General features: G+C 40.4%; 1 long non-coding RNA gene across 1 annotated transcript; it reads right to left on the bottom strand.

Moving 5' to 3' along the window:
• Positions 1–18,439: 18,439 nt before the first annotated feature.
• Positions 18,440–65,081, bottom strand: LOC117033192 (uncharacterized). The gene is made up of 5 exons (XR_004424849.1): positions 64,939–65,081; positions 35,580–35,639; positions 32,230–32,332; positions 23,337–23,432; positions 18,440–18,663 (listed from the first exon to the last, which is right to left on the bottom strand). It is a non-coding gene; the product is annotated as an uncharacterized LOC117033192 (long non-coding RNA).
• Positions 65,082–72,089: the final 7,008 nt, after the last annotated feature.

Raw genomic sequence — 72,089 nt, 5'->3', positions numbered from 1 at the left:
TTGCTAAGAAATGAAGTAATGGGAAATTTTGTACATTATTTATGGGAATGTAAATTGGTACAACTTTTAAAACAATTTAGTAGAATCTTGCAAAGTTGAAGATATGCATACGTGAATGTATACCCTAGAGATATGTATCCACATATATATTAGGAAATGATAGGCATGGCCATACTGGCATCATTATTCACAATCAGTCCAAACTGGAATCAACATGTTTATACACTGAAATACTATACGGCAATGAAGACAAATGAACTACAGTCACACAAAACAGCATGGTTTTGATCATAAAATAATGTTGAAGGAAAGAAACAAGACACAAAATACTACACATGATACTTACATAAAGATCTAAACAGGCAAAATTAGCTATATTTTTTAGGTATGCTTATTTAGCAGAACTGTAAAGATAAGAAAATGATTACAATAATTTTCTTTGGGATGCCAGCGATGTTTCCTGGTTTCCTGTCTTGATCTGCATAGTGACTACATAGTTGTTCACTGTCTATTATTCACTATATTGCATCGATGTATTTTATGTGTTTTTCTGTATTTCATGATTTTAAAAGTTAATTGAAAAGTACATATGCACATAATTTAAAAAAATCAGGCAAATGTACATTGCAGGACCTGTCTAGATTGATTTGTTTTCAGGGCCAGACATGTGACCAAATCAGAGTCGATGAAATACAAGTGAGTCTTTTGCTGAGACTTCCAGGAAAGAGACTGTTGCCATTTTTAACTGCTCTTTCCCAGTACAGAATGATCTGGAGTTCCTATAGTCGCAATTCTTCCTCCACTGGCTGGTTTAGTTTGATCTAATCTAGTGTGGTCCAACCTAATAGATTTAATATAAAAATAAGCAGTTGAACATTCTTCTACCTTGTTCCCAACCTCTGGTCAGCTCTGCAGGAGATATAAGACAAGGGAAAGATATGATCCTTTTTGTTCAGTGATCTGACAACCTAATTTTGGAGGCAGGACTAAAACATGGAACGGGCTATGATGGCTGTGCAGGACTGAACGCAGCTATGCACCTGTCAAAGGAACACATTGAAGAGCTGGCAAAATTCTGCTGGCTCCAATCTTCTCAAACCCCTTCACAGCCAGCCTACCACGAAGGGGGTGTGCTTGTCACCAAAACACAGATGCTTCAACATGGGCAAATCCAAATTTACTTGAAAACAGCACAAAAAAGGAAATATTAGAAATAAGAGTTTTGTGTCTAACAGAAATGAGTATAAATGTTCACCAAAAGAAATATACTAGACCATTTCTATGAGGCACTTAGAATAATCAAAATCATAGAGACAGAGAAAAGAGTGGTGGTTGCCAGAGGCCGCGAGGAGGAAGGAAAGGGGAGTTAATGTTTAACGGGTATAGAGTTTCAGTTTTACAAGATGAAAAGAGCAAAGGAGATGGATGGTGGTGAGGGCTGCACAACATTATGAATGTATTTAATACCGAATTGTACACTTAAAAATAGTAAATAAGGTAAATTTTATGTTATATGCATTTTACCACAGTAAAAAATTGGGGGGAAAAAGAGATATATACTAGAATGTTCAGAGAAGCACTATTTATAATAGCCTCCCAACAGACAATTACTCAAATATTCATCACTGTATAGTGGATAGGCTGTTGTATATTCAAACAATGAAATCCTATACAGCAAGTAGAAAGAACAAACCATTGCTACATGTGAAAACATGATGTTTAGTGAAAGAAGCCAGAGACAAAAGAGTACATATTATATGATTCCACATATATGAAGTATAAAAATAGGCAAAGACTAATTTGTTCTGTTAGAAGTAAGGCTAGTGTGCATTCTGGTGGGAAGGAGGGAGGTTGATGACTGGAAGAGGGCATGGGGGACTCTGGGATACCGGCAGTGCTCTGTTCTTGGTCTGGGCGCTGGGATATTCAGCCTGAAAATTTAATGGACTATGTTCAATGGGCTGATGACATGTGCACTTTATAGTATGTAAATCATACCTCAATGAAAAGTTAAAACAAGAAATTTAAAAATAAAAAAATTGGTTTCTCTATAACTTCTACTTTATTTTACAGATGTGGAAATTGAGGCTGAGAAAGGTTAAATGACGTATGCATTGCCACTTGGTTGTCAAGAAACAGAACTGAAAATGACCAAGGTGTGGGGGCTGCAAGTTCTGTGTACTTTCACCTACACCTCAGGGTAATTGCTGGTTATTTCCCTAGGAGAGTTCACAAGGTTTTCTGTTTGTGTTCTTTTTCAGGAGTTGAGCATGAGTGGGTAGTGGGGACCAGTGCAAAGAATGTGGACTCATGAGCAACATATGTAAAGCACTTAGGCCAGAGTTTGGCACATAGGAAAGCTTTAATAAATGCTATGTTTCCCTTACCCATTCCCCTTTCCAGGGAAACGACATGGAGAGAGTGTTGAGGAGGGCTGGTGGCTCTGGAGTGCACACTGTTCCAAACTCCAGGACAGAGTGATCAGGATGGAGCCTCCTCAGGTGTGCTCAAGCCTCTTGTATCCACCACCGGGGTAAACTGTCCTGGGGGTGGGTATGTGCCGGGGAGGGCTTCTGAGTTAGGCTCAAATTCCTTGCTGACTATTTGTAGGGCAGCTGAGGAGCTGAGCTGGGGGGCCAGAATGTGGGATAGAGACTCAGTGTACGAAGCGTGGTCCTGACACCTCAATGAACAAAAAGTGCATGTGTGTGCACATGTGTGCGTGTGTCTGTGTGTGAGGAGGTGGGCTCCTTTACGCACTCTCTACTGACATTCTTGCTGGTCACTTCTTCCACGTCCTCTGAGCCAGCCTGGACAGGATGGACCGTATGCGCTAACTCCTACTTGGACACAAGATAATCCTGTGCTTGAGCTCCTCAGCACTCTTAGAAACTTGTGTTCCTAGATCTGGAACCCAGTGTTGTCACTTTACCCAGAGGGGCAGTTTTACCTGGGAGTGTCCCTGAAAGTCATGGATTTCACATCATGACAGCGACACCTAGTGGCCCTGTGTGAGAGTCCAGCCCTCCTCCCTTGGTATTGGCTCTGGGAGCCGGGAGGAATTTAGGAAGGAATTTAGGGAGGTTCCACACTGCCTTTTACACAGCTTCCAGGAGTCCTTGATCCCTATGCTGCCAGTTCCGCACAACTCAGCCCTTAATCACATCCTGTTCTGGGTTGCTCTGTTTCATGTTTAATCATTTTGTCTACTCAACTAGACTAAGGTTTTGAGGTTAGGACTATTAGAATCACATATCTCTCTAGAGTTGGATGGGAATTTAGGATCCTCTTAATCTGACCCACATGTTTTTTGAATGGGGAATGAAAATGCTGAAGGGTGAGAGGAAACACCCAGCTACTTAAAAGTGAGGTTTGGACCAGAGCCCAGAACTCCTGAACACTATCAGGCAAATGCTGTCTCTGGCACCATGCTTTTTCTTTATGTCACCCACAGTGCTTACACACAGTAGGTGCCTGGCACACAGTGGGTACTCCATATATATGGTCTGACTGATAGGTTATTGCCCTCACCACTCTCCTTGCCACCAAAGTGAATTTTCAATTGTCATCTGGGCCATTTCCTACTTCTGCACCTCTTGAGAGTTCTGATCAATTAAAGGGGCCACCCTTGCCATAGTAGGCCACTATCTTTTCCATTTATAAGGCACATAGTGTGGATTCAGGGAAGAGGAAGTGAAGAGGAGATGCACAATTTAAAGTAGAAGTCCCAATTCCAGCATCCCTTCAGACCAAGCAGCCACAGTAGGCTTCACAGGCTCTAGCTCAGAGCTTCTCAAACTTCAACGTGCATCTACATTTTCTAGGAATCTTGTTAAAACACATATTCTGATTCAGTAAGTTGGGTGGGACCTGAGATTCTACATTTCTAACAAGCTCTTAGATGCAGCCCATGCTGCCCTTTGAGGAGCAAGGATGCAGGTAACTACCCCTCCCCGAGCTCAGGGCTTCTGTGAGGGCCCGCAGTCCAACCAGAGCCTCCCCCTCCACCTCTGCCCTGCTGTGGCCCCTCTGACCTCAGCTTCAGGGGAAAAGGAAAGGAGCTGAAGCAACCCACAGACCCTCTACAAGTCATTCCAAGTCCCTTCACCCCATGCCCCACTCCTCCCCAAAGATCCTGCCCTCAGACAGTCTGAAGAGAAGGCAAGGTTGAACCTGACAAAAACACTGCATAGAAAAGGGGACACAGACTTGCTGTTGACATATCTTACAGTTTTCTGTAACAGCCTTGCTTGGCTGCCATTTTATGTCCGGGTGCAATCGCACCCTATAAGCCACAGGGTTCTCTTTTTAATTATAAAACATATTTTAATTTATATAGTTTAATTATAATATATATTTATAGATTATGCACATTTTAATTTCTCTTTCCTTACCACTAAACACACATATACCCACACAATTCATTAATGCTAAATTAAAGAAAGGAAGGAAATGGGAATTTATTGAGCCAGTACTATGTGATCAATATTATGATGGGTATTTTCATACATATTAACTCACTTAATCCTCATAATGCCCCTGAAATATGGTATTATTACCCTATTTTATAGATGAGGATAATGAGGGAGGTTGGGTAATATACCCAGGACTACCCAGCAGGCATAGGAACCCAGATAAGTTTGATTGAAAAGTTTGTTTCCACTATAATAATAACAAATATTAACTTTTGCATTGTGTTGACCATGAACCAGACACTTCTCTAAGCACATACGTTAACTCATAATCTTCACCTCAACCTTATGAGGCAGGTATTATCATCACTCCTGTTTTACAGATGAGGAAACTGAGGCACAAAAAAAGATAAATCACTGGCACAAGGTAACACCTCTAATAAGTGATGAAGCTGATATTTCAATCCAGGCAGTCTGGCTTCAGAGAAGTACTCTCAAACACCATTCATGTTGCGTATTAATTTCCTACCAATTTTTTAAGTCTCACAATTGACTAGAAATCACCTTTCCCATTGTTACGTCACTCTTTTCTTATTCAGTGTATACTGTGTCCCCTAGAAAATTCCCATTTAGCACACTAGTAAATGCCTACACATTTGCTTTCCAACTGTGACTGCCTAGGGCTTTGGACTCTCTTTATATCCTGTGAAGGCTGAGATCTCCTTGGAAAACCCCTTCTCCATTAATTGGAAGTTGAAGGAGTCTGAAAGAGTGTGGGGAGTCATGTTGTTCTCCACTGACTCGTCACCCTGTCTCACCTTGTCCAGCTGGCCTAAGAAAGCAAAAAGATGAGGCTGGTTGGCAAACTGAGTAGGGCTGGCCTTATCTGAGTCCGCTCTCTAGACACAATAAATGTTGGGTGTGTACCCAGGACCCTTTCTCTACTGACTGGGAATATTTTGTCACTCTATAGTATTTTTTAACTAATTTCCTATTTACCTATCATACTCCTGAGTTTTGTTTTCCTACCTGAAGGACTTCAGAGGGTGAAGGTGGCCTCATATTTCTGTGTTCACAGAAGCTACAGCATTATGTACCTATCCCAAATTTCCCCTACCTGTGTGAACAGACACAGCTTTTTTGAACTTTAATTTCCTCACTGGTAAAGTGGGGATAATGAGAATCTACTTCAAAGGATTGCTGCGTAGTAATGATGAATTTAAAGTGCCTTGCATAGGCCCATTAAAGAGCAGCTATTTATTAATATAATTTACAAATACATTCCTTCTGAGTGAACGAACGAGTTGAATGAATATAAGGGAAGGTCGAGATGGTTAACCTGATACCCCTCAAGCCAACAAACAACTCTCTTAACTTAAAAAAAGAAAAGTACATTCAGAAATTTATTATTTTGGGTGAGAACTGGGTAAAAAGAGACAAACAGTAAAGTTTGTATGGGAAGGCTCTGTTTTTTAATGGATTGTGTTTGACTTTTTCAACTTTATAGCTTTGCTGGGGCCTAGGCTAACTCAGCAACTGATGGTAGGATAAGCCTCTCAAGTCTTCCTTTGCCTTGACCCTGACCCAGCTAGGAATTCAAGCCCAAGCCTTTCCACTGGAGACTTCCAGAATGACAGGATGTTTTTCTTTTCTTTTATGGAGGGTGGGGGGAGGGTTTAGGGGAAAGTAAGGGTGCACATAATGTGACTGTGTTCTATGAGCAAAGCAACTTATTTTGATGTTACTTCTGGAGAGAAAACTACGTTATTGAAAGAACTTAAGGTATTGTGGTAATATGAGTACGCCTACTGATAAGACCGAAACTTTTTTGAAAGGAAGAAACAAAGTCTGAAAGCAGAAAATAGTTTTTCTTGTCTCTGAGAGGATAATAGGCATTAAAATATGATGGTTGTTTACTTAATTGGTCTTTTTTATGCTTGTTGTGTCTAATGAATAGGATATTTGTCTTGAAAACCAATTTATTCTCCAAATCCAGATACATCTGGTTTACTGATTGTAATATCGCTTTTTTTTTTAATGGACTGTGCTTGACTTGTAAAAATAAAATAAAATACAATTAACATCACATATGTGCTCAATACAAAGAGCACATGACTCGTAAGTTTTAAAACTCCTGGGACTGGGTTTCTAATGTGATTACAATGGGTTGTAAAAGTGCGTGAGAGAAACTAGTTTCCCAGGGTAGGGTGTCCATTTACCATCTATGGCACTTCGGAGTAAGACAGTAATCACCTAGGAAGAAATGACTATTGTTGACTCATCAATCCATGAACTTTGCAATAATTACAGTGCCTCAGTTTCCCTATTTGATAAAATGAAGTTGTCACCTGCCTGCCTCTCTGGAGTATTTGGAAAGCCCAGGGAGATAATAGTCTTTGAGTGCTTTGAAAACACAGAATACATTATAAATGCTAAATAATAATAATAATAATAATGTCTTTAATAATAGGGGTCCTTTAATAATACTCATCAAGTATAATAACTTTACTAACCAGTAGGAACAAGACAAAGTGCGTCTGTGTCTTCTTAATCATTAGTTTGTACCATGGGAAATTGGTGGGGGGTTGGCACCTTGTTCAGGTTGGTTATGGTGCCTCAGGAGGCAGAGCCCCTCAGTGAGGCACCTGGTCTCTCCTGGATTCTCCAGCTAACACTTGGTGGCCTTTAGGAAGACATGCACGTGCAATTGGGAGCGGAGGGGACAGAGGCATCACAGTTCAACTCCTATGCCCAGGGAACATGATTTTAAATTTTCCATTGCTAGCTGGTTGGACAAAGAAGGAAAGGTACTTTGGGACTCCAGAAAATTGTAGGCACGCTGTGGCCACTCAATCCTGCCACAAGATGGCGACAATCCAGCTGGAAACGCCTGCTTGGGTTAGTTAGCCCAGGTTTCTAGAAGGGGAAGAGCTTCCTCCCTCAGACACAAAGAAAGGATCTTTCGAGCCGGGGAGAGCACTTGAGTGCTCTCGGAGAGGGGATTGGGAGTCTTTGCTGCGACAAAGTCAGCCCGGAGAAGTAAGCAGGTTCCTTCTCACCTCCGTTGGCTTCAACTTTCAGGGCTGAAATGCTTGGGGGATTTTGTGCAAAAGCACCCGAGAAATACCAGGTTTGACTCCTCCTTCTGCCCAGAGGCGGTCCGGTTGCTTCCCGGACCAGCGACATTCCCAGGATTCCGGCAGGGGGAGCGGGTGCTTCCCGGGCGCTTTCTCTCCAGCCATGCGCCCGCCCTCCCCAGCCCTGCACCCGGTGGGCAAGCGGTTTGGATCAGGGCTGGATAGGGCGAACCCCTCCTGCCCAACTCCTGAGGCTCTGGTGCCTTTGTTCAGGACCCCAGACCTGCTCGAGCACGTCAGGCATCTGCGCGCTCCTGGGCTCTGAATCCCGTCGGCCGTCACAAAGTCGTCCTCTTCTCCCGCTGCACATTTTGCCTGGGAAAAGGTCCACCGGCCCTTCCTGGCTTGGGGGAGGGGGATCCCTTTGTTTTCTTTTGTTTCGTTTTGAAAGTAAGGAACCGCCACACCCGCGTTTCTCTCAGGCTAGAGTAAACTTGACTTTGAAACGGAGAGCTATTAGGAAACACAGATTCCCATCTCCACATGTCGCAGGGAATGAGATTCAGGTGCGGGGTGGGGGACCCTCCTGGGCTGCAGAGCCTGGGCCTGGCCAGCCTGGCCTCCATCTTACAACTCTTGGCCCGACTGTGGCAGCCCGGGGCAGACCCCTGTTCCTCCGGCCTGAGCCTTGGCCACCCCTGGGAGCATAGGAGGGAAGCCCAGAACAATGGGGCTCACTGGCCCCAGCCTGGCCTCAGTCTGCCACCTATCTGCCCAGCCTTCTGGGGTGCAAGGAGGGAGGGAGTAATAGTAACAGCGAGCATCGATTGAACATGTGCCACATACAATTATTTATTTAAGCCTCACACACTATTACCTACATTTTCCACCTGAGAAAACCAAGGATTAGAGATGTTGAGTAATTTACCCAACACCATGCAACTCAAATAGCAGGGCTGTGATTTGAATCCAGAGCTACATTTCTCCAAAGCACGAGGCTATAGTCCCTCCTTAGGTAGCCCCGCGGTGGCACTGGGAAACAATTGGGTCAAGTATAAAGACATACTTGGTGCTAAGATGGTGGTTACACACTGGGGCAGGCAATCACGGATATTTTGGACTCTTTGCCTTTAAACCTATGCTGTAGAACTGGGTTGCTCTAGCCCGCCTTCTTTCCTTCCACAAATGTTTACTGAGTGCATATTGTTATATACCAGTGTCTTTTCTAGACACTGAGACATCACAGGGAACAAGTCAAACCACACTTACTATGTGATCTTGGAAAAGTTGTTTAATGTGCTAGTTTAGCTATTCACTCTCACCCCAACCCACCTTCTGTATGTGGCTTTGAAATGCTGCAGCAGGGACAGTGCAAACCACATTTCTCCTTTGCGGCTGCTCCCTGTTGAGTTCTGCCAATAGGGGCTCTAGAGGGAGATGCAATGCAGGAGGAGGAAACATATGCTTTTCTGTTGGCTTGTGCTGCCTGTTAGCTTCATCCCAGCATCAGCAGTTAACCTGGCCTCCAGGTTCCTTCAGCGTTCCCGTGCATATCCTCATGCCCCTCAAAGGTATCAGCACGGGGGGGAAAGGGACAGCCACCCCTCCTCTATGGTGTGAGCCCCTCCTCTGAGCTCCTAGGTTTTCATAACCCAACCTCTTTCCTTTGTTTCCCAGTTCTGAGGTGATAGCTGCTTTCTCCAGTTACTTTCTCTGTATTACCTCAATGTTCCCCCTTTTTCCAGTCCTCTAATACCTATGAGTGGTGTGCTGGTAAATACTTAACAACCAGCTCTCCAGGAAAACGAAAACAAAAAGAAACCTGATTTGTAATGTATGTTCATTTTAATAATATAAATTATTCACTATGAGTAAATTTCGACTACCAACATGACATCACTGAACTTCACAAGCTAGTATGAGCAGCCAATACCCTATAATAAAGTTTCTCTGTTAAAGGACCTAGTTTGCTTTTTGTTTTCATGATGGGACCTTACTGAAAACACTTAAGCTTCTGAGCATCAACTTTTTTTTTTTTAACTATTAAATGGAACTACCACCATTTCTTCCATCTAACTCACAGAGTTGTTGGGATGATATGAAACAATACAAATAAAACACTCTGAAAACTACTTTTGAAAATTCCTGGACATTTCTGCTAGAAGGCTATAAAGCTGGGATGATGAAAGCTGACAAAATATGATATATGACAGCTCACGGAACTGTTCCAGGTGCTTTTAGAACACAGGATAGGGGTGGAGCCTGATGACTCGGAATTAGGGAAGTGGTCCTCTTATAACTGGGTTATGATGTCACAATGTATGTGTAGATACTTTGTATTTCAAAGATTCCAGGATTGAATGTTGTGCAAATCAAGAAAGCACACAAAACCAAGGGGCAAAAAATTGATATCCTCCAACTAACACCACATAGGTGGATTTACTCTGTTCTTCCTTTCTCAAGCTTCTACCTCTTAAGAGTGCACCATATGTTCACCATAGCCTCCTGCCCTTGGGGGCACCAAGTCTCGTGGTTAAATGGCTGAAGGAGCATCTTCTCTACACTACAGAAGAAACTGTGGTCGGGATTGATATGGGAGCCTAGCAAAACGAGAAACTATGGATTACAGAGGATGAAAATACACTGGTTTAGTACTCCTAAAAATATTGTCCCTATTAGATATGTATACTTTAATATATCAAACAACAAAAATAGAACACAGTAACAATTCTGACCAATGTATTACCAATAAAAAAATGCATTTTTATAGCTAAAATAATCATTGATTTCTCTGCTTTACTAAAGTCACTACTGTAAAACAAAGAAAGCAATCTAAAATATACTTCTAAATGTTCAATGAGGGGAGCAGACCTCCTCGGTTCTGTCTGGCCAAGGGCCACTGCTCATAGAACAATACAGCTTACAATGAGATTCTTCTCTTAGAAGGTGCCACGGTCAGTTTGGGGGCTAACTAGGCATTGTCCCTTCTAAGCCACCTGGAATCTTCTTGCTTTCTTTTGAGAGTCATAGCTCAGCAAGGATATTTTCCCTAGAGTTTGGGAACTATGAACTAGAGAAAAAGAATGTGGCCTGGGGACCAGGCTGGAAGGTGGTATGTGTGAGGAATAGAGGAATCATGGATGCAAAGTGCAGTACGAAATGTGTGTTCCTGGAGCCAACCTGGATTGGATTTCCAGTGGGGCTTCTGCCATACCTTCCTTTATGAGCACAAATGCACTCTGGTTTGGGTATATTCTACAATATTTGTAGACATTCACAGAATGGGGTAGGGGTACAAGAACTATGGTGTTTCTTTTCAGTTACAATATGCTGGAAGCAGGAGGGGCTGCTGGGCTCCAATAAACTACAAGTACTTTGATGAGTACCATGTGCTTTCTCTTCCATTCTCCTATGTGATTCTCCAAACAGCCCCATGTGGTGGGTAACTATTTAACACATGAGGGAACGAAGGCCCATACCCATTGAAATGACTGCCCCAGATATCACAGAAACTAAAAAGTAGAACTGGAACCACACTCAGGACTCCCAATTCACAGTGTAGGGCTCTTTCCTCTGTACCAAGTTGCCCCCATGAGGCAAGTGAGGAAGAGCCAGCTGCCTTCCTTCAATCCTTTCCCACGCTGATATTCCAGAGCAGAGCTGAGGTTGGCCAGCCTGTGTGCTGCTCCGCCCCAAAGCCAGGGAATTTGTGTAGAAATCATAAATATCCAAGTTAGTCTTTGTGAGTTGTCCCCCATTCTCCTCTCCCCACTTTACAGAAGACGAAGCTGAGACTCAGAGAGGCAAAGTGTTGACCATAGAGGAACCTGAACAGAACAAAAAAGGTTCAATACATGCTCAGTTTTGGGGGCGGGGGAGGTCGTGGGATGATGAGTGCAGGGGTGGGGCTGAGCAGAGATAACAGAAAAGCCAGTGACTGAAGACAGGGTTCATGGGCTGTCACTGGTCAGGGACAGTTTGCAAATCAAAACCCAGGCAGTTCTCTGAATATTAAATCGGTGACTTAGCAGTGCCCCTCATCCTGGTCTACATACCCTACCTTTTCCCCTTCACTGAGCTCAGAGGTCTATTTCCTCTGCGGAGGAAATTTACAATATTTGTGATATCTGTAACAAAGGCCTTGATAAGCTTTTAATAGCCAAAGGAGTGAATCAGCAAAAACCAGAGAATTTCTTCGATTTCCCTTCAAATCATATTACCTCCACAAATTGTTTTGAGGGAAGTAGGAGGGTATATAGTAAAATATTTTGAAAATCTAGTAGCACGCTTACTTATAAGTTCATCCCTGGGGCCAATTATGAAGTTAATAAAAGAAGGGAGAATGGGTTGTTCACAGATGAATGAGATTCCCTTTTCTATTCTGTTCTATTCTACCCTGGACCTGCAACATCAGCATCATCTGGGAGCTTGTTAATCATGTAAATTCCTGGCCCCCACCGCAAACCTACTCCAGAACATTTACATTAGAAATTCTGAGAGTGAGACCCAAGCGTCTGCATTTTTACCGTTCTGCTGGTGGTTCTAACACACAGCCAAGGTTGAGAATCACTGCTGCCGAGATCTCCCCAGAAAGTAGTAGTATCACTTGATGGTTGTTTTATTTATTGATTCCACAATTAGTGAGCACTACTCTGTGTCATACCCTGTACATCTCACTATGAAGATGAATAAGAAGTAGTCATTGTCCTCGAGAGAAACATCAAAACACATATTTTTGTAGAGCAGTGAGAACTCCAGAGGGTGTCTTGGGGGGAGGAATGGGAACAATCTCATTTATCTGTTCCCATTTCCATTTGGCAGAAATGTAAAATGATACAGCCATTGTGGAAGACAGTTTGGCAGTTTCTTACAAAACTAAACATATTTATACCATATATCCAGCAACTGGGGTCCTTGATATTTACCCAAATAAGATGAAAACTTATGTCCATGCAAAAACCTGCATACAATTGTTAAGGATGTATTACTAAAAATTGCCCAAACTTGGGAGCAACCAAAATGTCCTTCAATATGTGAATGAATAAACTGTAATATGTTGATACAATGGAATATATTATTCAGCGATAAAAAGAAATGAGCTATTGACATTTCTTCAAAGAAGATATACAAATGAACAACAAGCCCATGAAAAGATTTTTAACATCAGTAATTATCAAGAAAATGCAAATCAAAACCTAAACGAGATATCACCTCACACCCATTAGGATGGTTACTTTTAAAAACACATACACAAGTAGCCGGTTGGCTCAGTGGTTACAATGCAGTGCTCATAACACCAAGGTTCTGTGCCTTTCACAACTAGATTGAAAAAAACAACAACGACGTGACTTGGAGCTGATGGGTCCTGGAAAAACACACTGTTCCCCAATATCCCCCCTCAAACACACACACACACACACTCACACACACACACACACACACACACACAGGAAATCCAAGATGGTGGAGTAGATAAGCACTGTGCCTGCTGCCTTCCATAAACACATTAAAATTACGACTAAATTATAGAACAATTGACCTGGAGAGCCATCTGAAGTCTGTCTGAACAGAAGTTTTATAACTAAGAATATGAAGAAGAAGCCATATCGAGACTGGTAGGAGGGGTGGAGAAGCAGAACTGGCTAACGCCAAAATCCATGTGGTGGTTGAGAACCAGGAAGGGTATCTTGGCCATGGAGGTTCACCCCAGAGGAGCAAGGGACCCCAGGCCCACACTGGCTTCCCCAGCCCAGAGTACTGGCACCAGGAAGAGGAGCCCCGAAAACATCTGGCTGTGAAAAACAGTGGGGATTCCAACCACCTGGGTGGGATGGAAGGCGGCACAAAACCCAGACGCTCTCTTAAAGGGCCTATGGACAGACTCTCTCACTCTCAGGCACTCGCCTTGGGCTCTAACTTGGGAGTGTCGGAGACATACAGGGGGCAGATTGAGTTGTGTGGCTTTGGAACAAGGGCTGGAGGACAGTTGGCATTTTCTCAGTGAGGGGCCTTTCTCCCGTGCAGCCAGTAGGCTGGCGCTATCTTCCCTTTGTTGAGCCTGCCCCCTATGCTTACAGCCAAATCTGAATCTGATTGGTTTGGTGAACTCCACTGCTCCACCCTGCTGACTCACTGGGACTCTGCCCCAACCAACTCCCCAACACCGGAGGCACTTTCTCACAGAGCAGCCAGCTCCACCCACATTGCACTCTTTCTTGGAAAACTATCAGAGTCTGACAGACCCCAGGAGGGCAGCGACTGGCCTCAGTGTGCTCTGAGACTTTTGCTGAGTAGCTCCAGGCTCAGCACTGGCACCAAGCCAGAATTTACACTAGCCTGGTGACCACAACTCTTCCCACTCTAGTGACTCCCTGAGACCCTGCCTCACCTAACTTGCATACCGCATGAGGCTTTATCAGTGGCTGAACCTTAAGGGAACAGGCAGGTAACAGCAGCTCTCTGTTATGTCCTGTTGGGGTGTCCAGGCATTTTTCAGAGCTACCCCAGGCCTGGTACTGATGGCAGACATCCTTGGTTAGCAGCATGGCCTCTCCCACACGCTTCCAGGGTTAGCACAGGCAGTAAACAACCATGGATTGCTTTGTAGCTTTTACCAGGTACTCCCTGGCTAGTCAGAGGCAGTGGGTGACTTGAGCCTGCACTGGAGCCACTCATAAGAGGCCCAGATGACAGCAGAGCACCAACCAATTAGCCCCACAAGTGGCATACCCAAAGGACGGTCTCAATAAGCACCAGAGCCCACTGGGGTGAATCCCACTCAGTGGGGTAAGCTCCCCACACAGCAGCCTGTAAGCTGTGGATCTGGCCAAACCCCACAGCCAGTCAGCCTGAGGGTCAATCCCACCTATTGACGTACCAATAGCAACCAAGGCTCAGCTGTAACAGGAAGGCATGCACAACCCACATACTCCTGGAGCACCTGGTGCAGGTGACCAGGGAGACTGTGCCACTGGACCCCACAGGGCACCTGCTACATAAGGCCACCTGGCCAAGACATAGTAGATCTACCTAATATATAGAAACAAACAGAGAGGCAGCCAAAATGAGGAAACAAAGAAATGCATCCCAAATTTAAAACAAACAAAACAGGAGAAAACTCCAAAAAAAGAACTAAACAAAATGGAGGCAAGCAACCTACAGGTCCACACCAAGATACATTATAATTAGAATAGCAAAAGTTAAAGACAAAGAGAGAATCCTAAAAGCAGCAAGAGAAAAGGCAACTACGAGGTCAGACAATTATGTTGGCGAACTCATCCTAGAAAAAGTGCTGCATACCTCATTGCTGAATATCACTACGATCACTTTCAAAGTGCTCCCCTTGGGAAGCTATGCACTGACACCAGTGCCTAGTCCACCCTTCAAAGCAATTTTGGAACTCTTTTTCTGGAATGGCCATCAGAGCTGTCGTTGTATTACATTTGATGTCCTGAATGTCATAAAAAATGTCTTCCTTTCAATATTTCTTTTATCTTCAGGTAAAGAAATAAGTCATTGGGGGCCAGATCAGATGAGTATGAGGGTGTTCCAATATAGTTATACTGGCTAAAAGCTCCCTCACAGACGGTGCTGTGTGAGCTGGTGCATTGTCGTGATGCAAGAGCCATGAATTGTTGGCAAAAAGTCAGGTCATTTTCATGTAACTTTTTCACGCAGCCTTTTCAGCACTTCCAAATAGTAAACTTGGTTAACTGTTTGTCCAGTTGGTACAATTTCATAACAAACAATCCTCCTGATATCAAAAAAGTTCACAACATCATTGCAACAAGTTTGCAAACTGAATTGTCAGACTTCGTATGCAATGGAATATTGCTTGGCCAGGGAAGGCAATGGGTTCTTGCCATTGCGGCAGCATGAGTGGATCTGGAGGAAATTGTGCTGAGTGTCAGACAGAGAAAGACAGATGCAATGAGGTTTCACTTATATGTGGAATCTAAAGAACAAAATAAACAAACAAAACAGAAACAAACTCATAGATACAGAGAACATTTTGATCGTTGCCAGATGGGAGGGGGATTGGGGATGAGTGAAAAAGGGTAGGGATTAAGAAGTACAAATTGGTTGTTACACAGTAGTCATGGAGATTTAGGGTATTTCATAAGGAATATAGTCAATAATATTGTAATAGCTATGTATGGTGTCAGATGGATACTAGATTTGTTGGGGTGATAGATGGGACAGGTTGGGGGCAGGGTGTTAAAGGTAAAGGGAGTAAGAACTAAAAACTGATAGTTACAAAATAGTCATGGGGATGTAAAGTAAAGCCTAGGAAATATAGTCAATACTGTAATAACTACATATAGTGCTAGGCAGGTACTAGAATAGTCAGAGGGATCATTTCTTAAATTATATAAATGTCCAGCCATTATGCTGTACACCTGAAATTAATATAAAATAATATTGAATGTCAATTGTAATTGAAAAATAAAAAAAGGGGGGGAAGGTGAAGGGGAATAAGAGGTTCAAATATCCAGGTATTAAACAAATAAGTCATGGGGATGTAATGTTCAGCATGGGGAATATAGTCAATAATATTTTGATAGCGTGGTACAGTGTCAGATGGTTGCTGGATTTATCATGGTGATCACTTCTTTAGGTATAAAAATATTGAATAACTATGGTGTACACCAGAAACTAATATAATGTTACATTTTAGCTATATTTTAATAAAAATCTTTAAAAATAAAATAAAATAAATTGAAAAAAACACACAGATAATCGCAAGTGTTGGTGAGGATGTGGAGAAATTGGAACACTTGTGCACTATTGGTGGGAATATAAAAGAATGCAACTGCTATGGAAAGCAGTATGGAAGTTCCTCAAGAAATTAAAATAGAATTACCAAGATCCATCATTACACTGCTGGGTACATACCCAAAAGAATTGAAAACAAGATCTGAAAGAAATATTTGTACACCCACGTTCATCACAGCATTATTCACAACCCAAGTGTCCATTGATGGATGAAGGATAAACAAAATGTTGTATATACATACAGTGGAATATTATTCATCCTTAAAAAGGAAGGAAATTCTGACACATGCTACACCATGGATGAACTTTGAGGACTTTATATTAAGTTAACTAAGTCAGTCACAAAGAGAGAAGTCCTATAGGGTTTCAGTTATATGAGGTACCTAGAGTGGTCAAATTCAGAGACAGAAAGTAGAATAGTGATTGCCAGGGGTTGGGGGTAGGGGAGAATAAGGAGTTGTTTAATGTGTACAGAGTTTCAGTTTTGCAAGATGAAAAGAATTCAGGAGATTGGTCACACACCATTTGTGAATGTGCTTAACACTACTGAACTTTACATTCAAAAATGATTAGGAGAGTAAATTTTATGTTTATTTTAACATAATTTTAAAAAATTAGCAGCAATGGTCAAGGTAGTGGATACATTAAGGGATCACATTAGGGATAAAAAGTCTGAGCTTGGTTTAAGAAATGAAAAAGAAAACCTGAGATCAGGCTGACTGAAATGTAATTCATTAACCACACCATTTATTATTTAGGCTTTTTACACCCACAGACCATTTTTGCTGGCTTCTGGATTTGCCTAGGGTTGCAAGAAAAGGATCATGCATATTACATTGTCAATATTAAAGGAGAAAGCCTTTTAGAGCTCAAACAAGGAAGCTGACATATGCCATACAACAAGAAAAGATTTGCACATATGTGGTTAAAGGGCAAAGGGCCACAGCCCTAAGAAAAAATGGACTCTGAAATCTCCAGTTAGGAAGTCTATCTATGATAAGAGAAAGTAGCAAGAATATCTGCCCTGGGAAGGGAGAAGGAATTAGCCATCTCTAGGATACTTTCCCAGGACTTACCCATTTCCCCGTATTATTTTTAAACAACTTATGAATGAGCCATAATACTCAGTTGAGCTAAAATATAACCAGTAACAACAAAATGATCTGTAAATCTGAGAACCAGAGGGGGAAATGAATAGAGGAGGGGCGGCCGGTTGCTCAGTGGTTAGAGCACAGTGCTCATAACACCAAGGTCACCGGTTTGATTCCTACTTGGGCCAGTGGGAAACAACGGCTTGAGTTTGGAGCTGAGCCTCCGGGGGGTGGCTGGTTTGCTAAGTGGTTAGAGCGCAGTGCTCATAATACCAGGGTCGCTGGTTTAATTCCCACATGGGCCAGTGAGCTGCGCCCTCCACAACTAGATTGAAAACGACGACTTGACATGGAGCTGATGGGTCCTGGAAAAACACACTGTTCCCCAATATTCCCCAATAAAAATTTAAGAAAAGAGAAAATAGAAGGAATGGTTATAAAATAACATAGTTTTTCTCCCTATAAAGAAACCAGAATGTTATATATTCAAATTAACTTTTTTTCTTTGTTTTTTTGTTGTTTTGGTTTTGTTTGTTAAAGAAGTCAATCTGACCTGCTTGGAAGCATTTGCTACTCACTCCAAAGATTCTATCCTTATATCCAACATTTTGGGGAACTTTTATATGGATATTTGCTTTTGACTACTTTCAATAGTGGCAAACCATCCCTTGGAGGTCAGCTTGAGTTTTCTAACTGTGCTGGTATTTTGCTGAATCCACCTACTAAGCTGAGCTACACTTCCCAGAATGTGCTTCCCTATACGGTACTAAGTTAGGGCAGGTCTTAAGAGAATTTGCAGGCCAGATTTGCAAGGTGGAATTGAACCAACAGTAATACTCTGAAGGCGGGTGTAGGGTGTCAGGTGTTGCTTCAGCTAGCACACCTTGTTTTTGACCCATGGGGCTTCTTTGCGGACCTAGGGCAGCAAGCAGTAGGACTCAAAGGAGGTAACACTGCACTGCCTGCTCCAGCTTCTCTGACTCCCGGGTCAGATACCAGACACAGGTGCAGCTCCACGGCAAAGCTTCTTTTGCAGGTCATACACATCGTCATTGATTGGCCATGCGAGACCACGTAGGCTCCAGTTTGCCTTCATGTCAGATTTTCTTCCTGACTGCTGACCCTGCGGGTCTAAGGGATCTCTGACGCATACCAGATGCAGAGGCAACAGGCATTTTCACCAGCTCCCACAACTGTGTGAAGTCTAATCCGTAAAATAAATCCCTCATTGTATATCACTCAGTGCTTCTGCTTTTCTTATTGAACACTGCTGTTACAATTACATATAGAAGTCATTTGGAGTCGAGCCTGAAAAATAAGGTAGGTGAGCAAGCTAAGTAAATATTGTTTGGGGCCACAACTTCAAGGTCACAATGAAGAACAAATCTGTTTTTTATACAGATCATAAAATGGATCTGAAGCCCATTCCCAAAGAGGAGTTCCAAAATTATTCTGAATAAGGATTATTTGGAGGGATAGTATTCATTGGATACTCTTTGCAATGTTTGTTTACAAAATTTCCACTTTCATTTGCTTATAGTCACACTCCCCCATATCCTGGTTTGTAGAAGGATGATGTGACCCACACAGTAAATGATGGCAGGCAGTGAAACACAGAATTCAATCAAGTAACATACTGTGTAGTGTTGGCTTGGAATGTTGTAGAATCTTAGGGAGAAAGGAAACATCTGGATGAATCAGGCAAAGCTTCAGAGAGCAGGTGAGATATGATTAAAACAGGAATGAAATTTTAGACAGGGGATCAGCATAAGCCAAAGGACAGAGGTGCCTTGGAGCACGAAGATAAAGCAACTATCTTCTATCTTGACTGAGTGTGAATTTCAAGAAGGAAAATTTGTCAGTCTCCCTCTCACTGACAGAACCAAAACCAAACTTTTCCTGAAATTTGATGTCCTCCATACCTGGGCCCTGCTTACTCTCCAGTCTCATTTCCCCTTCCACATCCCTAAACCTGGCTTCCATTTGTTTTGAAGAACTTGAAGTGCTCCAACATTCACTTGTTCAGTCAACAAACATGGATCCCTATCATGTGCCAGGCACTGTGCTAACAGGTAAGGGTATGGGCCGTGCCTTCATAAAGCTTATGATCTAATAGGAGAGGCAGAGCAGTAAACAGGCAATTATAACGAAGCATGATTGTGTGATAGGGGCAAATAGGAGGTGAGGGTCTAGAAAGACTTCCATATGAGAGACTTTAATACTGAGACTTGAATGATGAGTTAGTTAACCAGGTTAAGAAAAAGGTAGCAAGGTCAGAAGAGTGATGGGGCAGTGGGAGCAGCCTGTGCAAAGGCATGCAAGACTGAGAAAGCTTGTGCTCTAGAGGAACTGAAAGTCATTTCCTGTGATTGGAGGCTGAGAATGGAGAGAGCTGAGGCTGGAGAGCAAGCAAGGGCAGATCGTGCAGAGTCTTGTCAACCGTATTATAGAGTCTAGGCTTTAACCCCAGAAAAAAAATGGGAACATGGGAAGCAAGGGAATAGTGCATCCAATGTTAGTTCTGGCTGTAGAGAGTGGGTTGGGATTGGTGGGGAGAATGAAGGCAACACTGGAGGTACATGATTAAGGTGGAGAGAAAGAATATGAACTAAAGTAGCTTAGAGGCAATGGAAATGGAGCGAAGTCGATGATTTTAAGAGATATTTAGGAAATTGAACGGACAGGACTGGGAGCTTTGCTGACTGGGGGATGGCGGATGTAAGGGAGAAAGAGGGAGGAATTGGGGATAGTGGTCAGGTTCTTATAGAACAGTGGGGTGGCACCATTCCCAAAGATAGAGCACACAGGAGGAGGAGGAGGCTTTGGGAGGGGAGTGATAAGGACTCTGGGTTTGGATTTGTGAGTGAGATACCTGTGGGACATGCAAATAGCATAGCACGGACATAAGTGGATCTAGAACTCAGAAGACTGACGATGGCCGGGTACATCAACATAGAGACGATAAATGGAGTGCCAGATTGGCGGTGATGAAATGAGAAAGAGAAAGGAGCAGAGACAGAACCCATATTTAGGGGAGAAGCAGGAGAAGAGGATCCAGCATAGGAGACTATGAAGATGTGATTGGAACTGTAGGAAACCCAGGAGAGTGGTGTCATCCTAGTAAAAAAAGGAAAGTACTCAAGAAAGGAGGAGTACTGAGGGGAGCCAACTCTTCCAAGAAGCTGAGACAAACAAAGATTGTATTATTAGGATTCTTTGGCTGCAGGTAACAGAAACCAACTTGAGTTAGCATAAGAGAAAAGAGAGGATGGGGTGTCAGCAGGACCCAAGAGCAGGAAGGACTGCAGGCGAGAACTTAAAGCGCTCAGCAAGCTTGCAGCATTTCTCCGCCTATCGGCTACGTTCTCGTCTTTATGCAGATATCTTTCCTTGGCTCATGAGGCTGCATAGGAACTGGAAGATGTTCACCCTATGGTTTTGACGGTACAGCTTTTCTGGTTAAAAGATTTGCCCAGGCTAAACTAGAATCCCAATTCCTGTGAGAAAGTAGAAAAGAGGGGGACAGAGTAGAAGGGAAGGAAAGAGGGAGGGAAGAAGAGAAAGGTAGAGGCAGAGGGAGAAAAAAGGGAAGACAAAGAGAGAAAGGTAAAGAAACTGATTGCTCTAGAATAGATTTAGGTGATCACCTCTGATCCAATCATCTATGGCCAGAGGGAAGTATCTTAAAGTATAAATTGGGCTCCTAGGGGTCCATCCTGATTGGCAAAGAGAACAATTAAAGGAGGTATTATGAGATAAGCAAACACCCTAAATTGAGGTTTCTGTTACAAAAACTGAAAACTATCCCTTGGACTTTGAGGCTAAAATGTACTTATTGACTTTGGCAAAAGCAGTTGCTATGGAATGGTATCAACCGAGGTTGGTTTGCAGGGGGCTGAGAGGTGGATGGAAGAGAAGTGAGGACACTGCATAGAGACAACTCTTTCGAGTCCATTGTGAAGAGCTTCAGAGAGATCTGGTATTGGGGGCTTTGTTTGTTGGTTTGCTTGTTTGCTGAGCTCTGCAAGAACTGGACATATTTGTATGCTGACTGGACAGAGTCTATAGAACATAGCAGTCACGTTGGCATCTTGAAGAACATGCAGAATCCCAGACCCTACCCTGAGGATTTGGATTCAGCAGGCCAAGGGTAGAATCCAGGCACATAATTTGTGAGGCCCAGTGCAAAATGAAAAATATGGGGTCCCTTGTTAAAAAAGCAAAAAAAGTGTTCTCTTCATCTGCATTCTGATTTTAGTTATTATTTAATGTTTCACTCCCTCGGATACTTGCTGGGCAAGCGCAGTTCTCGTAGTGGCCGAGTGCCCAGGGCCCTGCACTTGAAAAACTACTCAGTATCATTAGTTATCAGGAAAATGCAATTAAAGCCACAATGAGGTACTACTACTCATCCACTGGAATGGCTAAAATTAAAAAGATTAATTATACCAAGTGTTGCCAGGGAGTGTACTTATAAACTGGCTCAACCACTTGGGAACTGTGACATTAACTACTCACCTAAACCTATATTATCACTCAGTAATTCAAATCTATATAATGATACATGTTCATCAAAAGAGATACATAGGAGTATTCATAAACCTTTATTCACAATAGTCCCAAACTGGAAACCCTCAAACATTGATCAGTCAGGAGAATGGATAAATATGTCACATATTCATAGAGTACTACGTGCACAGCTAAAAATAAGTGAAACATTCATATAATATTATTCATAGTTGACATTCACAGACATTATGTTTGTTGAACAAAAGAAGCCAGATACAAAAAAGTTCATACTGCAGGATTTCATTTACATGAAGCTTAAGAACAAGCAAAACTAATTGATGATGATAGAAATGAGAACAGTGTGTACCTTTGTAGGGGTATAGACTGGAAAGGGGCATCAGGGAAGCTTCTGAAAGTGTTGGAAGTGTTCTGTATCTTAGTCTGGGAGGTGGTTATAGGTATACATGTAAGAAAAATTCTTTAGGCTGTACACTTAAGGTTTGTGCACTTTACTGTATGTAAATTATACCTAAAAAATAAACAAAAGAAGATAACTCCACTGCTCAATATAACTGGAAGTGCTGCAACCCTTGAAGGAAAATACCTCAAAGGATGATTCCAACGTGGGTTGAATTCGATGCTCCCTTTCTTGGTAAATCATGGTGGTTAATGATGATGGGGGCATCACAGGGTGATATCCAGGTCCTCTGGATCATGAGGCTGGGTGACATAAAATTGCTTGAACTCACTTGCTATATGACATACTATATCTTGTCCCCTCCCTCCAGCAGAAGACTGGGTGGGGAGATGGGCTTTCCCAGACACCAAAAGGTGTCCTGGAAGCAGTTATAACACTCTCCTCTCCCACAGTTTCATTCTTCCCAGGCCTGAGCCGTGGAGGAATGTCTGAAGAGGTGAGGGATTTGGGGATCCTGAAGGTGAGCGTGTCAGAATCTGAGGTCTGGGAGCCATTTTTATGAGAGGTGAGTGCTACTGGTCATTTTTGAGCTTCTTAAGCTCAAGTCCCCAACCATGTTCTAGAAGGCTGATGGTGACCATGAAGATCTGATCAGGAAGCTTTGCTAAACATCCGAAGTGATATGAAGAGTCAAATAAAATAGCCAAGTAAACAAACATTAATTCACATTTAATGCAGAGTGAAGACACAGAGTTAAATTTCCCCATTGTTTTATGTTTCCTGTCCTTACAGAGCATGGGGACGATTCTGATAGAAATTGGGAGTTGGAATGTGGAAAGAGGATGACGGAGGGGCTCTGTTACTGTTTCCCTTTCCACTCAACTGAAACCCTGATGTTGTCTGTGGCCTGGAGATGGCCAAGTCCATCTTTGACCTAAACACTCTAAATTCTACCATCTCAAGGGAAAGTGGAGAATGAGGAAAATTAGGGGGATCCTTCATGAAATGTGTCTATTCCATGCAGGGTACTTAAGGCAAGAGCGGAGCTGCTTACCCACGGCTAAGACGCCTCAGGCTTCCATGGTGCCCTTCACCAGCAGACAGACTCAGCCCTCGCTTCCTCCAGAGACTGAACTTTTCTTCTCAAGTTCTGACATTGAATAAAATAAAAAATTGTCACCCGGCTTAGTCTGCTCACTCCTTTTAGGAGTGGAGAGTTATTTCTAGCCAGTCGTGAAGTCTGGATAGAGAACATGAATGTTTTCTTTGAGAAGCAATATTAGCCTTAGGTTTGCTTCCAGTTTGTGTTTTGGGTCTTCTCCCAGAGGTTTCAGTGAGGAACCTCATGTCTCAGAGGTGAAAAAAAAAAAAAAAAAAAACACACACACACACACCAAAAAACTGAGTTCTGTATAATCTCAGCGGATTGGACACTATGTAGTTAGCTTTGTTGCTATAAACATAATTTAAAAAAATTTCAAGTGTTTCTGTTTTTCTCTCATGAAAAAAAATGTGGTTTTATATACACATACACACTGAGGGGCGGGAGATAGTGTTCAGAACAAGATGTTTCTCATGCCATTTGTTTCAAGCAATAACTTAGAGACTCTGGAGAAAATAAACCATACATAAATAGTAGAAAACAGACCGCATCTTGTTGCTATGGCAACGCCCTACTTATATCACATTAAGCTGATTCATGTCTTTTCTCACCTCACTGTTAATAAATTATAGTGGCTGATGACAATTAAGCTGGCAGAAAGAGTTGGCTTGGACAAGTTGCATATTAATTTGTCATCCAACCCTGGAGAGCTCATAATCTTTGGGGGTGGGGCAGGAGAAGCTACCTTTTATCTAATAATGTATTTCTTATTTTTTATTGTCTTTTTCTGTTTCACTAAAAAGTATATAAACAGGAGTTTCACGTTTAGATAATGATTGCTTCCTGAATGCTCTGTAAGACTTATGACTTTTGTGGAAGGAAAAAAATGCACATGACCAACAGAGCTTGGAAAGTTCCCTTCTGTCTTTTCCTGCTCCCTAATCCTTTCCACTCCTAAGTGCTTAGTGGCTTTAAACAATCCTCTCCTCTTTTCAGATGCTTTAATTCATATACATCCCCATATCCACACGCACAAAAAGTAACAAACTTAAAAGACAGACCAAAAAACTGGGTTAAAAGGTAGATAACAAACCAGGGAAAATATTGGCAACACACATTAACAGATAATGAACTAATCTCATTAATATACCAAAACCAAACAAAAATCCTCTTACAAATCAAACAAAACCCAAACTGAAAAAAAAACCCAATGAGCAACCCAGTAGAAAATGGCCAGAGGATATGAAAATCAGTTCATTGCAAAAGAGATGACTAGCCAACAAATATCTGAAAATATGCTCAATTTCAATCATCATTAGAGAAACTGAAATAGCAAAGAGATGCAAATTTTTCCCATGTTAGATAAGGGAACATTAGAAAGCTTTGAAAATTAAAACATCAAAAAGATTTGAAATTGGATATGATGTGGCGGAAAATAGGCCCTTTCAGACACTGTTTATAGTAGCATAATTTGGCATGTGGAAATAAATGTGGCTATACTTATCACAATTTTAAATGCATATGCCCTTTGATCCAGAAGTTCCACTTCCATGAATTTATTGATAAATATACTTGCATAAGTGATTAAACATGTTTTTACAAGGAACTCATTGTAACATTGATTGTAATAGCAAGACAAAAACAAACAACAAAAACTCCCAACCTAGACAGGACTTATGTGCCCATTAATAGATGATTGGTTAGTAAAATTGATTCATTCATAACACACAGCTGTTTAAAAAGGGAAAAAATTGTACCTACAGAAAGATGTTAAGATTATAACAAATGAAATTGCCAAGTTTCAGAACTGTATGTGAAACTTGGTTCCATTTATGATTAAAAAATATATATATATATAATATACATATTATTATATAATAGAAAATGCTATTATATGCATAGAAAATTTCTGGAAAAAGCCACATGAGTAACCGTAGTTATTTCTGTGGAGTGGAAATAGACAGTGAGAAGGCAGGAGATGAAAGGGGAGACACAAGAATTGAGATAGTTTAGCTTTTATTTTCTACTCTTCTGCACTGTATTAATTTTTTAACATGAAGATAGATTACCTTTATGAAAAAAAGCCTTTAAACAGCATGTGCACACACACACACACATATGTATACATCTTCATATTTCTATTTCTCTCTCTATACACACACATATATATGTGTCATTTCTTTGTCACCACGACAAGTTAGAAGACATATAAGGTAGTTCTGCCCACAGTCTGAGAAACGTAAATGTGGAAAGTTAATAAACAATACAAAGAATATCACACGACAGAGATCGACCATGTGCCTATAACCAGCATCTACAGTGGTATTGTAGGAGGTAAGAGGAGGAAAGTCACCATGACTGCGGTAGTTACAGAAGACAAGGGCATGAACACTGGGCAGCTTCTGGGTACAAGACACTCCAACACGTCACATAGAGGTGTGATTGCTACTGACCAGAGTGGTGCTGGTTCAGCCTTGCAGACAATGACTCACCCTCTGCAAACCTCCTCTTTGGCTGCAAATGGTATGAGACCGAGCTGAAAATTATACCTGTCCTGCCTTTGAAGTTCCCTGCCTGCTGGCTGTAAAAAGTGCTACTGACTGGTTTCTGTTAAGAAATGTCTAAGGCCCTGTAGTATAGAGAGCAACTGCTTCATAATTAGTGTTGATTTTGTGCATAGGTTAAGAATCCAAACTCCATGTGGTGTTAATCTGTATCACTTGGAAGTGGGAAGTCCCTTTACTTACTTCTGCCCTCTTGGAGAAGCTAAGAATCGTGGTTAAGAGCATGGATTGTAGAGTCGGATTGGATATAAATCCTGGGTTCACTGACTACTAGCTGTGTGTCCTTAGGAAGATAACCTAATCTCTCTGTGTCATGTTTTCTACTTCTGTAAAATGTGAATAATTATCAACAACCTCATGGGGTTGGTTGAGGACCAGATGGCTGAATAACATACAAAGTGGGAAGAACAGTCTCTGGACACAGTTATTTACAATATTACTTATTCTTACCAGAGACAACAAGAATATCCTGAAAGTTTCCAGAGAGAAAAAACAATCACACACAATGTATTGGGAATAGGAAAATAACAATAGTGATGTATCAGTAGTAACATTGGAAGCCAGAAGGAAAAGGAATAATGCCCACAAAATTAATTTAGAATGTTATGTGCTGGCAAATCGAGTATGAGTATGTAATACAGATATTTCCAGACATACAAAATCTCAGAATTATTCGCTCTCAAATGGCCTTTCTCATTAAGCTACTGGTATATGTATTTCATCAAAAAGAGGGACTAAATCAGGAAAAGAAGACATGGAAACACAAAGCTCAGCACCCAGGGCAGGAAAGTACTCATGGGATTCTGAGGCTGAAAGCTGTGCTGCCCACCAGGAGTACGTCAGAGCAGCTCTGCAGGAGAAATGTGGAAGGAAGGGTAGCTTATCCAACAGGACTGACTGTGGGAAACTGGAGTGAGAGGCACGCTGCAGAGCTACTGGGGAATATTGGAAGACTTAGCGACAGGTTCAGGGAAAACGAAGCAAATGAAAACATGAGGCAATGAATAAGGACAAGAAAATCAAAGTATCTTGTAAGAAAGGCAATGTAAGAAGCGTACATCACTCAGCAGTATGCAAGATTTATTTAACACAAAATGACTATGGATTAAAAAGATATAAATATTTTGAGAGAATGGGGAAGAGTAGAAACTACGTGAAAGTTAAAGTTTTCTGTTATCATAACAGGAAAACAATAGATTATATATAAATTGATGAATCAAGAGAGAGCTGTACACATTTATTATTTGGAAATACAGTGACAACAGAAGAAACACCAAGTGGATGCCTTTGGGGGTTGGGGAGGCAGGGGCAGTGAGGACAGCGATTGGTGGTTTTTTGTTTTTTTTTTTAATATCAATTTTAGTACTATTTGGCTTTATCAGCTACATAAAATTTCAAGTACTATGTAAAGCTAAGTTTTTGACACTTCTGAAATGACTATGCTTCATCCTTAGTTCTCTGTCTATGAGGCCCTGAGCAACTGATGTTTTAAAGTCAGCTGATATGTTTAAAGATTCTGTTCAACAAAGAGAAAAAAGTAGAGGAAATTTGTTTATTATCATTAATTTTTATTTAACTTTCTAGTTTTAGCCTTTAAGAGGTTGATTAAGCCCTTAAAACTTTATCATCACATATTCTTATTTTATTTAAAATGTGATTAAGGGCATAATAAAAGATGGGAAGTTTACATAACTGACAGTAAAACCAGGATACATATTGGGGGGAAATATCAGTATCACATAGGATATAGATATAAAAATCCTAATTAATTACAGGAAATTAAATGTAATAATATGTTAAAAAGATGAATATTCTGTGAGCAATTAGCATTATTCCCAGAAGAGAAGATGGCTAAAAATTAGGAAATTTATTAATGTAGTTCACTATAGTACTGGGTTACCTGAGAAAAACAATGTGCTCATTATGATAGGTACAGAAAAGAGATTTGATAAAATTTAACATCTATTATTAATCAAAACTCTTAAACTAGAATGACATGGAACTTTGTTACCTTGAGAAGGGGCATTTTTCAAAAACCAGTAGCGAATATCATGCTTTATGGTGAACTACAAGTGACATTACATTCCTCAATTTTTTGGGAAAGCCCATTGAGATCTGGAACAAGACCAGGAAGACCATGGGTGTTATTCAACATTATTCTGACTGCCCTTGTCAAAACAATAACATACAAAAACAAACTAGGAGATTCAATTATAGGAAAGAAAGATATAAAATTGTTGTTTGCAGTTGATATCATCACCTATTGAGGAAAAAAAGAATTAACTAAAAAACCTAGGAGTAATATGAAAGTTTAATAAAAAGTCAGATCACTAGATAACTATTCTCCCACCAACTTTCTTTCACACGTGACCAATTACAAAATGTAATCAAATAAATTTTCATTCATGATGGTACTATAAAGCACCTCTGATAAACAGAAGTTTAAAACATGATTCCTCACTTAAAAATTGCACAGAAAATGAAGCAAACTGTAAACAAGTGGTAAAGGAATATCTTTTATTATTCTTGCAACTTTTCTATACTTTAAATATTATATCAAAATCAAAAGTTACCAAAAAATTCAAGAGAGACAAAAAAGAAAACAGACACTGCAGAAAGGAATATGAACGATCTGAACACGTAAATAAAGACACTATCTCCTAAGCAAGATTACAAAAAACAAAAAGGGAAATTAGGAGTAAAAGGATGATCCATAGAAGGCATATCTGAAAGTTCTTAAATGGGAATCATAAAAGTTCCAGGGGAAAAAAAAAAAGAATGGAGAAGGTGCAATTATGAAAGAAACAGGAAAAAAAATCTTTACTGAACTAAAAAAGTTTTCAGATTGAAAAGGCTTGGAAAGTGGTGGACAGAATTCAAGAAAAAGAAACAAATCTGACCACATCATAGTGAAATTTCTATACTCCAGGGATAAAGATGGAATCTTATAAGCTTTCAGACAGTGATGTGCCTGCCTAAATGAAAAGATACTCAAGCCAGGTTTAGATTTCTCATCTGCATTACTTGATTCTAGGGATAGTGAAACATTTACAGACATTTGAAAAAAAAGGACCACAAACTAAGAGTCCTATTCTGAGCCAAGTTATCATTGTAATGAAAGCAAAAGATAGACTTTTTTCAGACATACAATGGCACAGAAAATTTATGAACATATGCTCTTATTGAAGAAATTGCTTGAGAAATATTTCAACTAAATAAAAATTAAATTCAGAACAAAGATTTCAAAACAGGGTTACACACACACACACACACACACACACACTAAGCAACAGTGATAAGCCATAAATTAAGCACAATTTATAGTTAAATTTAAATGGATGATATGAATGTGATTGCGAACTGCTATGTAAGGATTAAGAAAAGATTCTTGAAAATGGAAGACTCATTCTATAAGGAAAGATATAAAAATAATCTTAAACTAAGTTTTATTCTAGTTTAAGGAAAAAAGAAAAACAGAAATGGGGTGGGAGAGAGAATGAAAGAAGTGAAAAATTAAGTGTTCAAATAGTTTCATCTTAGTGGTAAGAACCAGTTACCAGTTGATCAACCCAGCAAAATTAAGGAAAGGGAAAAGAGAGGAACCATAGTAAACTATATTAATAGATGTAATGTAAGATGAAAGAATTGAATTCATATAAACGAGATGAACTCCCTATAAAAATAAAGACTGAAACATTTTCTTTCTAAAAGAAATGTACCAGTAACAAAATAATAAAACTTGAAAATAAAGAAAATAGATCATGCAAACACAAAGTGTCCCGGCTTGAATCCTGTCCCCTCAAAAAAAGAAGATAGGTTGAAGTCCTAATCCTCAGAGCATACCTTACTTGGTACCTCAGATTGTGACCTTATTTGGAAATAGAGTCTTTCTTTATAGAGGGAACCAACTTAAAGTCATTACAGTGGGCCCTAATCCAATGCGACTGGTGTCCTTATAGAAAGCTGAAATCTGGACACAGACGCACCATGCACAGAGGGAAGACAATGTAAAGACAGCCAGGGAAAGATGGCCATGTGGTTAGAGGGATGCAGCTACAAGCCAAGGAATGCCAAGGATTGCCAACAAACACTAGAAACCAGAACTGGCAAAGAAGGAGTCTCTCCTAGCGCCATCAGAGACAGTACGGCCCTGTGGACACCTCGTTTTCAAACTTCCGGCCTCCAGAACTGTGAGACAATACATTTCTGTGGTTTTAAGCCACCAAGTTTTTGTTATTTTGTATGGCAGCCCTAATACACAAAGTAAGCAGGAGTGCCTAAGTTATCTAATAATACAGACTGCAAAGCCAAAAAACATTAAATGTAACAGAAATGAACATTTTATAAGGATAAATAATAGAGCCCGTCAAAGAAAATACAATATTTCTTGTTATCAAACATCAGCACGGCAGAACATTTATTGCAAAATGCTCAGAAACAGAAGAACTTGATAAAAACTACTATCAAATGAAGGAGGGGGTAATATTCCTCTTTAAGAATTTAGCAGCTCAAACTGACAAAAAGTAAATACGAGATAAACAGAACTTGAATAAGCAACAAATTTGATGCGAGACAGACAACTTGGTAATGAAGTTACACATTTGCACCCACAACTACTTGGATATGTGAAAAACAAAATAAAATACCGGTAGCTTCTTTATTTCTTATAATGGTCCAATCTTCCTTACAAGCTCTTCCTGACTGGGCACTAAAAGGAGTACTACTCATGTTTGCTCATTATTGGTATCTCAGTCACTCTTCAATCTTTCGCCTCTTTTGGGTACATACTCAAGAGTTTCAGATTTTTCCTTCCAGTCCCCACCACTCACAAAAGGCTGTCCGTTTTGCAGCAGAGGGGTCTTGGATCTGTGTGGGCAGGACCTGGGGTTGTCTCCCGAGTCACTGGATTTCTGCAATGCTGTCCCTGCTCCACCTGGTTAGGAGGAATCCAGTGCCTACGTAGCCTTATCACCCTTGTCTGGGCGCAGGCAGGCCCCAGCGGCCCCTCCTTCGGATCTGGTACTCACTGCATGCACTCCTCCAAGTCAAACCAGCATCAGATCCCCACCTTGGTCCACCTGCAGCCTTTGTGGAGGGGTCAGCTTACCCCTCACTCTAGAAACCAGCCACCCACCCTGGGGGTATGTGGGAACTTCTGACTCCCTTTCACACTGCACCGTTGTTGAGGGAGGCAAGGGCCCACTTGTGCTCTCTCTGCCTAATTTCACCATGGTGCCATGCTGATATTGTCACAGTCTGGCGCTTGTCCACAGGATGGAGAGGAGGCCACTCTATGTGGCAGACAGTCCGAGGAGTTCCAAGTGCAGGGATAGGCACAAGCCCACTCTGAGCCTGACTTTCCTGACATCTAGTACTTGCCACCACAATGCTCTACCCCCAGAACCAGTACCATCACCCTTAGAACTACTCCATCCTAGATTTCAGCCTGGAGGAAGGTGGTCAGAACACGGAGCTTTTCCTTCTTCCAATACTTTCCTAGCAAAGGCTTCACAAACTGAATTTTATCTACTCATGGTTTACTTTAAATTCAGCAAGCAAATCTCCACGGCCTAGGCTTGGAAATGCTAATGAAATGTAGGGAATTTAGAAAATCCTTTTCTCTCTGGTGAAAGCGTGATTTCTAAGAATATTGTTTTACTTTAGATTGTAAAAACTCTATTTTGGTGATCAAAAGCTGAATACCACTTTCTCTTTTTATTCCTGCTGTAACTGTCCAAATTCCTACCTAAGGCAAGAGATTACTCTGGGGAGAGTAAGAACACACATATGGAAATGTAAAAGAGAAAAGCACATTCATTGAAAGCATTTAAAGCATAAACGTTATCCCTGTTTACACAAGGTTTCTATAAACAGAGAAAACACATTCTTTTCAACTGCTTATGGAAGATCCATAAAAATTGATCATGTACTTGGCTCAAAGAACATCTTAATAGATTCCAGAACATAAAGATTTTACAGGCCACATTCTCTGCCCACAATTCAATTAAGCTGGAAATCAACAGAAGAATATAGAAACATAACAAAACAGAAACACTTTACCACTTCAAAATTAAAGAATGCTTTTCAAAATATCCTCTGAAACAAAGAGGAAATAAAACCTGAGATCACAATTTATTTAGACATTAACAAAAGGATAGCAATTTATAATAAAATCTATGGAAAATGGCTAAAGTTGTACTTAAAAAAATTTATAACCTTAAATATCTTCATTATTTTATAAAAGAAAGAATGAGAACAAATGAACGTATCGCTCCTCATACCTCTAGTAATGGTGAGGCTTTTAATGTCACAGTTTCATTAGGTCTCGTCATAGATGTCCCCCAATCCCTGGGGTCCCTGGACTTTATCTCTTATGTCCAGTACCTACAAAGCCATAAAAACCAAAGTTCAAGTTTACCCTGTTCAGCAAATGTCCTCAGAAAAACTCAGTTTTATTGCTCAGCTTACATGTCTGGGTTCTTTTACTCTTTTTCACTTAGTTTTTGGCCAGTGTATTTTTGATTTTTTTGCTAGATCACTAATGTATTTAAAAAGATACATGTAAATTTGTTTTCACCTGAAGGGTTGACCAGGTTACCTAGTTTACCTTACTGCTCAAAATGGACATCTTTTCTTTTTTGACTTTTGGGCAGACCTTTTAGAGTTCCAGGTAGTTTCTGATTTTGAATTAGGAAACAGTCTGTGTTTTAAGTCAGCTTCTTCAGAAGTCCAATCTAATATTTGTTTTCTTTATAACATTAGCTCTCAAACAATGACTTCATTTTCAAGTCCCTTCTGTTCAGTTGGGCTTAGGGGCACACAGCAGCAGAGCTGGTTGACATATTCACTCTTTCTCTCATTGCATCTTTGTCAATCTTTTTGTTACTTGAAAATTACACATTATTTAAACTGAGAATGGTTTCTACATTATACAGAATGAAGCAAAGTAACTATGTGTAAATGGTTAATTGTATAAACAGAAAATATAGGCCCTTGATATTTGTCAGGACACCTAAAGTCATGAATTTGTTGTGAATAACCAAATTTCTAAAATACTGCCACAAGATATAATTTCTTACACAATGACAGAAAATTACTACTAAAGTTTTAAATTCCTTTGAACTTTTAAAGAGTTTTCTAAATATAGGATTAGAGTCTTAGAAAACTATTAAGATAAATAAATTAAAGTAAACCTATCCTACTTGCATAATGACTAAAGTAACATTAATCGTAAACATGGTCTGAAACTGCAAAATCCAGTCTATACTGATGAGACGATGTAATTGTGGCTGTTCAAAGTGTTGTGGACAGAGCAGAATGACAAGTCACAGGAGGTTAGCAGGGTCCTCCTGTCCTTCTGAGTGATTTTCTAGCACCGGCGTTGGACGAAGTGTGGAAAGGGGACTGTAGAAGAAGATACAGTATGAAAGCAGAAAGCCAAGGACCCACTCTGGAAGGCGTTCTAAATGTTAAGTACTTCTTTAAAGAGCAACATGATTGACAACTGCCTTTTGTGTCCTTTGCAACTCTTTCAAGTTCTTGGCATAAAGATGACACATGCGTTTCCAAACCAAAGTAATTGCCTTTGAATGTAAGCAGACGTCTTGTGAGTTAAACACCTCTATGCTAGGGCACGTTTCCTGTATGAATTTCTTCAGTTTGAGAGGAGGGTCAGCTGAAGCCACCTCCCCTATTAGGAGTGTCACATTTTGCAGATTGTCGAACCAACTTTTACTTTTGGTGTTTTGGTTGCAGCAGAAACTACATCACCGATTGCTTCATAGGCATGCCTCTACAGATCTTCTCCTGAGTCCTAAGTCCCATTTCTGAGAAAGGAAATTATTTCCAGGGCATTTCCTCAACTACTATTTAAAGGTTTTTCACATGTCACTGAAGTTTTGTTTTATTTCTCACTTGAAAAGTAGTTGTGCCCTGGCCTGGAAATTGCTAAAACAGTCTCACAAACCAATCTCTCTCTTTCTCTAAGATTGATGAATGCTACTCTCTAAGAGAGAGAGAGAGAGAGAGAGAGAGAGAGAATATGGGAGACTCATCACATCATCACCCTCAAATGGAAGAGATTTTGACAATGGGCTATAATTACCTCAAAATTATTTTCTGACTAAGAACACTTTCTTAGCTTTTTTAAACTTTTTTTTTTGAACAACATTAGGACTAGAAACTATCTTTGCAGGACTCTTTCAACACACACACACACACACACACACACACACACACACACACGAGGAATTTTTATACCTCTTGGATTTACTGCACGTGTAGTTGGTGGAGAAGAGCAGACAGCATGGAGGTGGGGCCTGCTGGGCAGCAGGCTAAGCACACCTCCCGGATTAGTGTAGCAGCTCAGATATCCCACACTGGGGGCAACTTATTCACATCTCTGCTCTCACAAAATGACAAGCTCCTACCTGTAATGAAACTTCAGGGTCACCCAAAAGATAGTCAAGCCAGAAAACAGTAAGTCTACAAATGCCAGTGACCAGGCATTTCCAGACATACGGAGTTTACTAGGAATTTTATGAGCCTTCAAATAACTGGATCTCGGAGTTAGCATTTTACAGACTTCAATATATTTCTTTCCCATGTGTTAAAGTCTGTAGAGAACAGATTTCATATTTGCTCTAAGAAAGAAATTGGAGACTTAATTCATTGAAATTTATCTGACATCAAATATCAAGACCAACCATGAGAATTGTTCATTTGCTGCTCAGACCTTTACATTCATTGGCTTTTCCTCTCCTTAGAGCATTCATTTTGAATTCAAAAGGATCCATTGAATATCTCTGGTGCCAGTTTTATAGTTGCTTTTAAAACAAGTTTTCCATGTTCTTTCCTTATAAATAGCTTTCCCCACTAGAGTTTTCTTTTCAGAGATCAGAGAAAGAATAGCAGTTTAATATGAATTGTAAAGTCACCATGTATGTGATATCTTTGGAAGAATTTCAAGTATATAGAGGTTGTTCAAGTCCTGGTGATTCAGGTCTTTTGTTTCTCTTTGTATTCTTTTGCGGGAAAACACGTTTCCTGATCACTTCATACTGGAGGTGTGGCCAGGGAGAAGATTCAGTAGAGTTATCACCCTCTCTACTCATCAAAGTTTGCTGAAAGGAAAAGGCTTTGCCCAGTGGCATGAATTACGGACTCTAGGGTATTACAGTGACTCTGGAATATCAGTGGAGATCCCTGGATACAAATGAAAATTAGGTTCAACCTTTAGAACTTTACCCTTGTGTTTTGCCCTTCAAACAACACACACATAAAAAGTAATGATGATTAAATTCTCAACTAATACCCACAAAATTTACCAAAGGTCATTTCTTCTATTTCAGTAAAAAAAAATTGAGTCACCTTTAAAAAAAAGCAATAGATTTTCATTTTAAAATATACATTTTGTGGTTATTCCAAAGATAATATTAAGCTGTGGTATACTGATGAATGCTACATTCCAGAGGATGGGGTGGCGGGGGGGACACAGTACTACCACGGTATTAATTTGGGCAGTAGCCAACAACTCCAAAATCTTTATGGCAAAGGTTTATTTCTTGCTCTTGCTATATATCTCCTCTGAGTCAGAGGGAAGGATAGTGGGAGGGTGGGGACTGTAATTTACCTTATTCTCACTCTGGGACTCAGGCTGGTAGAAACTCCATCTTCTGGATATTGTTGGTCACTGTGGTGGGAAAAGAGAGATAACGATCACACACCAGCTCTTAAACGCTTCTGCCCAGAAGACACATGTAATTTTATGCACATTTTATTAACCAAAGTCACATGGACATTGTTTAAGATGCGTTGAGCCTAGCAGGAGAAGAGAACTGGATATCGGTGAACAGTAGTAATGCCTACTGTAACCGTTTCCATTTCTCATAAGTCTGTCTACTTCCTGAAACATTGACACATCCAAAGAAGAAAGAACTTGCCTATCAAAATGTTCGTGCTGCATCCCCACCCACAGGACCGGACTCAGGGAGTGCAACCTCCGCAGTCACACAGGACCCTTGCTCAGAAGGGCTCCACATATGGGCTCCAATGCTTTCTTCGCTCTTGGTTTTGAATTTCTTAATAAGTTTATCTTTGAACTTGTATTCGTAAATGAAGTCTAATGGGACAATGGAGCATGTATGTGAACAGAGGAAATATGCAATGCCCAGCATGGAACAGCATGCCCACTGCTGTTCCTTACTACCTCCTCTGCATATAGCGTTCACAATGTCTCCTGAGCACAGAATTCCAGGGGACCCACAATGAGTGGGAGCTCAGTGAAACTCAAAGCAAATACAAGGTAAGTGTGTTATGTCTACAACTAAGTAAACGGGTGCTGACAACTCCAAGAGGCTATCAGAACTTGCTCTGAATGCGAAAAGAAGGTAGTAGCCAAAGAAACACCAATCACTGGGCAAGCCAATTATGTCTTTTCTTACTCCTGCTATTTCCCTGTATTAGCTAACCACTATTGCTAAAACAATGAGACAGAAGAAAAGGGAAAGATAGGGCAACCCACAGCTCCTCTTCTTTTCAGTCCTTTCTTATTAATCAGCAGAAGGTAGAGAGTGTTGGTAGAGTATATGCATATGTAGATGTGAAATAAAAACAGCTGAGTTAGTTATTCATATGTGCTGTGTTTCCACTGTGCTTATAAGAAAATACATACACATGCATGAGCTATGAAATACAGATTATATAATATTAGTGATTTTTTTCATAAGAGTTAAATGCTCTTATATTTGTATTTGAAATACTATTACCCAATATAAAGACGAATGGTAATTTTTTGCTAATAATTTAAAAATTTACTTTTTCTTAGAATGACATAAAACAGCAAATAAAAACACATGACAAATTGAGAGAAAGATAACAGAAGTAAGGAAGAAGTTTTATGTTTTAGTGCCTTTAATGACACTTTTTCTTTTATTGCTTTATGAGCAAGGGGCCCTGCATTTTCAATTTGCTCTGGGCCCTGCAAATTATGTAGCTGAAACTATAAGTCCCAGAGATGCAAGGTACAGGAAGACTCATTTGAGGTATAAAGTGTGAGTTCAGAGGCATCTTAGAAATAATCTAATCCAGTGATTTCCAAATTTCTTTTTAGCAGCAGAACCCATTGTTCAGGTGAAAATCCAAAATGAAAAACATAAAAATGTGAACTGCTTTGGTTCAGAGGGGAGGAAAGGCAGGCTTTGAGCCCTGTCCACCTGACCTCTCTGTTCCCAAAAAGGTGACTTTTTGGGTGGGAGGGGGGTTCCTCAAATCTCTGATCCAGAGGAACCCCTAGAAGTTCCTCGAGTTCCTCAAATCTCTGATCCAGAGGGGCTCACTGAAATTAAGCAACATGCCTAAACTACTAATTGCTAATCTGGCTCTCTTTCTTCTGCTCCCTATTGCCACCTAAATCAGCTAGCAATCTGGAAGTATGGGGGGCCATTTGATGGCCCTGGCACATTTGTGATTCCTCTTATCTTAAAATGGGGATGATAATCTCTACCTCAGGGAATTGTGTTAAGGACTTCATGAGCTACTGCAACTACTGTGTTTTCCCGAAAATAAGACCTAGCCAGACTATCGGCTTTAATGCATCTTTTGGAGCAAAAATTAATAGAAGACTCTGTCTTATTTTACTATAATATAAGACCGGGTCTTCTATAATATGATATAAGACTGGGTCTTCTATTAATTTTTGCTCCAAAAGATGCATTAGAGACGATGGTCTGGCTAGGTCTTATTTTCGGGGAAACAGGGTAAGTAAATGCTCAATAATTAATAGCTGCAATTTTATCATAATTATAATTATTATCCATATCTAGAGTTCTAACTTCCACAGAAATTAATGGAGGCTAGTAAAACTTCTGGTTTTGTTTTGTTTTGTTTCACCATTTTTAGAACTTTATTTTTAATTGTGGTAAATTATGTTGAGGAAGAAAATATTTTTCTCTAACCTTATAGGTTCTTTTGGCTAGTTTAATAATTAAACTGACATCCAGCAGATTAACAGGAGGAAAACAAATGTAATTATGTATGCATGGGGTTCCCTAAGAATATGAGATTCCAGAACAAGTCAGACAGTTGGGGTTTATATGCCATCCTGAGCGAATGTATGGGATAAGAATCCATTCAGATAAAATAGTCACCTCTGGTAATAGCTCCCTTTCTAGGCCAGGCCCCCTATCAAAATGCTTTAAGTAGTTCAGAGAGAGGTAAACATTTTTCTTGAATCTGCTGGTTCTTGATTGCCTTTAGCTTAAAACAGTCCACATGCCAAAGTGGCACATTTTGGAAAGGTTCCTTCTAAACCCCTTCAATTATACATAACATAAAATTTACCATCTTAAGCATTTCTAAGTGTGCAGTTCAGTAGTGTTAAGTATATGAATATACTATCTATTCAAAAACATTGTTGTGCAACCAATCACCAGATTTTTTAATCTTGCAAACCTGAAACTCTACATCCATTAAACAATAACTCTCCTTTACCCCTCACCCCCCCATTCCCACCCCCAGCCCCTGGGAAATACCATTCTACTCTCTATTTCTATGAATGTGACTACTTTACACACCTCATATAAGTGGAATTATTCTAAGCAATAGATAAAAGGAATAAGAAACTACAAACTGTCTGATATATAGTGAAAAATGCATGTGCTTTTCTTGCCACAAAAAGGAATGCAATTCAGAAACTCCAGAAAAAAAGCAGAAACTAAAATTTAAAACAGTACCAAAAAAAAAAAAAAAGGCGAGGTCTAAACATGAAGCAAATGGGATAGGTGTAAGCGAAAGACTTTTCACCATATAACTCATATATCATTTTTGGTTTGGAATCATATGAATATACTATCTATTCAAAAACAGTGTGAAACAAACTAAAAGGTAGTATGGGTTTGACAAAGAATCCATGTGGACTTCTTACTAGGAACCTTCTCCCTTGAGTAACCCAAAGGACCATGACATTGAAACCATAGTGTAGTATTATAAAAAAAAAACCTATTAGGTCTTTGTCCCCAGTTTCTGGCACAGAGCTTCTAAAACTCTTGGATTTCCTGAGTAATAAGAGTGTCTCTTGCTATTCATAATGAGCCCCTTTCAGCATATCTGAGTTTATGTTAACAATTAATGAAAGGGGAAGGGGGTCCTCTAGATAGTTTCAGGATGGGGGCTGGCCAACAGAAAGACCCAGTCATGATTAGAGAGTTGTAACTTTCAAACACACGCCCTCACCCTGCCACCTTACTCCACCCCACCTCCACTGTACAACTTCTGGGGAGAGGTAAGAAGCTGGAGATTGAGTTTCATCACTATGGTCAATGACTTATCAATAATGTCTATGTAATGGAACTTTCATAAGAACCACTAAATGATGGATTTTGGGGAACTTCTGGGTTAGTGAAAATGTCAAGTTGCTGGAAGAGTGCCATTCCTAGGGTATGCATGAAAGCTCTGTGCCTTTTTTAACTTCATACTTGGTTCTATGCATCTCTTCCATTTGGCTGTTCCTGAGTTGTTATCTTTTATAGTAAACTGGTAATAGTAGTAAAGAGCTTTCCTAAGTTCTGTGAGTTGTTCTAGGCAATTATTGAACCTAAGCTGGGGAGGTTATGGTAAACTGGGTACTCTATTGGTGACTGCCGTCTGGAGTGGGGGCAGTCTTGTGGGACTGCACCCTTAACCTGTGGTGCCTGTGCTAACTCCAGCTACTTAGTGCCCAAGTTAAATGAATTGCTGGACACTCTGTTGGTGTCAGAGAATTAGGAGAATTGGTTAGGAGAATCTCATTGGTCTCCCTGCTTCCATCCGTGGTCTTCTACAGTCTCTCCTCAGCACGGCAGCCTGAGTGACCATGATAAAACGCACTTACATCATGTCACTCAGAATGGCTATGCAGATCTACTCAAGCTGCACAAGTATGGATCTCTCTCTCTCTGTCTCTCTCTCTTTCTCTCATCTCTTTCTTCCTTCCCTGATCACTCCTCTGACTTCATCTCCTGTTACTTTCCCTCCACCTCATTAAGCTTCCTTTCAGTTTCTTCAACGAAGTAGGCATATTCCCACCTCAGGACCATTGCACGTCCTACTCCTTCTGCCTCCAGACATCTTCACTGCATTCAGGCCACTGTGACTGCGGGTATATACATGGGTGTGCTCAGGTACTGCCTCTCCCCTTCCCTGCTTTGTGGTCCTCCTTAGAACATGTCATCATCTAACATAACATATATATTTTCCTATTTTCCCTCCCTTACTGGAAGAAAGACTCCATGAAGGGTGTCGCTTATTGTATTCGCTTCTATATTTCTAGTGCCTAGAACAGTGCCTGGCACATAGCGAGAATTCAATAAATGTTTATTGACTGAATGAATGAACCAACTGGCAAACCACTGAAGACAATCTGGTTGCAGAACAGAATGTAAACGTTACCCAAACTTGATGATGTTAATCTGATCAATCTTGGCAGAGATAGAAGAATAGAAAGGGGTGGGGAGTAAAGAGGAGGAGGGAAAGGCTGGCCATAATTAACCTCCTATCAAAACAAGGAAGTCAAGAGATACTGTCTAACTGAACAATAAATGGAGGTCCAAGTCCATTGCCTGAAGTCAAAAAGGCAGCCAGTGGGGAAATGAACATTGGGAGGAGGGGTGCAGGGGTAGTCAGAAGGGGCAGGGTATATAAATGAGCTGAGTCTCCATCTGACACAGCAGCAAGTCAACAGACAACACATGAGGTTCACGAATCAGAACAATAGTATAAGCATAATTGAAGATACAGAGACCACGACCAAAAGAAATAAAACTTCTGGAGAGTGGGACTATTTTTCAGCCAGATCCAAATATTACTTTTACGAAATCAAATTTCTGGAGTGTTTCCCTTGAGCACCTTACTGCAGGGCGGTGCTAGACTGAGTGTGAGAGGAGACACGGGCCCTGCCTTCAGGGACTTGAAGTCCAGAGGTACCGGCTGAACAATGACCTCAGAGAAAGAACAGTATGAGACAGTACATGAGAGGCAGCACGCAGAATGGGCTGAGTGAAGGCTTCAGGCATTTGGGAAGACGTGTAAGTTAATCCAGGCCTTACAGGGTGACTGCAAAGCTGTCGAGCTGGACTTCCTGCTCTCCAGGCCTGCCTCTCGGGAAAGCCAGTGGCTGCCCTGTACCGCTTCTGTATCCCCATCCCATCCCCTGTGAGGATACCAAAGTTGACCTGTACCCAGTACCTTGATAAAATGTATTTGAATCATGGCAGGGAAACTCAGAGAAAACCCATACCTAGCAGTGACAGGTGGTGCTTCCAGGGAGAGAGAAAGCTGGAAGGCAAGCTGCTTCTAAGGATAACAGACAATTAATTTCTTTAAATTTTAGATGTCAAAAGGCCAAAAACTTCTCTGCCATGGGTTTATAATGCGGATACTCAAAATTACTGTTATTCAAGGTACAACTACAACTCCTCCTACTGCTCTTAAAGTAGAGGTTGTGGCTCTTTAAAAAAAGGCTCGTGTGTTAAAGAAATGTCTCTTTATTTTCTTCCAGTAAAATTAAATCAGATTCTGAACATGCCGCACAGCGGCAGTGGGTTTGCACCGCAATTGCAGTCAGCATTGGGGACCTCCGTTCTGGCTGGAAAATGTGGTCCTATGAGCTTCAGTGGCTTTCTGCTTCTGTTCCAGGAGTACAAAGTCCTTTGCCCAGTATGGGGACCTGGTGTTCAAGCCCATTCGACCTAGGGGCACAGCACAGTACCCCTCTCTGCCTTTCTGATCTTGCTCCCTCTTCAAGGTCAGAGGGATTCTTTGTTCTCTCATCCCTGCATCTCATTCTGGAAGAAATCACTCCCCACCCACCTTGTCTTTTTGCCATTAAAGGCACTTTGCAAAGTCTCTTCAATTCATTTAGGATTTTACAAAAGATGGGAACAGCTCTTGTCTTAGAGCAGCTCCTGCTTTCCACTCTCCTTTCTCTACAAATTTCCTTTGTCAGTTCTCTTCTCCTCTTTCAGAAATCTCTTGGAAACTCTCATCAGTAAGCAACCTGCCCCTCCCATTCTCTTTGCTTTTATGTTGTTTGTTTTGTTTTGTTTTTTGTAATAGCACATTTTACTTTAATGGGTGTCCGGGGGGACAAGAAGCAGACTTGGTACTTATTCCACCAATAAGAATTTTCACTGTTAAAATGATTCCTTTGCTCTATAAAAGACTTATAGGCAGAATTCTTTGTGGGCAGTCTTCTGCATGTATGTATAGCATGTCTAATTTTACACACACACACACACACACACACACACACACACATACACACACAGACGTCGAATATTAGAAAGTTGAATCATCTTGTATGTTATGAGGGAAGGTCTGTTTGTAGAAAGCCAAGAAAATATTTAATTTAATGTATCTTTTTTTTCAGATAAAATCTTCAAATTATTTCCAGCTTTCATGCCTCTTGTTTAATTTTGTTCTTTCCTTTCAAACACACAAAATATTGGCTTAAGTTCAGTGAACATTAGATTATAGCTAAAAATGCTTTGCTTTTAGCATTCCTAATAATTTCCATCTTTTTCCATTATGTTGATTTTGAGATCTATGTTTCTTGTCACTTATTTTTTTTCACTTAGCATTTAATTTATAAAATAAGAGCAAAATGCAAAAGAAGTATTCAAATAATTGGAAAACAGTGCTGAACAAGCAAAGACAGAGATTCTGCCAGAACTAAGGCACTGATAGATCCGCAGTGCATACAGAAATGTAAATGCTCATTCATCAGCTAATGAAAAAAGGTTTGAATTCATAATGAAGAAAGGAGGGTTAGGGATATCAATAAAATCAAAGGGCAAGATGTATAAAAGTTGAATATCCCCAAATCAAGGAGAGCCTAAATAGACTGAGTCACAGAAGTATTTAAGAATAACCACTTGACAAATATGACAGAGTTTTGAGGAGGTACAAAGAGGATTAATTTAAAGTGTTAAGATATGGAGGAGGAAAAATAATTTTCCTTCTGCCCTTCTAAATTCTTCTGGCTGGTCTAATAATTAAGTTAATATGAGGCGATTAACATGAGAAAATGTTTAGGCATGTATATATGGGGGTTCCATAAGAATATGGAACCTGAGGACAAATTGGGCAGTTGAAGCTTTTATGCCATCTTGAGCTAGGAAGGAAGGATGAGTAGTGGATTTGGGACTTGAAAGGCAATTCACGTGGAGATGGAAAAGCAAATGTTTGGTAAACAAATGTTTGCTGGGCCATCTTTAACAGTGGGGTACATAGAGGACTTTGATCAAACTGGCCTTGCTTGGTTCCTCCCTGTCTATCATACACTAGTCTATATAAAACTATAGTTATCTATGATAATATAGCTCCCTTCCTGGATAAGGTCCTCTATCTAAAATCTTTCGGCAGTTAGGGGGAAGGTCAAAGGTTTTTCCAGAGTCTTTTGTTTCTTGAAAATAACCAGATTAAAATAATCAATAACCCAAAAGGCATGCTTTAGGGTATGTCTCCTCAAAGACATACCTTCCATTAAATGTTTATTGAGAATGAGAAAAATACATCTCTGAAATTACAATAGAATTTGCTAAGCACAGGACTTTGCACCTATTAGGTGCTCAATAAATGTTTGCTTTAACTAATTTGCACCAAAGAAAGATTATTTAGTCTACCCAGAACTTCTGAGGAACTTATCATAAAGTCAGGTCCACTGACAAATTGCCTCTGTGCTCTAGTGGCTCTGATAAGACATAGAGGCTTCTCCTTCATCCAGGCTTTTGCTCCTTCCTAATCCAGGAGAAAACAGAAGTCAAGCCCTCCTTGTTGATTGTTATTGTTATATGTCGGTTTTTTCAAAACACTAATTAACTTGAAAGATTTTTGTCTTAGTAAAGGAATGCTCCTCCAGTACCAGCAGGCTCTGCAGGATTAATCCCTTTGCAGATAAGTTTTATATTGGCAAGAATTTACAATGTCAGCTCCAGGCCATGGGTCTGCAGGAACCCTGCATTGTAAGCACCAGTATTTTTGGTGTGGCAGTTCCTGCTCTTATAGCATATAAGCACTCCTCCCACCCCGCTTTATTCAGAGTGGCCCTGGACTGCTTCTTCTCAAATAATCTAACATACTAATATAATGGAAACTTGGTTCCCGAGAAAGGGAAGCGTGATAGAGGCATTTAAAGTATTTCAGGCTACACTATCTGTTATTGTTTTGGATGTCTTTGGTGGGATGAGTTTTTGGAAGGGAATTGTCTTTTAACAAAAAAAAAAAAAAAGAAAGAAAGAAAGAAAGAAAAAAGGACCCCCCTTTACCTACCAGCACAGTCAAAGATTTAACCTATGGTTCTAGAAAAAATGTGGAAAAGGCAAACTCTGGCAACTGAATTAATCTCCCTTTCCTAAGGAATATGGATAAAGAGCACACATTTCATTTGGCGTTAACTGCTTATTGGACAGGAAAGCCTTACTCCGCTCTTTAGGAAAATATGATAATGAAGACCAAGGATGGAACTGTTCACTTTCCAGGATTCACTGTTAGATTTTTATGTCGTGGGGGAGGTTTCTGTACAAGGTTTCTGTACTAGTGATCTCAGAAGTCGAAGCAGCTATTATTATCAGGCATTCAGTACTGAGTTGAATTTTGAAAAGTTCTTTAACTTTTCAGGAACTCATCCATTATATAAAGTAAGATGCCTTTTGACCTTCCCTTTGTGAGTTTGTTGAGAAAACTGGAGAGACAATACAAAGTACACATCCGACACTGTCCTTAGTTTCCCTGGAATCACGATGAGGGCACAGCTCTTAAAATTCCACCGGGCAGTATTTGCGGCTAGTCTTGTGGCTACACTGTAGTGGGATGATTTGATGTCAACAGGTGTCTTGAATTTTCCAGGTGAAGTTTTAACGTGATATCATAGTCTCTCCCGGCCCACTCGGCTGGCATAGAGCTAATACTCAAGATGCCGATGATGATAATAATGACAGTTACGGCTCATTGAAGACTTACGCCGTGTTGGGCACTACGCTAAGTGCTTTACAACAAGCCTTTTCTCCTTAGTCCTTGTAGCAATCGTATGAGGCAAGTATGTTTTCTTTTTAATCCCATTTTACTTATGAGGAGATTGAGGCTTGGACATATAGATAACTTATTTGTGGATACACAGCTAATAAGTGGTGAAGCAGAGTTCATATCCAGAGTTTGTACTTTGGATCCAATCTTGCAGTTTGGGGCAAACATTGTCTTCTTGTCCATCTTACTTGAGTGCATATACCCTTTCCCTCTTTAAAAGGATAAGATAAGATGAAATAAAATAAACTATCTCCACTTTAGCAGGATGCTATCTATATACATTTCTGAGTATTCTCCTCTTTGCTTTTGTTCCCTTACTGCTACGCAAGGGGAAGTTTTCTTTCCTCAAGTCACACAGAAACAGAAACAAAGATTCAAAGAAGTTGTTGGTCAAAGTGGAGAAATAAAGATTTGGTTGCTGTTTAATATGGAGGGGTGTTCTGCTTCCACAGACTGGGGGAGGGGGTAGTCCTGGAGGATGGAAGGTAGGAGGTGGAAGGGAGACTCAGGACATATGAACAAGCACCCAAAGAACCAGCATGTGGAGGAGTCTTACTTAGTACCAGGCTCTTCTCTCAGTCACCAGCCTGTCACCTGTGGCTATGTTGCCTGCATTCAACGGTCTAGACCCCGAGTGAGGGACGTGGACACATTGTGTGGGATGGGGGATTAACAGAAGATCAAGGTAAGAGTGAACAGAACCAGGTGAGAATTTTCCTGATGAAGGGCAGACGTAAATCATTTTACAGGAGGCATCATTTTACGGGGGCAAAGCTAAAATAGTAAAAGCAGGTGGCTCCTTTTAATAAAACTATGTCTGAAAGAAAAAACACTATGGAAGACCAGGTAAGGATAAAGGTTAGCTTTATCTCAGTCAGGTCTGATTTCACATTATCTCAATCAAAAATCACCAAAATCATAACACATGCCCCATCTGCCAAGCTGGAAGGCACTTAGAAGGGTGGAGGTAGAAATATCTCCAAACACTGGCTTCCCCTAGTAATGAAGGCCCCAGTCAGCCGTGATCCCGATGGAGAAAACTATGGGCTCTTTGCCCATAGAGTTTGGCTCCTCTGTGGGTGAGAACAAAGCACTTTCTGCCAGTGCCAGAAATAAAAGGGCGTCTGGGCAGAGGCTCCCAGCCACTGCTTGAAGCTTCCTGCTGGTAATCGCATCAACCGGATAGGGAGGAGACCATCTCTGTAAATGTGAGGTTTCAGGGCCTCTGAGGATGGGTTTTGAGCGCTGAAAAGATTACACAAAACTCACTTTGTTTTTCAAAATGAATATTCAAGTTATTAAGGTCATAAAATAAGAAACCTAGTTATTAAACTTTAAATTCTGGTGATTGATTGTAATATTCTGTGTATTGCTCTAGAAAATTTTAATAATCACTCTGAAAGATCCTTTAATTATAAAGTTTTACTTATAAACTTAGTAAATTAAATCCCTTTAAATATTTCAAATGTATTTGTATATTTAATGTATTCTATTCCCTTTGAAGAGCTACAATTTTGACTAATAAGGCTTTCCCAAGACCTTAAGTCTGGTAAGTCTAATAATAAATCAAACTCATAAATATGGTGAATCTTATTATTATTATTATTATTATTATTTTGACTGTTGTAATACTGTTAACAAACTAGGGAAAATTCCAACCTAAAATCAGAAGTCTATATTCATTTTATTTTATGTTATTTATTTATTTATTTATTTATTTATTTATTAAAGTGGTGAAAGAACAGTTTATTAGAAGAAAAAGTACACCTCCAAGAGGTAGAAGCGGGCCCGAGCAGAAAGCAGTGGGTGAAGGCCATTATTAGAAGAGAAAGTACACTCCGAAGGGATTGGAGCGGGCCCCGAGCAAAGGCCAGGCTCAAAAAGGCCTAAGATCATTTTACGTTAGAGCCATAATATATATTTTATATATGTTTTACATTAAACCCATGAGATTAATCTGTGAGATAGTCTAAAGCCCCGAAGTCTCTTAAACATGACGAGGACTTAAAACACCAAAATGTATAGATTATTTCTAATATTTTAATTTGATATGTATCATATCTATGCATATACATAATTATAAATCTCTATTTCTAACCTGCTTAGGAAACAAATATGTCATCCTAAACAATTTTGGACTTCCCTTCCCTGTAAATATTGATGGAGTTGTTCATGGACCAGAGATACTGGCTGAGGTTTGAAGTCTGCAGCTGCAAGTTCCAGGGCAATTTTTCTCATGGCCTCAAATGCCAGTCTGAGCCTGTTTGCATAGTTCTAACTCCAGAATTTAAAGAAGGGTGTGGTCAAGTTACATACTACATAATTCTCCAATCTACCTGGAAAAATCTACTGCATTTTACATTTCTTCAGTTCTTTAAATATTTAAAAAGCTTCCTGGCAAGTCTGAGGATCTTTGAACTTTATGGAATTCTTTTCTTGTTTCCTATCTCCCAGAGCCACACCTTAAATAGATATTTAAATAATATCTGATTGAATTCTGGCTCTATCTCAACGTTTGGTCTGACTGTGTGGTTATAACTTCTAAGGTCATTCCTGACTACCACCATGAAAAGAAAACAAATGCCAAAGTACAGTATTATAAAGGCACCAGCAGGAAACAGAGGAGTCCAATGGCTGAAGGAAATAGCATAGGATCGGAAAGTTTAAAAAAAATTTTGGCACACATTACAACTAAACATAATGTGTGATCCTGGATTGGATTTCGGATGGGGGGGTGATGGATGGGGGACAAGTGATGGGGGGATTTGAGATTGGGATAAAAAACATTCTTGGGGTACTTGGCAAAATTATAATATAAATTACATTCAATAATAGTATTAAAATCAATGTTAAATTTCTTTAATTAGATAATTTTACTGGGCTTATTTAAGAGAATATCTTAGTTCTTAGGAAATGTACACTGAAGTATTTAGAGGCAAAAGAGCATTAATTATGTCGGTAACTCTCAAATGATTCAGGAAAATAAATGCATACATATGGAGAGTGATGAAGCAAATGTGGCAAAATATTAATAATTATTTGATTTTCTCAATTTGCAGTACTGACCTAGAGGATAAGAGCTAATTTTTATTTGATTCTCTGTTATTATCTTTAAGATAACTATTTTTAGCAGAGTAAGGCAGGCAGAAATATTTGGATGAAGTATTAATAATTCTGTCACTTGGACACTTAAGCATCAGCTAGACTCACTATCTAGAGATTTTCACCTTTTTTTGTTTTAAAAAAAACCCCACAATATCAGGACTCAGTACTTGTAGTGCAGATATAAAATAGGGTTTATTGGGGGCACCCTTAACACAGAGAGAAGGTGCAAAGCACTCATTATCCCCAGGCCCTCATCCATTCACAGAGAGGCTTGCTTATGTGGCATGGCTGGACCACACACCCCAGGATGGTTTCCAATAGAGAATCTCTCCCACCCCTGCCAATGCTCTATGTACTGGGTGTGCCAAAAAAATGTATACAAGTGGACACTTTGGTCAACGTTACTCAAGCAGTAGTTCACCATAATCAGAAGCGTCTGGGCACTGATGGTAACCGCTTTGAGCACCTCTTGTAATTGCAGAAGTCAAACGTGACTTGTATTCATCTTTTGTTATCTGTATATATTGAGTATTATAATTTTAATACAGTTTTCCTTTCCTAAAATGTGTATACATGTTTTTGGCACCTTCTGTATTTATGGGACAAGGGTCAGGGAATATTTATGTGAGTGTGTAACAATGGAAGTTCCCTGTGAGAGTAGTGGCCTTGTGAGAAAGGAATTCTAGAGCTCAGCCGTTAACAGGAGTCTGTTCTTCCACTGAGTTAATTCAGACTTGCTGAGTCAGCTGTCTCCTTAGTTACCCAAACAGGGAGGAAGTCAGCCTCCAGGGCTATCTGGATTTGCCTTTGCTCTCACATTGCCTAGATAAAGAGAGTGTTTCCTAATACCTTTGCCTCTTGGTGTAACCATACAACTAAGCTGAAGTCACTGGATTTTGAACAGAAGTGGTATTTGCCCCATGATGTCTTTAAAGGAAGTGGCTTGCCCTCGCCTTACTTTTTATCCCTTCACACAGACTGCAATGAAGATGTGATGGCCACGAACCAGCTTCAACCAATGGATGAGGACAACGCCCAGAGGATGGAGGAACAACCAGACAGAAAGGACCTGGGTGGCCAGCATGGCAGATGGAACAGAGCTGCCAACTGCTCTGGACAACCTGGAAGCCCAGACTTACAGGAAAGTGAAATAAGCCGATCTTGTCTAAGTCTCCACTATTTGGTCTCTGTTAAAGCATCCAAATCCATATTCTAACTGATATAATAATGTAAACATTACTGAAAGAAAAGGTTCACAAAACAATATCCATTCCTACAACATGAGAGGCCCTCCAATATTTTCTACTCTAATCTACTTCATTTTTTAAAAATGCTGATTCCAGTCTATTAAATTGATTTTGTTACCCATTAATGGGTGGAAATTTGCAGTATAAAAACCACAAAATTGAGCCCCATGAAATTGCTGGTTTTATAGATCAGAAATGCTCAAACATTAGCAATTTCATATAATTGAATCAAATAGATGTCTATGAATCAAATAGTTATTGCCTGCTTTCAAGTTTATAGTCTCAGATGAACAATAGCAACAAGCGAGTGAATGTGTACCCTCGAGTGGTTCTGCATCTCCCAGTCATGGATTTGTGTGTGCTGTGCACGTGCAAACACACACACACACACACACACACACACACACACACACACACAGGGAATGAGGGGCCTTGGTGTACAAGTGTTCATCATCCTGACCCCTGTATTTATAAGGTTGCTTTGTGAAGCGAAAGTGATCAAAGCATCAAAATATTCACTAATAAAGTGCCACTTATAAAGTTAGTCTCTATTCCAAACATCCTCCCTTTTACCACTGGTAATGTCTAAATACATACTCTTTTTCGGTCAGCTCTTTTTTGGTCAGTTTCTCATGCGTTGTTAGATATGTTTTTGATGATACATTGCAAATATAATGGAAAATAATTGCAAAGTGGCAACTCTTACAGAAGATCCAGATCTTCATCAAATAAAAAAATGTGAAAAAGAACTACTTGAACCACATGCAAAGCCATTGTCAGAGTTAGAGCAAGTAACAATTGGTAAAATCCACAAAGTTGATAACACAATGAGCCTTACGAAATATAAGAAGAGTCCTTGGAACACTACTAAGGAATAAAAAGAAATGAGCTACAGATACACGCAACAACATGGATGGAGCTCAAAATACATCGTGTTCAATGAAAAAAGCCAGGCACACACACACACACACACACACACACACAAAGCTATATACTGTATGAATCCATTTATTTGCAATTCTAGAATAGGAAAAACTAATCTAAGGTGACAGAAATAAGATCAGTGATTGCTTGGGGAGGGATTGCTGACTGGAAAGGTGCATGAAGGAGCTTTCTGGGGTGATAGAAATGTCCCGCCTTGATATGAATTCCTAAAACTAATTGTACACTTAAGATCTGAACATTTCACCATATATAAATTATATCTCAATTGAAATTTATTTCTTTTTGTATACTGAGAGAAAGAGAGAGAGAGAGAAGTACTTGGGGACAATTGATAAAGCCTCAGATATTTTTGCAAAAGATTACCCTTTTTATGGCCATACTGCAAAAGTCAAATAGGAATCGGTCTAAGTTATATCATATTGTCAAACAATTTTGTCAGAAAAATTATACATCCTCCCAAATAAGATACACTTGGTTCATTCTTTACTCTAAGAACTATATTAGTTGCAATTATAAACCACATTTTGTGAAATATACATTAAAATATTCCTATAATTTTTATTTCTCTTTTTAAAGACAAATTCTCAATCAAAATTCTCACTTTAATATTCATTCATTCAACAGATATTTATTGAGAGCTTACCATGTACCCGGCATGGTTCTAAGTGCTTGGGATACAGCAGTGAACAAAATGAACAAGGATCACTGCGCCTATGGAGTGTATGTTCTCACAGGGACACAAGCAACACACAATCAATAAATAAAGAAGACGTAGACAATGAGGGGAAACAGCTAGAGCTAAAGCCCTGAGATGGGAGCGTGCTTGACATGTTCAAGAAACAGCAAGGAGGTCAGTGCAACTGGAGCAGAGAGAGCTGCGAGGGGTGGGCTCTGGGAGGCCAGGGGCCAGATCGTATGACGGTCTGTTGGTGTTTTCCAGGTATGGGTTCCTCAGACTTCCTATCTAATTACTCTTAGTAGGGGATTCTGTGCACATGTGTGTGCGTACATGTAAATTCCTTTCACTCCATTCTAGAAGTATTTACCGGGTTGTGCTTCAGTATTCTGAAAGCAAAATGTCCAAAACAACTCTACCTCTCAGAACAACCTCTCCTCCTATGTTTTCTGTCTCCATTAAGAGCATAAACTTCCACCCAACTAATCAAGCTGGAAACCCTCGTCATTTCCCTTCCTTCTCTCTCATGCCCCCAAATCCTACCAATTCTACGCACACAGGCTCCTGAATTCACTTCGTCCCATTTTCTCCATCTCCACCGCCTCATCTCCCTAACCTCTTGCAACAACCATCTTCAAGCTCTCCATTCCAGTCTGGTCCCTCTCAGCTGCCAGACAACCTCTCTCAAGCCTAAATCTAATTTCATAAGTCTTCTGCTTACAACCTTTTGGTGGTACCCCACTGGCCACAGGATAAAGCCCTCACTCATTAGGGGGCTCACAAGCCCTTCTCCATCAGACTCTCATTCACCGCCCCCTTCTAGTCTCATCACCACCCTTAGCTCCGGCCACCGCAAACATCTCACCATCACCAAGACACACCTTGCATTTTCATGCCTTTGTAGATGCTATTTCTAAATCTTGAAAAGCTTTCCCTCAGCCTGTGATCATTTGTGCATCCTTTAAGTTTACGCTCAAGGGAGCTCCACTGTGACTGCTCTCCCTGACCTTCCCAGTCAGTTAGGCTCTTCTCCAAGCCCCCAGCACACGCACACACACCTCTGGCCTTGGCCTTATAATTAGGAGTGAACTGCATTTTACCCCTGAGTGCCCTCATCTGCTAGCACAGGTCTCCAGCCTCTCGCTACCTCTCTGCATGTTCCTACCACACCACGCCCACACTTCTAGAAGCTCTCCCCAGGAGCTCTAACATAACCAGTCAGGTCCTGCCAGTGATACCACGGGTCTGAGGTTTGTTTCATTCCACCTTTTCTGCTGCAATGAATACAATCCTCCCATGAGTATGACCATGTAGGTGTGGGGGGGCAGAATTGGGACTTGAACCAATCCCCAAGTCCTGAGTTCTACATGCTACCCCCTCCGCAGGAATATGTAGCTCTATATGTACGTGTATATTTATGTATATTTAAAATTCAAAAAAACCTTAAACTATATAGACTGCACAGATATGTATAAATATACACTTATAAGTCCTAGAGCTATTTTATTATACCTCTATTATTATAGCTCTATCATATTATATTAGCTTATATTAATATATGCACATACCCACTCATATATAACATGAATGTTTCGTCCTCAGGAGGTTCTTTATACATGACAAGCTTTTTGCCAACAGGTATTTATAGATCTGGACATCATTGCATACATAGGTAACTACATCTATTGCTGTATGTATATACTCTAAATAGTTTTAGGCGCTTAGTAGCTACTATTAATCAGGGACAAATCTACCTAGGTGCATAAGTACGTGTACAGTTTTAGAGTTTCAGTAAGAACTGATAATCTAAAAATTGCCAATCATGCTATCTCTAGTCACCCAGTCCCCAAGCAAAAGTCCCTTCTCAAATGGTGTATTTGTCTCCCTAATGACAGAGAGTGTCATTGTCTCAGCAGACTCATGTCCCCTATTTAGCTCCTCTCTTTGAATTGGTGACAGCCGTGCATCAGTGGGGAGACCCCTTGCATGTTTCCCCTGGGGTCCTAGGAGACGAGAGGCTGTGCTGAGTGCCGGGCCAATTCCCTTCAGGCTTTAGGGTCCAGGAGGGGAGTGAGGGAGGGGGCCAGCGGCCTGAGGCGCCTCCTCACACCTCCATTTCTGCTGTTGTCAGAGAGCTTCCTGGCTTCCTTTTGTGATCAGCCAGTCCTGGAAAGGCTGCAGCAGATGGCTAATTACCATAATGCGCAGAGCTTTTGAGGGTCCTGGGTGCAAACCCAGGCGTGACCAAGCCAAGAGCAGCTGCATCTAACGTGGCATGTGGAGCCAACATTAGGCTTTACCCACACAGACATTCTGACCTTTCCAATGGGAAACTGATGGCACAGTTCAGAACAGATGGCCAAGAGAAACACGAGGGAAAAGCCCTCCTGACCAGCTGTAGTGTCCCTTTTCCAGCCTCCTAGCCTAACAGCTCAGAGCTGACATGAAGCTCATTTATCCCCATTGTGTTTTTCTCTCATGATGTTTATTCTCAGGGCAAGCACAAACCCTGATAGTTCCGTTCTTAGTAGTGCTTACTGTTGGGAAACTTGGTTCCTAAACCAAATGATGCTTACAGCAATTTGGATCTGTCAGACTCTGCCTGGTTTCTACCTTTGGCAAGCATTTCTCCCCACAGGCAAACATCAGAACCCCTACTAGTTTATTTAGCCCTCCCTGGTCACTGGAATCCATCCTGAACTTGGGAGGGATGTAAGAATCTCTTGCCCAAACTCCTTCAACATCAAATCATACTAGCTACTTATCCTGTATTGACCTTGAATGTTTAGAGCCGAAGAAGAAATATATTATTGTAGCAGAGTGAAACAAATTTTTTTTTAAATCAGGATTTTTCTTCAAAATGGCACAAAATTGTTGCTTAGGAAAACCCCTTGGCATTAGTGTGGGGGTGGGGGCTAGGTAAAATGACAAAGCAGGCCTACATACTATGTCTAAAAATTTGAAGTTATAAATTAAATTGACAAATGGTTAAATAAAATGTGTTCCACTCTCCTGACTTGACAAATATATTCCTTCTTAATGACCTGGAGGGCCAAGTTTGAATTTGGACTTCATGGACGCCTCAGAGTTCTGAACCAGAACGTAGTATGCTAGGGAGAGCTGGGTCCCAGCCCCGGCTCCTGCCCCATGAACCAGCCCCCTTCCCTGGCCTCTCTTCCTACTCCAATTCCATCCCACATAGAGGGAGCCTCTGGCACAGATGTGAGGACACCCCTGCCTTCACAGCCAAGCTCTGAACATACTCCAGCTCACAGCTGGACAGAGACCATATGGCCATAAAGCCTAAAATATTTACTTCTCATCTAGAAGGCACGAAGGAGGACAAACTCTGGGCAGGTATGTGCCTTTGGGACAACTAGACACCTCAGTCTATAGGTCGGGGACAAGCTCCTCTAAAGCACAGTCCCCTGCACTGGCACCCCTCTTATCTGGGTCTAAGAGCAATGCTGTTTCTGGAAGACCCGTGTGGTGAAAAAGTATCTCATATCCCAAGGGCACGAGAAATTAATAGGAATTTGGGAGTCAGAAAGCAGAGAAAGGAGGGACTGAGCAATGTGTCAGAGCAGTGAAGAAAATTTTAAAGTCAGGGATGACAACTTTTTTTACCATAAGTTTGTGCACTGCTGGCAACATAACCCTACCACCCCAACCCTCACTAAAGTCTGCCATACACCCATGGTCTTGTATGACTCAGTGGTGGTGCATGGTAGTGAAGGTGGGGCAGAGGTGAGGGAATCCAAGATAGTGGCTTGTTCCAAGTCTGGCCTATATCGTCACAGAGGCAACATGTATGATTTTAAAATAATTCTCCATGCAATTAATTCTGCAGATGCAGGAAAAGAGAACTAAAATTGATGAGAACTTGCCCTTGGGACTTTTCCAAAAATCTGACGATGATACTGAACTTTAAACAAATTGAGGAATGTAAGTCAATCTTGTGTTGCTCTAAAGGGCAGGGCGACCCCAGTTACATTCTAGCACACATTTTTATAGCTAGGCATTAAAAAAGTATGTCTTTCTGAAATATATAATATGTATTTGACATATTTAAAAGTACTAATCCTTCTTAAAATATGTCATCTTTGGTGACCAGCTAATAATTTGATCCTCTCTATCCAGGAGCCTCCTTTCCTCTTTCTAGACCAGGATCCTGCTACCAGATGACCTTCGTATCTGTCTTAGAGTCATGATTTTACCTTCTTCTGAAAATTATCTCACTCACTTCTGAATTGGACAGAATGCTTTTTTACAGGAAACCTATACTATCTGCCCTGCCTATTGCCACAGGGAGTCTGCAGTACAACTCCAAATGGCCTGTGTTCCACTCTTACCCCATGTCCCCATCTTCATCATCCTGAGGATCCTTCTCATTGTTGGGGCCTCTTTCTTTATTTCTGGTCTATAGAGATCTCCCTTTATTGTTTCAGAGTTGGCTACACAATTGACTAGCATTTTTCATGTTGGGGTTGGAAAAAGAGGGAATTTCTGGCATCAGCTCATCACCCATCTTTGATTAGAAGTCTATTCAATTCCTTTTTCTAAATGCTCAGAAATTCCATCTTACAGAAAAAAATATGGAAAAAGCAGCGTGATAAAGCATTATACACTATTCATAGCAATGCAAAATTGGAAACCATTCAAATATCTACTAATGGGGTAACAGAGTACATATGAAATTTACTCAATGGTATATTTTACAGTCATTTTAGTGGTAATTATAAGACCATTTAGCACCATGGGTAAGTGGTTTAATGAAAAAAAAAATACCCAAATTATTTGGATATAATGATTACAATATATAAAAGAAAGCTCTACAAAAAGGACTAGAAGGAAATACCCCAAAAACTATAATTTTGGGTATGGAATTTGAGAAATTTTTTTTAACTTGATATTCCATTTAAAATCACTAAAATAATTAATTAAGTTAATTAAATGTAATTAACTTAGTTTTTTAAAATTTATTGGGGTGACAGTTGTTAGTAAAGTTACATAGATTTCAGGTGTACAATTCTGTACCACATCATCCATAAATCCCATTGTGTGTTCACCCCCCGGAGTCAGTTCTCCTTCCATCACCATATATTTGATCCCCTTTACCCTCATCTCCCACCCCCCACCCCCCTTACCCTCTGGTAACCACTAAACTATTGTCTGTGTCTATGAGTTCTTGTTTCTCATTTGTTTGTCTTGTTCTTTTGTTGTTTTTGGTTTATATACCACATATCAGAGAAATCATATGGTTCTTTGCTTTTTCTGGCTGACTTGTTTCGCTTAGCATCATACTCTCAAGATCCATCCATGTTGTCACAAATATTCCTATATCATCTTTTCTTACCGCCGAATAATATTCCATTGTGTGTAGGTACCACAACTTCTTTATCCATTCATCTATAGAAGGACATTTTGGTTATTTCCACGTCTTGGCCACCGTAAACAAAGCTGCAGTGAACATTGGAGCACACGTGTCTTTATGGATAAATGTTTTCAGATTTTTTGGGTAGATACCCAGGGGAGGGATTGCTGGGTCATATGGTAATTCTATTCGTAATTTTTTGAGGAACCTCCACACTGCCTTCCATAACGGCGGCACCAGTCTGCATTCCCACCAACAGTGTATGAGGGTTCCTTTTTCTCCACAGCTTCTCCAACACTTGTTACTATTTGTCTTGTTGATGATAGCCATTCTGACTGGGGTGAGGTGATATCTCATTGTGGTTTTTATTTGCATTTCTCTGATGACTAGTGATGTTGAGCTTTTTTTCATATGTCTATTTGCCATTTGTATGTCCCCTTTGGAGAAATGTCTCTTGAGGTCCTCTGCCCATTTTTCAATTGGGTTGTTTGTTTTTTTGTTGTTGAGTTTCATGAGTTCCTTGTATATTTTGGATATTAGCCCCTTATCAGAGGCACTGTTTGCAAAAATCTTCTCCCATTCAGTTGGTTGCCTCTTTATTTTGTCGATGGTTTCTTTTGCTGTGTAGAAGCTTTTAAGTTTCATATAGTCCCATTCGTTTATTTTAGCTTTTATTTCCATTGCCTTTGGAGTCAAATTCATAAAATGCTCTTTGAACCCAAGTTCCATAAGTTTAGTACTTATGTTTTCTTCTATGCAGTTTATTGTGTCAGGTCTTATGCTTAAGTCTTTGATCCATTTTGAATTAATTTGGTACATGGTGATAGATAGCAGTCCAGTTTCATTCTTTTGCACGTGGCTATCCAATTCTCCCAGCACCATTTATTGAAGAGGCTGTCTTTTCTCCATCGTATGTTTTTTAGCTTCTTTGTCAAAAGTTATCTGTCCATATTTATGTGGTTTTATTTCTGGGTTCTCAATTCTATTCCATTGGTCTATGTGTCTGTTTTTTGCCAATGACATGCTCTTTTGATTACTGTAGCCCTGTAGTACAAGCTAAAGTCAGGGAGTGTGATACCTCCAGTATTGTTCTTTTTTCTTAAAATTGCTTTGGCTATTCGGGGTCTTTTGTGGTCCAACAAATCTGATGATGTTTTGTTCTATTTCTTTAAAAAATGCCATTGGGATTTTGATGGGATTGCATTAAATCTGTATATTGCTTTGGGTAATATGGTCATTTGAACTATGTTGATTCTTCCAATCCATGAGCATGGAATGTCTTTCCATTCTTTGTGTCTTCCTCAATTTCTTTTAAAAATGTCTTATAGTTTTCAGCATATAGGTCTTTCACATCCTTGGTTAAGTTTATTCCTAGATATTTTCCTTTTGCTGCAATTGCAAAAGGAATTGTTTTTTTGTATTTCTTTTTCTGAGATTTCATTGTTAGTATGTAAGAATGCAATGACTTTTCTACGTTGATTTTGTAGCCGGCAACTTTACTGTATTTGTTGATTGTTTCTAATAGCTTTTTGGTGGAGTCTTTAGGGTTTTCTATATATCGCATCATGTCATCTGCAAGAGTGACAATTTAACTTCTTCATTCCCAATATGGATGCCTTTTATTTTCTTTCTCTTGCCTGATTGCTCTGTAAAGGACTTCCAACACTATGTTGAAAAGCAGAGGCGATAGGGGACAGCCCTGTCGTGTTTCCGAACGTAGAGCAAAGGGCTTCAGTTTTTCACCATTAGTTATAAGATTAGCTGAAGGTTTGACATATATAGCCTTTATTATGTTAAGGTATTTTCCTTCTAGACTTATTTTATTAAGTGTTTTAATGATAAATGGATGTTGTATCTTGTCAAATGCTTTTTCTGCATCAATTGATATAATCATATGATTTTTGTTCTTTATTTTGTTTATGTGATGTATCACATTGATGGATTTGCGGATGTTGAACCAGCCTTGTGCCCCAGGGATTAACCCCACCTCGTCGTGATGAATAATCTTTTTAATGATTGTTTTATTTGATTTGCTAGAATTTTGTTTAGGATTTGTGCATCTGTCTTCATCAGAGATATTGGTCTGTAGTTTTCTTTTTTTGTGTTGTCCTTACCAGGTTTTGGTATCAGGGTAATGTTGGCCTCATAAAATCAGTTAGGGAGTACTGTCTCTTCAATTTTTTGGAAGAGTTTGAGCAGGATTGGTGTTAGATCCTCTTTGAAGGTTTGGTAGAATTCACTAGTGAAGCCATCTGGTCCAGGACTTTTGCTTTTGGGAAAGTTTTGGATGACTGATTCAATTTCGTTATTGGATCGGTCTGTTTAGATTTTCCAGTTCTTCATGGTTCAGCCTAGGAAGGCTATGTGTTTCTAAGAACTTGTCCATTTCTTCTAGGTTATTGAATTTGGTGGCATATAGTCCTTCATAGTATTCTTGGATGATCCTTTGTATTTCTGTGGCGTCCGTGATAACTTCCCCCTTTTCATTTCTGATTTTGTTAATTAGTATCTTCTCTCTTTTTATCTTAGTGAGTCTAGCCAAGGGTTTGTCAATTTTGTTAATCTTTTCAAAGAACCAGCTCTTTGTCACATTAATTTTTTCTATTGTCTTTTGTTCTCTATTTCATTTAGTTCTGCTCTGATTTTGTTATTTCCTTTTTCTGCTGACCTTGGGTTTCATTTGTTCTTCTTTTTCTAGTTCTTTAAGGTGTAACATGAGGTTATTTATTTGGGATTTTTCTTGTTTCTTGAGATAGGCCTGTAATGGTATAAATTTCCCTCTTAAAACTGCTTTCGCTGCATCCCAAAAATTTTGGTAGGATGTATTTTCATTGTCATTTGTTTCTATGTATCTTTTGATCTCTCCTCTAATTTCTTCTTTGACCCGGTCGTTCTTTAAAAGTATGTTGTTTAATCTCCATGTATTTGTGTTTTTTCCTGCTTTCTTTTTGCAGTTGATATCCAATTTCAAAGGCTTCTGATCAGAGAATATGCTTGGTATGATTTCAATCTTCTTAAATTTGCTGAGGCTGATTTTATGTCCCAATATATGGTCTATCTTTGAGAATGTTCCATGTAGACTAGAAAAAAATGTGTAGTCTGATGTTTTAGGATGAAGTGCTCTATAAATGTCAATTATGTCCATTTCGCCTAATGTGTCATTTAGGGCTGCTATTTCGTTATTTATTTTCTGTTTGGATGATCTACCCATAGCTGTCAATGATGTATTTAAGACCCCTAGTATAATTGTGTTTTGGTCAATCTCTCCTTTTAGTTCTGTTAGTAGTTGCTTGCTATATTTCGGTGCTCCCTGATTGGGGGCATAAATATTGATGACTATTATATCTTCTCGTTGTATAGTCCCCTTTACCATTATGAAATGTCCATCTTTATCTCTTATTACCTTTTTCACCCTGAAGTCTGTTTTATCTGATATCAGTATGGATACACCTGATTTTCTCTGGATACCATTTGCTTGGAGTGTCAATTTCCACCCTTTCACTTTGAATCTATGCTTGTCCTTGTAGCTGAGATGTGTCTCTTGGAGGCAGCATATGGTTGGGTTTAGTTTTTGATCCAATCTGCTACTCTGTGCCTTTTTATTGGTGAGTTCAGTTCATTTACAGTGATTATTGATATGTGAGGATTTACTGTCATTCTATCTTTAGTTTTCTGGTATGCCTGTGTCTCCATTGTTTCTTTGCCTTTTTGTTGTTGTCTATTACTTCTGTGTGGTGGTATTCTATGATGTTTCCCTCTGTTTCTTCTTTTATTACAGTATATATTTCAGTTCTGGATTTTTTTTTGAGTGGTTACCCTTAAGTTTATGTAAAAGAAAGTTTGATATTTAGAGTATTCCATATTCTTCAGCATGCTTACTTTCTCCATTCCCATATTCCGGTTCAGGCCTTTACTCTCCCCCTTTTTATGCTTTGGTTGCCACAAATTGTCCCTGTTGAAGGTGGTCGAATAGCCTCCTTTAGTTTCTTGTAGTGCAGGTTGTGTATTAGAAAATTCCCTCAGCTTCTGTATGACTGGATAGGTCTTTATTCCTCCTTCACATCTAAAGCCTATCTTTGCTGGATATAGTATTCTTGGCTCATAATTTCTCTCTTTCAATAGTTTGAATATTTGGTTCCATTCCCTCCTGGCTTGTAGAGTTTCTGCTGAAAAATCTGATGATAATCTAATGGGCTTTCCTTTGTAGGTTACCGTCTTCTTTTCCCTGGCTGCCTTGAGGATTCTTTGTTTGTCGTTGATTTTAGACAGCTTCAGTACAATGTGCCTTGGAGGAGGCCTGTTGGGATTGAGGTAATTAGGTGTTCTATTTGCTTCTTGGATTCGAGGATCCAGTTCTGTCCACAAGTTTGGGAAGTAATTTAGTTTTTAAAACTATTAAAATAAAGGGCTTACAAGAGAATCAAATTTAGGTCTGGAGATGGTAAGCAAATTTAGAAAAATAGGCTGCACTTATTAATAGCTTTGCTAATTAAAAATGTGCACCCCTATATACATGTTTTTATATAATTTTAGTTGTTAATGAATTTTAATAAAAACATCATTGATAAATTTTTTTCCCTTAAGGCAAAGAAAATAAAATTATAATAAATTCTGATTTGGACATAAATAAAATACTTAAAATTAAAATAATGGAGTTTTAATACATCTCATTTTTAATTTTCCAATATTTTTTCAACTACTTTGGTATTCTGGAAAAAAAAATTATCCATTAAAATTAACACATAAGAACTAACATATAGACACACATGTGTTTCCTTTTGCCTCAGGCTCCAGTATGAGCTGGCTCAGCACTGTTGGATCCCGTCTTTTAAAAAAAATTTTATGTTTTGCTCATCAGGGATTTTTTGCATTAATTTTGATTTTTTAACAATGACATCTAACTGTTATGACTGACAAGATTTTGAGTTTCTTAAATAAAATACAAGATGGTTCCAGTTGTAGTATTTCTTTGAACTTTGTTGTATGTTTATTTTCTTTTGTTTTGTAAATGTTCACAATTAAAGAATACTTGATTTATGCTTATTGCATTATTAAAATACTATTTATTTTGATTATTGAGTTTTAGGGACTCCCTTAATTTTTGCAATAGAAGTGAGTACCTGATTTTTCTCACTGTAATTCTGACCCTGAATCACAAAAGTCCAGGATCTGCTTTTGTAAAAATGAACCTTCAGAGTAGAGTTTGGGAATGTAAGTAGAAAAAAGCATCCTTTCAATCAGACTGGGAGTGGGAAGGAAGAGAGTCTGGAAACACTTGCACATTAATAAAATGTTACTCTGTCACATGTTTACTGGGTTTCCAAGAAAGAGTTCATTAGCAAAAAGAGTCCAAAAGTTACTTAAAAAAAGAAAGTTTGAAAAACACTGATTCTGGCTCAACTCCCTTGTTTATAGGTTAAAAAGTCAGACAAACAGGTCACAAAGGAAATTAATGGGAGAGATGGTACTAGAATCCAGGTATCCTGATTAAGATTAGCAAAAATTGTGAAAAACAATATGCCTTCACAGGAGTAACGATAACTAACAGCATCTCAACTATCCACCCACCTCACTCCCTACCCTCCACCCCAAAGTAAAAGACAACTCTGCAAAGACTTTTAATATCAAAACTGTGGCTAAGAAGCCAATGCCTAACTCAGAGGAGAACACAAATGACCTGGAAATCTTTTGACCCTAAGGAAAAGTAGGAAAGAGCGCTGCTTTCTGTTTAACCCTACCTAGTAAGGGAAAGCAGAGTAAAACAAGGTAGTGATTTCAGTGAATGCTGCTTGTTTGGCATCCATTTACCCCAATCCTAATTGTAGCTCTTTGAGTATCTATCCTTTCCTATTCTCGATCCTTGCACTTTGGGGTGTGGTCACATGACTCAATCAAAGTCAATGAGAAACTTTTGGGACTTTTGGGAAACCAAATCTGGCTTTCTCAAGCGGGACTTGAATCTAAGAGAATGTATGATCTGAAGTGGCTTCAGCCCTCTTTTGACTATCAAAGGGTCAAGTGGTTGAAATGGAAGCCAACCTGGAGGACAGCCAACTCAGGATATAGGGAAAGGAGAAACCAAGTCTTCGTGATAGGTTGAGTCCCTGCACTGAGCCACCCCTAATGCCAGCAATTCATCAGACGTTTTCAGTCACAGGAGCCAAAGCTTTTCCTTTTTGCTTGAATCAGTTTGGATTGGATTTTCTGTCATTTGTCATCCAATGACACATCTAACTGTTATGACTGACAAGATTTTGAGTTTCTTAAATAAAATATAAGATGGTTCCAGTTGTAGTATTTCTTTGAACTTTGTTGTATGTTTATTTTCTTTTATTTTGTAAATGTTCACAATTAAAGAATACTTGATATTCATGCTATTATTTTCATTGCTAGTTCATAGTTTTAATGGAAAAAAATAAATGATTAAACCATGTATTAGATTATCAGAGGTTCAGCTCAAGGAAGGCCTAATCCATTGACCTACTGTATGCAGTAATAAACCAGAAAATATCTTCATTCCAAAACACATGGGTTCTCATCCTGAAGAGGATAGGTTTAATTGAAAAAGCAGCTAGAGAAACAAAAACGGATTAAAAATTCAAGTTGTCCTAAAAAGTCAGGAAAAAGAAAAGGAAATTTAAAAGGTGGGACAAATAGCACAAAATAAAATGAAGACATCATTTTAAGAATATCAGTCATTGCAAGTGAAGTAAATGGTCTAGCTTAGTTCGTTTAGTTTAGTAAGTCTAGGTTAGTGAAGTTAGAAAACAGAGATTGTCAGACAATAACAAAAGTAAACCCAGCTATATGCTTTTTATAAGAGACAAACCTAAAACACGACACTGAAAGATTGAAAATGAAAGGACAGAAAAAGTAAAGTATTCAGCTATATGCAGCTATTAGTATCAGCCCAAAAGGTCTGTTACCGATAAAAGTGCCATTGTGACTAATAGATGTCAAGTATGGCCTTGCATTGTGAAGAATGGAAATTCCACAACTCAGCATGGGCTTCTCATTTTTTTAATCACTCATTCAACTCATTCAAATTATTTAAAAAAATAATAATAAAAGGCTGACCATGTACTAAACTATCAAAGTCAAACGTGTTCCTTGCTCTCAGATACACAATCTGGTAGGGGACACAGATGAAAAACTACACGAATAATTAAAGCACAACATGGTCAGTGCAGTAACAGAGACTTGAGAACACACTGACAGTGAGGGAGGCGTTTGAGTGGAATTTTGGAGTATTCCATTCATTCACCTATTGAAAACATTTCTCTGATAATCCAGGCTGGCCTCCTACTATGGATTCCTGACACTTAGCTCCAGTACTCTTGTGACACTGAGGGGAAGAAAATGTTAACTGCAGGCAAATGAGGTGGGCCTAGGATCTAGAACCATCACTCTCACTGGCTTGGGGCAGCAGGAGGAAATCTGGTTGGATGGGTGGCAAATCACAGGCCAGGCTCAGGTCAGCCTTACGGAGGTCCAACAAGAGATAAAGGATGAGAGGAGGAGGAACAGGGAGTAGGAACTACTTGGAAATCCAGGAAGTTGGCTAGAAAGCTCATGGTTCATATCAGTGGTAGGAAGGGGAAAGTTAAAGAGAGTTTATAGGTCAGAATGGCAACATTAAGGTATGGACCCATTCTTAGAAGGCCTGAGATCCTGGGTGGACCAGGTATCAGCATAAGGAGACTTGCTGCTCCAGTAATAGTCAATAATATCCAATAATATCAAAGATTAACATCCAGTCACTTAGTTAGGGCACTAAGCAGGACAGGTAGCAGGGCAGGCTTCAGGGTCACCTGAGGGTCAAACCAGATTTTCTTTAATTTCTCCAAACTGAGGTCAGGGTGGTCCTGGGGAGCCAGCTGGGAGAAGCCACCTGGCCCAGAAGAAGGAGGGAGAGTCTAAGCTGAGGCACTAGGCAGGCTCTGATACCTCCATGAGGACTTCATCCCTTCAGCTTCCACAATTCCCAGTTCAAGTTCCTCTTTTGAACTGCAGCTACTTTTGGAAAGGATAACCCATTAAATCACTCTGTGTGAATGAGTTTATCAAATGTCTTCCTGCCTGTCAGAACGAACCTAATAATTTGAAAGCACTGGGTGTCTGAGAAAGAGTGAACATAAAGGGTGGGTGGAGAAGGAAAGGCACTCAGGGAAAATTGCAGGCTCCGAGCTAAGTTCATTGACTTCCATTTTGCTGATGACCAGCTCTGCCTACTGTGTCTTGGCTCCATTCAGGAACTCAAAGACAAGCTCTGCCGAGCTGAGAGCTGTTGGGCATAGCTGTACTGTATATATAATACCATGTAATGACTGGTTGGGGTTAATCAAATATAATGCTCAACCAAGGCCTATTAAATTTCACCACAAAAGAGGCTTTAATCAGTCTTTTATCAGCTTGGTGTTCTGGTCTAAGAAGACTGCTTTTGTTTGCCCTTATAAGAGACAATGGGAGAGCCAAGATCAGCCTGCTCTCGGAGTACAACAAGCAAATTGTCCACAAACAACAGATCATTCAAGGCCATGGGAGAGGAAAGGCAGGAGAGCCTGCATGAATCTACAAAAGTACTCACTGTTAATGGCCGTGGCTCTGAGTGTTTAAATTCAGGCCACATTCACGCTGGAGCTTCCAAAATATAGGGAGGACGGGAACAAAAAGACTCCAGTGTGCTCCATGTAAGTCTATCAGCTTTGGCCCTCTGCAGGACAGTCTTGTTTGCTGCTCACTGAAAAGGAAAAGGGAAACTGACATTTGGTCACTAAGCAAAGTCCAGATCTCCTGGGGATTGGATGTGCTTCACGGGCTAGGGTCTAAAGTGATGGGTATAGGTTCTGTGCCAAACTGCACCTGTCCCACTGCCCAAGCACTTGGTGGATTATGCAAGGGATGGGGAGAAAAACGCAGACAAAAGGCAGTGGAAAAGGGCGAGAGGTGAGGGGAACCTTCCCTGACCCAAAAGAGGGAATGAGATTTAAGCCACCCAATTCAATTGTGTTCAACAAAAATTTGAATACTTTCTAGGAGGCAAGCTGGCACAGAAAGAAGCACACAAATTACAAATCTATCTCTTCTGCGTGGCGTTGGAGACTGTTAAAGCTGAAAGGGTCTCACATCATCTTTATATTGTTATGGTCTTCAAAAGACGGCATGCGTTTAAAAACGTATTCTGAGACATACAGCCTAATCCCATAGGAGTCACCTCAAATTCTGGGGTAATTATGGGGCTGTTGTGGGGATGTGTCATGTGTCCCTGGGGGAGGAAAGGTTGACAATTATCCATCTAGTCTGATCCCAGCATCTTACCGATGAGGAAATGGAAGTTCTGAGAAACAAAGTGGCATGTCCCATAGTAAGAGAGGGGATTAGAACCCACATCTTCCAATGCCCAGCATAAGACTCAGCCCATCGTACTACAAAGTCTCACCACTCACTAGGCTCCCTGGAAGATGAAAATCCTGAAGTCCTTAAGCAAATTATTGACTATTTTGGATCTAGCTATCCTCACTGGTATGTTGCCCGCCAGCTGCCAGATCTTTGTGCCCACTACTTCCGGACTTCACAGTTTAAATTTTGTTTGTGAACCAAGAGCTGAACTCAAATATGTTTGGGGGCTGATAGGAGGACATTCTTGTGACCACGTGGGAGAGAGACCTAGGAGTAATTCTATTTATGGAAGGTTTGCTGGATATATGCATCTGAAGATGAAATGAATGGTGCCCTGTCTAGATGGCCACTAGGGGTGGGTGGGAGAGACATGAGAAAGGGACCGGGGAAAAATAACAGTCATTCTGTGAATCGTGAGGGGTGCCAACAGTCAGAAATCTTTCTCCATTTTCATTTGTCATCCACTGTGGCTGACCCGGGCTTTGAAACGGTTCAGCTTCTCTAAAGATATTCTGAGCTGTAATTGCAGATTTCCATTTTCGGTTCTTGTTCTCTCCCATTCCGCTCTAGACAATCAGTTCAAAATCCATCCTCAGGCAACGTGCAAAATGCCTTTGCAAAGTTGATGAAGGATCTGTAGTGTGGCCCATATGAATGTATCATTTTTTTTCTGCCTGTAATGGGATTGGTTACGGCAAAGCAAATTAGCCAAAATAGATAAAATATTCGTGCTGGTGGGGCTTGGTGCCATACCCCCTTTGATAATAGCTTCCGTATAAATTATATCAATTATGACTTTGCCTTGCACAGCAGTGATGGGATTGGAAGCTTTCCATTTTCTTTCAGACTTCAATAGTAATGCTGCCTAGGGTTCTTTACATATGTTCCTGGCAATGAAGTGCTATCCCAAAACACAGACACAGTTTTCTCTTTTAAAAGTGGTTACCAGAGGGTAAGGGGGGAGGGGGAGGTAGGAGAAGGTAAAGGGGGTCAAATATATGGTGATGGAAGGAGAGCTGACTCTGGGTGGTGAACACAATGTGATATATAGATCATGTATTATAGAACTGTACACTTGAACCTATGTAATATTACTAACCTTTGTCACCCCAATAAATTTAATTGGAAAAAAAAGTCATTACACAGGGAGTGTCATGTAAAAGCTGATGTTACTTAAAACATAATCTTGTAAAATAAATAAAGGGGAGCTCTCCTATTCATAAGTCCAGAAAGGAGCTGTTATTAAAAATCATAATAGAGAAAGCTATGCTGTTCATTCTGTTTTTATTTTTCATTTTACCTCTTCAAAAAAAAAAAAATAGAGTCCTTCCCTTTGGGATATTTTTAACTGAAAGGGAAGAAAATAAACGAATAAACCAACCAATATTTTGGTTGTTTTGGCTGTGGTTAAAATATTGCTTATAGAAAAAATAGAAATGAAAGGAATTATCACAGGCACTTCTCCCCACACGATGAACAGTGAGTGTCAAGGTTTACTAGGCAGCTTCGGCTCTAAGATCTCTCCTCTGTACTCAGCCAGTCGGGATGGCTCTTCCTCTCCACAGGAAAGAATACTGATCTGACAGTCAGACTGACCTGGTTTAAATCTATTACACTGAACCAATGGAAAACTGCTCTTTGGATGCACCAAAGATGGGCAAATATTGGCAATTTGATGTGGGTCAACCTAATATAATCTCATTGGTCAACCTTCAGGTTATTGATTATTACAATGAGTATTTTATGTGTCTCACTTATTCCATGACACTTTAGTGTACCCAGATACGTGGGGACTAATATGAATTATAAGAGGCAGCAGTGACATTTCATTTCAGGTCAGTTCAACAAGACTTATTTGAGACCTTCCTTTTTACCCCAGGAGCTGCTTTTGTGCTGGGAATACCTGGGGGGGGCAGGTCTCAGTCCAGTGGGGCAGGTAGCTGCTAGATGGCATGATCCAGCAGGAATCTGACAGTATGCCCGTGGTACAGGAGAGCACGGAGGAGGAGGCTGTGAACTGTTGGGGATGTGTGGGGAGGAAGCGGACCTTTTCTCAGGAGAGATGCCTCATAAGGGTGCTACAGAACAGACAGCTCGGTGGTGGTGTTCCAGGCTGCGTGTTCAAAGAACCTCAGGCTGCTGTGTGTGTGTGTGTGGTGTGTGTGTGTGGTGTGTGTGTGTGTGTGATGGGGGAGGGGGAGAGGGAGGAGAGCCTCCTGCATACGATATACTGCCATAAGATGAGGTTGGAGAGATGGCAGGACCCATACGGTAGAGTTAGTTTTCTGGGGCCTGGAACTTTTATAACTTGAGGGAGCCTCTTTACAATACTGAAATGGCCATGTAAACCCATCTCTAGGAGCCTCCCAGGACCTGAAGGTGGGGAGCCTGGACATTTCAGCTTCAGAATCTTCCCCAAACATCTGCCCCTGGAAAGGCCATACTGTGAGGGGCTTTGTTAAGGAGCAGGGGGCAGACAATGGGCATCAACTGGAAGATCTTAAACAGGAAAGTGACATCATCAGATTTTAGAAAAAAGCACCCCAAGGGCTGTCTGGAAGATGGATCAGAGGAGCTTGTGTTAGACAGCTCAAAACCAATTAGGAAGCTATTTTAACAATCCCGAGAGCCAAGAGTCCGACCATGGCAGAATTCATGAAGAAGGAATTGACCCAGCCTCACTCAGCAGAAGTCACTGGGCGATAGTCACCCCAGGAGGCCTGGTCCTCCTGTCCCTGAGCCCACCCTAAACAGGCAGCAGATGCTTTCAAAATCAGCTTCTCCACCTGGGAAGGTCTTGAACTAGTCACATAACCAGAGGCCTGCCGCCCCACACACCAGGAGTCAGCCATGGCACTGTCATGCCCACTGAGGCCTGGTTACTCCTCGTCCCTGCCCTGCCCTGACATGCCTAGGTTCTGCCTCAGTTTCTTCTTTAATACATTAGTTCTCTGCTGAGCTCAGAGTCTGACCCTGAATCCAGAACTGCCTGGCCAGGGCTCTGTCACCTGCTGAATTCCTGCCATGCCCTTCCTGTTCCTCCAAACCTTCCACTGAGCCAGTACTCTGCCTACTCCCTCCCCCATTCCTCTTGGTCCTCCTTCAAAAGGCCATGCGGGGGTGTGCTCCTTGGTGATTTTCCCCAGCTACCTCACTCTTTTCCCCCACCCCAGCCCATCCCAATTCAATGACTCGCTCATGTCCTCTATACCTTGCACACATCGTTTTTATCGTATGCATTATGCTCTATCATATTTATTTGTGTATCCTTGAGATTAGGAACCATGTCACATTCTGTCATTTCCCCCTAGCTCACACAGCCCCTAGCAGATAGTAGACACTTCATAACTGTTGGATGAATTGACTTGAACTCAATCAATACACTCCTCACCACTTACAATAACGGAACACATTACTAATCCGGCGAGGGTCTAGCTGTGCCTGTCTTTTCAGCACCCCAGTACTCCAGCCTACCTGACTTGGCATGTCTCCCTATTGTCTGTATTTCCTGGTTCAAGGCCTCCATTCAAAGGGTTGAACAGCCTCTGCCACTCCCCTAGGATCAAGCCTGCATCTGCCATAACACCTCTCCCCCGCCAATTGTAGAGCTTTCCTGGGCACCCTTCTACAATGGAGCCAGGTTTCTCTCCAGTCCTTGCTCCGTCCCTACTTCTTCCCAGCCTTCCTCTGAGGTGAAGGGCCCTAGATGTTTTGTGACCTCTCTGGGCATGCTGTTTGGACAAGAGGGGGATACTTAACACAAAAGCATCCAATCATGGGCTAGGTCCTACCCCATAAGGTAGCCCAATGGGAAAAGTTTTAACCCTAAGACAAAAGGAATTGTCTTAGTTTGAGCTGCTATAATAAAGTACCATAGACTGGGCAGCTTATAAACAACAGAAATTTATTTCTCATAGTCCTGGAGACTGGGAGTCAGAGACCAGGTTACCAACATGGTCAAGTTCTGGCGAAGCCCACTTCCGGTTTCATAGATGGCCATCTTCTCACTGTGTCCTCACAGGATAGAAGTGGTAAGGGAGCTCTCTGGAGTCTTTTTCAAAAAGGTCACCAATCTCATTCATGAGGGCTCCAGCCTCATGGTCTAATCATCTCTCAAAGGCCAAACCTCCTAACACAATCACATTGGTGCTAGGGTTTCAACATAAGAATTTGGGGAAGGTGGGACACAAACATTCAGTCTATAGCAGGGATTATATGGGCCAATCAGATTGACATGTCATGTGGTGGAGAACATCACTTCCAGGAGTCTTTCCTCAGCAGGAGAGCTAGCGCTGGGCCGTTTCCCTTAGCAGGAACCTGGAGGCTGGGCAGGCACCCTGACTGAGTTCCTGAGTACACTGCTCTAATCTCTATGTGCCTACTACAGCAAGTAGCATGAGCATAAGCGTAGGTACTTCAGTTCCCCTTGCATTCTAGTCCCATGGGGAAAATGTGGGCCCAAATGGATACTGCCTGCATAAGCTGTGGGTTGTGTTACCGCAGAGGAACTTAAACTTAGAGAAACTAAATCTTTTATAATGGGCAGTAAATATGCCCTGCTCCTTCCTTGGATGGAAACATTATCTTTATTATATTGGACAGTAAATGTGTTTAGCTTTTTTTATGAATGGAGGCACTGTATCTTCCAGGCTATTTGTTATACAAACATCCTTGAAAAAGTATCTTGAATGAAGGACAGTTAAGTACCTTACTTATGAGATGTGCAGAAATGTGACTTACTCATAGGAAGTTTTCTTTAAACATGCCTTGAAAAAGCTCCTGTCCGTCCACTTTCTGACATTGGCGTGTTTATTCCTCTGGTGATAGAAACTTAATTTTTCTAATCCCAATCCTTCTCCCAAATTCTAATCACAAATTTCCTGCTCCAATCGAACATTCCATCCAGGTATATTTGACAATTAAATTGAAAATATCTAAAGCTGTATATATCTTTCTCCTCTAACTTTCCAGTTTTATTACCATCATTCTCCTTGTCTCACCGGTTCAAACCTGAGTCATTTTTCAATTCCATCTTCTTCCTTACCTTTCATAACTAATCACAAAGTTTTACCAGCTCTTTCTTTGAAATATCTCATTCTCACTCTCTTTTCTTCCTGGCCATTTACACGATCATTAGCTTAGTTCAGAATTTTATTTTGTTTCTAGACTGCTCAAGAAATGTCCTACCTAGATTTCCAGATTCCTATTCTCCTCCTTGATGCCGCTTAATTCCCTTCAGGCACAGTTCGGATTGTATCACGCTCTTATTTAAAAAGGTTCAGCAGTTTCCCATGGCCTATTCATTAGAACAGTCTAAACTTCTTTCCCAAACACTCAAGCCCCACTCAGGCTGACTTGGGCCTTACCTCCCACCATTCTGTCCTGGCTGTGGAGGCATTATCTCTTCTTTACCTGCCAAGCCCATACAGGCTGATCTACCTCCCTACCCTTTCCAGCACTCAGAGTTCTGAAGCCTATACCTTTGCAAAGCAATTTCATCCTTCAGAGCCTAGGAGCTCTTCTTTTACTGGTCCAGCTCACACCAATTTCCTGTGTCCAAGTATATTTATTTTATATTTAGTCCTGTTCTGTCCCATCTGGCTGCTTAATTATTTTATGTCTTATGTACTCACCCAAGTTCCTGGAGGACGAGAAACTATCATTTGTATACCTCTATACCACTCAGTGTCTACTTATCAAGGACTTGGGGATTCTGTAGAAACCTGACTGTCCTCCTTGCTAGCTGGGTGACGGGGCAGGTGATATCTGTACCTCAGTTTCCTCATTTAAAAAATAAAAGTTATACCTACATCATAGGGTTGTTGGAATAATTAAGTTAGATAATATGGGGAAATCCTAGCAAATTATCTGGCATATAGGAAGAGCTCAATCAATATTAACTATTATCATTCTTATTCTTATAGGGATTATTGAATAAATACACAAATAAATGGACACATGAATGAATGAATGAATGAATGAAATACGTAGTCCTCTTTCTTGAGGACTCCAGACTAATAAAGGTTGACCAAATAATCTTGAAAAATATGATCACATACCAGTGACTCACAGAAGAGATTGGATGGAAGATGGGGAGTAGCATCTTCCCAGGGTCTAACTTAATCCTGAAAAGATGATTCTTCAGAGATAAGAGAGATAAGAGAGAAGAACCAAGAAAGGAACAGTCCAGGTGGTGTTTGCTTGTCTCCTTTCTGTTTCCTTGTTTTTTTCTGCCTCTTAAGTAAGCCTAAAAGGCAGAGAGAAACATGGAGAAGCAACAATGTGATAAATGGTCAAAGAGATGGAGACTGCTCCCTGACTGAGGGTTGGCAAAGTTTT

The sequence above is a fragment of the Rhinolophus ferrumequinum genome, chromosome 13 (genome assembly GCF_004115265.2).
Source record: "Rhinolophus ferrumequinum isolate MPI-CBG mRhiFer1 chromosome 13, mRhiFer1_v1.p, whole genome shotgun sequence".
In the NCBI taxonomy this organism is placed as follows: Eukaryota; Metazoa; Chordata; class Mammalia; order Chiroptera; family Rhinolophidae; genus Rhinolophus; species Rhinolophus ferrumequinum.
The sequence above is the reverse complement of the archived record's forward strand: the minus strand, read 5'-3'. Positions and strand labels throughout refer to the sequence as shown.